General features: G+C 35.2%; 1 long non-coding RNA gene across 1 annotated transcript; it reads right to left on the bottom strand.

Moving 5' to 3' along the window:
• Positions 1–26,756: 26,756 nt before the first annotated feature.
• LOC118762253 lies at positions 26,757–47,243 on the bottom strand. The gene is made up of 3 exons (XR_004998007.1): positions 47,233–47,243; positions 36,535–36,538; positions 26,757–26,835 (listed from the first exon to the last, which is right to left on the bottom strand). It is a non-coding gene; the product is annotated as an uncharacterized LOC118762253 (long non-coding RNA).
• Positions 47,244–72,089: the final 24,846 nt, after the last annotated feature.

Below are 72,089 nucleotides of genomic sequence, written 5' to 3'. Positions count from 1 at the left end.
AACTAATTACATTTAAAAACATTAAAGAACGAACCTAAACAAATTTCATTAATCAGGCGTTTTATAATAATTCTACTTTGATGCATATTTTCCGTTACGAATAAAGATTTACCATTGAAAATTCTTTTAATTCGACACTAGAAAATACATTCCTCACGAAATACTTTTAATTTATCCTCAACTAACTTTTCATTTGTTTATACACTGTAGAAGTTCTTAAACACAGTACTTGTACTATGTTACCTAAAATTGCTTATAATTACAAGTGTAAATTAACACATGTTGATGAAACCGGCGTTCGTGTTTTCACTTCTTCAATGTGCGGGTTGTACACTTAAGGAATTGTAAATGACCTCTGACAGATAGAAAAATGTCTGTAAGGGCAATAGATTAAAATTCAATGCATTCAAGATATGAGAAATGGATGATGAATAAACGCTATAATTACCTGATTATGGCACATTCATTACTGTAATAACTGTAGGTCAATTAGCTTGTTAAAGCTATGACTTGCGTTAATTAGATTGAAAATAATTACCGCACACGTTCTCACATATACACACATATGTGCATGTGTGTACGCGCATGCATGAATCCACTTCGGACCAACTACTAAAACGATTTCTCGTGTGAACTTCACAAGTTACTTTCTATTGCTTTAAAATTTTGAAATAATAGTCTTAAGATTCAGGATCTTGTGAATTTAATCACGAATACCTGATAAATTTTACCTTATGCTTTAAATATACACTTTAAATGTTGCCTCGGGTAATTACTCTTTTACTTGTTTCAGTCATTTCACTGTGGACATGCTGGAGCACCGCCTTTAGTCTAGCAAATCAACCCCAGGATTTATTCTTTGGAAGCCTAGTACTTATTCTATCGGTTTCTTTGGCCGAACCGCTAAGTTACGGAGACGTAAACACACCAGCATCGGTTGTCAAGCGATGTTGGGGGGGGGACAAACACAGACATACAAACATATAAATACACACACATACATATATATATGTATACATATATACGACAGGCTTCTTTCAGTTTCTGTTTTCCAAATCCATTCACAAGGCTTTGGTCGGTCCGAGGCTATAGTAGAAGACACTTGCCCAAGGTGCCACGCGGTGGGACTGGAACCACGAGGTTGGTAAGCAAGCTACTTACCACACAGCCACTCCTACGCCTATTCTGAACTCTTTTAATTAAAGGGGTTGAAATTTTCGAAATTAGGTTTAGTGAATTCGTAAACGTTATCTCAAACTCGCAGGGATTTGTTTCTGATAAATACATCACGATGCATCAATAAGGAATATAAATTGCTTCGATAGATTTTGCTTTCGGATTTACTTTATTATGAAGCACATAATCACTAGGGAACAACAGTGGAATTTAAGGCTCGAATGGAGAAGCAATTTTCACGTAGAACCAGATTTCAAACATAATGCAAAGCGCTGTTCAAGTCTTGCGATGCACACATTCCTCATGGGCATGTTCTCCATAGAAGGATGAAATGAGTGGTTAATTCGAGTTCAAGCCAATCTCCTCACTTTGAATCGCAACACTGGCCTTGTCTTGGAGGTTTAAGTGCTCCTAATTCGAATACGCGGAGGCGCAATGGCCTAGTGGTTAGGGCAGCGGACTCGCGGTCGCAGGATCGCGGTTTCGATTCCCAGACCGGGCGTTGTGTGTGTTTATTGAGCGAAAACACCTAAAAGCTCCACGAGGCTCCGGCAGGGGGTGGTGATCCCTGCTGTACTCTTTCACCACTCTTTCTTCTGTTGGCCTGCTCGCTTAGCCAGCGGGGTGGCGTCATTTAAAGGCTAAAACAATGCGAACGCATTGTGACCAGCGATGTGTAACAACATCTGATGGTCTGGTCGGTCACGTGATCACGTGAATTCGAATACAGCTATTTAAAAACGCATTTACGTTTAAAATGATACGCTAGATGCATTTATAACATTGAGGAACAAGCTCAGGTTTCTCGAAAGTAGATATGAATTGCTAGCAAGGATACAATACTTCGCTTTTCCACCATAATAAACCACTAAGTATATTTAAGGTTTGCATGTCAATATTGTGCTTATTGTGTTAGCAGTGCATTAGACGAATCCATATACGAAACATCATAACTTTCAGTGACGGCTCTGAACTCTAAAGAGAATCTATGGCGATAAACTTAAAACCTCGTGAGTAGAACACATAATTCTAGTTTGTTCCAAACAAATATCAAATCACAACAACGTTTAGCTAGCAATTTTAATAGCAATTAATGTTCATACGAAATCCAATGTTACATTTATAAAACTTATATATAGTTGAATAATTATATAACTTTTATTTTTTAAATATCGCATATAAATCTGTGTTTGTTTTATTTAACATAAAATCTGTTATTAACATCAGATTTATTATGGATGCTCTGAATATTTCAAATATTATTCTTTTCAAAACAAAAATTTGAAAACCATACATTGTTGAGATAACTAGATGTTTTGAAAAATAAGAGATTTCTAATTGATAGTTATATGCTTCAACTCAAACCGTTGGCAATTGTCATCATCAAATGACTCCTACTTTGCAGACAGCTTAAACCTTTCATTCACCAAACCGAGTTTCTATATTTTAACATTGCAAAAGATTTAAGTAATAGAATAAATATTACAACAAAAATATACATATATCGTATGGAGTGGCTGTGTGGTAAGTAGCTTGCTAACCAACCACATGGTTCCGGGTTCAGTCCCACTGCGTAGCATCTTGGTCAAGTGTCTTCTACTATAGCCCCGAGCCGACCAATGCCTTGTGAGTGGATTTGGTAGACGGAAACTGAAAGAAGTCCGTCGTATATATGTATATATATGTGTGTGTGTGTGTGTGGTGTGTGTGTGTGTGTGTGTTTGTGTTTGTCCCCCTAGCATTGCTTGACAACCAATGCTGGTGTGTTTACGTCCCCGTCACTTAGCGGTTTGGCAAAAGAGACCGATAGAATAAGTACTGGGCTTACAAAGAATAAGTCCCGGGGTCGATTTGCTCGACTAAAGGCGGTGCTCCAGCATGGCCGCAGTCAAATGACTGAAACAAGTAAAAGAGAGTAAAAGAGATAGATAGGTAGATAGACAGATTCTCACAAATGGTTTACCTCACATTTTTACCTGTGACTATATGTATGTGTATATAATGTGTGTGTGTGTGTGTGTATGTGCGTGTGAGTGTGTGTTTAAAGGGATATATTATCCGGGCAGATACCGTGGTGGCTCTCAGTCATGTTCCAGATTACGGCTAACCGCATCGGTTAGTATATAACGTCTGTTACTACTAGGAGTTGTCACTCACGCTGTAAATTCCTCCGGTTATTGATTCTGTGTTCGATTCACTGTATATTTGCAATAATTATAACAATGGAGAATATGGAAACTGGTACATCCTCAAAATTTCTTTCTTTCAAATATATATATATATATATATATATATATATATATTTATATTATATCATATTATATATATATATATTTATATTATATCATATATATATATATATATAATATTTATATATATCATATATATATATATATATCTATATATTATATCATATATATATATATATATTTATATTATATCATATATATATATATTATATCATATATATATATATTATTATATCATATATATATATTATATCATATATATATATATTATATCATATATATATATATATATTATATATATATATATATTGTTTGCATTATTTACAACTGACGGATATTTGTCCTCATTTTATATAAGGAAATGTAAATGTATATACGCATATATACTTGCTGCTACAGAAACACATTACATATATACTAATTTACACACACGCACAGCGATACATATATATATATACATGTGTACACGCACAAATATACACAGTTATGTATATACATATACACAAACTCACACACACATACATTTATATACAGATATAATTATTGACGTACGCTCACATGGACAGAGAAATATACTTACATATATATATACAGACAGATTTACAACTTCGCATACATGTCGATATCTCTGTAAGAGCATGCAAATAAAACGTACAACTTTATATACAAATATGTGTGTGTGTATTTGTCTATATGTTGTGTGTACGCCCCCAGACGATGAAGTAGGCTAGCCCGATTACGTAGATATAGAGGGAGAAGTCTAGACGTCAGCAGAAAAAGAGTAGAGCACAGTTGAGTAGAGGTCATCCGAACGTGCGATATAACACTAAACATGCATAAAACTATACATACATATACGTTTATTTATATAAATCACGTGACCACGTGACCGACCAGACTATCAGATGTTGTTACACATCGCTGGTCACAATGCGTTCGCATTGTTTTTTAGCCTTCGAATGACGCCACCCCGCTGGCTAAGCGAGCAGGCCAACAGAAGAAAGAGTGGGAGAAAGAGTGGTGAAAGAGTACAGCAGGGATCACCACCCCCTGCAGGAGCCTCGTGGAGCTTTTAGGTGTTTTCGCTCAATAAACACACACAACGCCCGGTCTGGGAATCGAAACCGCGATCCTGCGACCGCGAGTCCGCTGCCCTAACCACTAGGCCATTGCGCCTCCACATTTATATAAATACACATACAAACCAGGAAACTGACCCTATTAGTCTCTATCCGTTTTTTATCCAAGATATCACAGACAGATAAAAATGTTAATATGAAAAAACCAATGCATAATAGCATGTATTTACAAGCATCTTAAAACCTTTATATTCAACGAAATTTCTAGATTAACTACGAGATAAATAGTTGCAACCGGAAGTTCAATATTAAATACTCTGAAAATGAAATTTTACCTAATACAGCAATATGTTAACGGTGTCATCATTTTCAAAAACTAACAGAAATGCAATACTCATATAGCACTTTATAATGGTTTATATAATTCTTGTTTACTCAAGTCTGTGTACTGCCGTTGATTATGTTGAACATTTGTTTGTAATAACTTCTATAGGTGTGTAGATATAGTTATAAGTATGTGCCTGCATCGAAATATACAAAAGGTACTGGTTGAAATACAAATTGCCATTGATAAGGAAGAAGTTACACGTTCTTCAGTTCTTTAGTATTTCGGTTTGTTTTAGCACACTATGTTCCATCTTAGGTTGCAAACTACGCGTACTTGTTTAAATTCTTGAGAGAAGAACCTCACAACACGTATAAGATGCATTGCATAAGAAAGAAAACCCACCAAAAGTATGTGAAATATATTACAAATATATCTGTAGAGAGATGATTAAAGAAATTATTTGGTAATGATGTAGTTCTTTCTTATTAAAGTTCTACTAATTACACTTAATATTGTATCTTACTAGATAAAATTAGTAAAAAGTTTCGCTATTTCCAGACATAGTTTTAGATTCTACCTACTACTGTAGTAGATTTCGTATTCCTGCAGGAATTTTTGATGAGATGGTCGTGTTTCGTGACAAGAAATCCAATTCATAGAATTCTAGAAGTTTCAATGTCATAAATGCGAAAAGAAAGTATTATATTCTGGCTTGTTCCAGTTTTATAAAAACACTTGAAAATCTCCGTATAAACATTAGCTGTATACATATTGAATACACGACTTGTGAGATCTACGTAAATATATATATGCAAGCAATGATCTTTTTGTTTCTTTCTGTTTTGTTTGTGTTTTTGTGTGGTTTTTTTTTTTTTTTTTTGCTTTTTTTTATCACAAAGGAAGATATACCAAGAGAGAAAGAAATTGCCTGAAGTAACTGAACTTGTACAATTACATCAATATAAGAAATAAATAATATCGTTATAAGGACAAGAAGCAATCACTCGAAAAACATCTGCCAACGCTTACACCAGATACAAATTACTGAACTACGTTTCAGATAAATTCCCACACGGCTTAGAAAACAGCACTACATAAACAAAACCGCAAAAGTGCAGGTGGCAGACTTTCTGATGAACAATAGAATTGCGCAGATAACTAGTATGTACGCACGAACGTGTTACAGCTTAGATTTACTAAACACGTACATTCTATCACACACACGCTTATACGAATATACACTCTCTATTTATACGAGTGGAGTACTTTTTTGCAAATTATCATCCGTTTCCTGCTCTATCCCTTTCTATGTTGCCGATTCCCTTTGCACCAATTTCCTGTTCATATCTTGAGTGTGGCAAGGGATCATGATAGGATCCAGAGGATCCACATACATGGAGGGTATACAAAAGAAAAAAATAATAAGGCGGCGAGCTGGCAGAAACGTTAGCACGCCGGGCGAAATGCTTAGCGGTATTTCGTCTGGCGTTACGTTCTGAGTTCAAATTCCGCCGAGGTCGACTTTGCCTTTCATTACGCACTGGGGTCGATGTAATCGACTTAATCCCTTTGTCTATCCTTGTTTGTCCCCTCTATGTTTAGCCCCTTGTGGGTAGTAAAGAAATAGGTATTTCGTCTGCCGTCATGTTCTGAGTTCAAATTCCACCGAGGTCGACTTTGCTTTTCATCCTTTCGGGGTCGATTAAATAAGTACCAGTTACGCACTGGGGTCGATGTAATCGACTTAACCCTTTGTCTGTCCTTGTTTGTCCCCTCTACGTTTATCCCCTTGTGGGCAATAAAGAAATAAGGGATCATGATATTTGCAAGCTAGAGTATTTTATCTACTAATCTGTAGCTAAATGGTCCTCAATTATTAAAATATTTCTATTCGCTGTTTCGTCCAACGTGATTTTCTGGTGATCATTCAATGCGATCGGCACGACTCCGTTCCTTAATGTAAACATGTTTGTATGTATGTATGTATGTATACATATATCTATATATACTGAAAAGTGACATTTTGTTCCCCTTGGAATGACCAGCTGGGTTTGCCATTTCTAAAAGCCAAGAATCATTTACTATTGAAAGACTGACCAGCTGCAAAGATATCATCAATTTTTTTCTTCTTTCTCTCCTTCTTCCTTTCCTTCTCCTTTTCTTTAACACTACTTTCAGATACACACACACACACGCTCTCTCTCCCTCACTTTCCTCCTATTCCTCACCCTATGTACTATTTTATATCTCTCCCCACTCCTACACAGTCAATAATACTATAAAAAGGGACAAAATTCCTGCAAAAGTTCAATTTGACAACTCCACTAGAGTGGACGAAAGCGCTAATATATGATATATGATTTATAAAAACATGTAATATACTAATAAATATCTGCAAATATAAAACCACCTGGATTTCTGAGTACCTCATTTTTTCTAATATATAATACATGTACATCATCTCCAAACCTTCTAAGATATATATATATATATATATATATATATATATATATATATATATATATATATATATATATATACATATATATATATGGTGTGTTATGCGAATTTATGGAAAGGTATTCTATAAAACTCAACAAATTTGTTAAAAATGGAGAAGTAAAGATGTTAAAATTTAAGAGGATTTTTTGAAACGATCGTCTGCATGAATTAAAATTCTCTTAAATTCTAACATCTTCTCTTCTCCATTTTTAACAAACTTGTTGAGTTTTATGAGATATATATTTCTATAAATTCACATAACACACCGTATACAAGTATTATTTTCATATTCGCAAATTTGCGCCAGTAAGCTACAGGCAAAATATGAAGAATCTATAATAGAAATCGGTTTTGGAATTCTCCAAATTAAAGGACGAAATATTATTCAACCTTTCACACACACACTCACACATAAATATATATATATATATATATATATATATATATAATATATATATATATATATATATAATAATAATAATAATATTAGGGAATAAATCCAAATTTACAGGGAAAAAATCAGATTTAGGATTAAATCGATTTTATAGTAAAATATTATAAAATATTAGTAGAGACAAAACCACTATTTTGCAAAACAAACAAGGAAAGACTTAATCAATACATAAAATTTTAATAAATAGTCAAAAAAACCGCCACTACAATCGTTTCTTGTCTTGATCGACAATCTTCAGGTGGACTTCCAATCTAAAAAATCAATATTTTAAAATATAAAAATAATAATTTTAAAATAATTAAAGTATGAATGAAAAAATATAAGTATATAATCCATATATAACCTATCTATAATCCATATATAATCAATATATAAACAATATATAAACTAAAAAAAACTATCAACTATTAAATATAAAATATAAAATATAAAATATAAAACAAAACAAAAAAAAAATAATAATAATAATATAATAATAAACTATATATACACCCATACACATATACCTAATTATATATAACCATATCTAACTACATACACTAAATCACACACCTGTATATATATCCCTATACATACACATAAAAATGTCTAGGCAACTATAAATAAATAAAATAGCTAAATACTTCAACACAATACTTATTCATACTCCCACACACACACACATACAACCCACATTCACGCTCTAGAAAACGGACATCACTCAAAACTATGAACGGAGAAATGGAATAAATGGAATTAAAAATTATATTCACTTGGTAAAACGAACACTACTTAAAAATTATGAATGAAACAATGCAATAAAACAACAGACATCGCAAATAGACACAAATTACTACGAATTCCTTATCAAACCTGTGTATTTTTTCAATGCATACAAATAACACTGCAAAAATAAATAAATAGTTAACAGGATAGCAAAAATTCTATATGTACTATATGTGTATATGTATAGAAACCAAATGGAGAAAAAGAAAATCGAATGCAGTAGAACAGCAGCATCTTCTAGAATTAAATTTGGAAGTTCCACATTATTGTATGAAAATGTTTTTAACAATCTTGCCGCATATATAATCCATAACAGAAAATTTTAAATAGAAATTAGAACTCTTATTATAATTGAACTAAATCTGAAATCTGTGTGAGATCATTTTAGTTGTAAGTTTACAATTGAAAATAAGTATTATTTTCAGGTGAAACTTTATTCATTGCGGAAATGACGTCTTATTAAGATAAACCATTTCAAGTCTAATATAGGACTTAGAAAAATTTATTCGGTAATGTGCTATAATGTACATATTTTGATAATGAAATCAGTGTAAGGAATCATTTTCCTCTTCTCCAGTGTGATGGCGAAATCAGTAGAAAACAATCTGTAAAGGGCAATAGCCTGATGATGTTCAAAATTTAAACAATACATGAAAACATAACAATACAGAATGTAATAAGTATAACTCTATCACCTACAATTCTTATTTTCCTCTGTGCAATATTATAGTTTACTATCGAGGTCTCATTTTCTTATATGTGTTTAATTCTTAGTCAGAAATAGAAATACAAGATCCAAGGCGGTGAGCTGGCAGAAACGTTAGCACGCCGGGCGAAATGCTTAGCGGTATTTCGTCTGCTGTTACGTTCTGAGTTCAAATTCTGCCAAAGTCGACTTTGCCTTTCATCCTTTCGGGGTCGATTAAATAAGTACCAGTTACGCACTGGTGTCGATGTAATCGACTTAATCCGTTTGTCTGACCTTGTTTGTCCCCTCTATGTTTAGCCCCTTGTGGACAATAAAGAAATATGAAATACAAGATCCATGATATTGTCAGAGCTCGTGAAAAGAATATCAGAAAGTTATCTTCGGTCCCGTTACCTTGTTCGAATGCTTGAAGCAGAAAGAATTCTGCTTAGGCCACACATGAACTAGGATATGGTGTTAAACTGACAATCAGATTAAGTCAGACCAGTCACTGAGACCACTTTGCATGTTTTTCAAATATGTAAATGTTGGTACAACGCCAGCAATTTCCGAGGAAGAGATAAGTCGATTAGATCGACCCCAGTATTCCACTGGTACTTATTTTATCGACCCCCAGAAAACGAATAATAAAGTAGACCTCGGCGGAATTTAAAGATGGACGAAATTCCACTAAGCTTTTTACCCCGTTTGCTAACGATTCTGTAGGCTCACCGCATTACTGTTTAAGAAGTTTGCTTCGCAATCATGCGGTGGCGACCTCGATTTCACTGCTTTGTTCCTTGAGTGACTTGTTTGACCCAATCATTGAGAGTGAAATATGATGGATGGAATCTCTGTGGAAATCTATCCATCGGCGGTATTGAATTATAGATAAAAAGGGCCAACTGACACACTTTATTTATTACTGCCTGAAGACAAGTAGGCACTCGTATCTATGGAACACTCAGTCACTTAAGCACTAAGATAACGATGGCTTATTAGAATAGTCCTTCTCAGAACATCAAGGGATTTGTCTGCTTATTTAACTTTAGCAAAAGACAAAATATTATGAAAATGTAACTCAAAGAGACAAACTCTACCAAGACGTTAATAAATAAATTTCCAATAATTTATAATGTTGCATAGTTTTCTAGTAATTCAATTACTGTTATTACACAGACGTCTCTTTTTCAATGATGTACATCACAGTCTGTTTCATATTTTACTAATACTTTTTGCGTTATGTTTATGTATAATTTTCGAAAACGTTTTTCTATGATCAGAATATTAACATCAGAACAAAAGAAGCTTCTGCTTCTAAATAGATTCAGCTTATTTGCCTTTTTTTTATCGGATTAAAGTGTGTGTCCGTGTTTTTATAATGAATCAGAATTTATACAAATTGCATTTTGCGCTTCATTAGCCTTATTTTAGCCTAGCTCTAAACAAATTTTGTTCATCGTTCTCGATTTCAATATATTATTTACAGCCATATAATACCAAGGCAACGAACTAGAAAATATATATTTTGACTAAAATTTAGTTACTTACAAGCGAAACTTAGTTCAAGTCACAACAAATGATAATATTGCATATTAAATCTATGAGAAAACAAATATATTTTTGAGTTTGGTGGCTCAGAATATGTTACAAAACGTTATATGAATATTTTAATGTCAAAATTTAACAACAAATTTATGAGCTTCGCCATAGTATAAAAATTTACATTCTTTGATGCTGGCTTTCACTTTTCAACAATATCAGTACTAAATATTCTTATATAAATGATGGGATCTTTATAACAGAGTTAATGTAGGAAACGAGGAATCATTATGGTAATGGATTAGGTGATATTAACTTAAAAGCTGTATATAGAATGCATTCATTATTGTAAGAGAGTTCATGGAATTTCTACCTTTGTGTTTCGATAAAAAAAAGCTCCTTCATATCTTTAAGTTTCTAATGGCTTTGCAAGAGGTTTCACGGTTAGAACAGCTTGGTACATAGTACCTATAAAGTTTTACATCGTTCAATAACTTGAAGAGAGGTAGGTACCTCGAAAGTGACTGGCCTCGACATATTTCATGAATTCAAAACCTTCAGAGATATATTACAGTACATTTTCTTCAGTTACAATATGTGAAAGATATATCATTTCCAATACATCTAAAGTCTTGTGAAACCTGATTAAACAAGTCCTGATATAAAATAAACTTGACAACCCTTGAGGTACCGGCATAGAACGAAATCAATTAGCATATCCTTTTAATCACTGAGAACATGGAATCGTTTCGACAGTCTGTCTCTTTGTTATAAAAAAATAATCCTAAATTATTAATACTTTTTAATGTGCGTATACGTTAATCGGCTTTTAATTCTCGCGTAGTTATTTGATGTATTTGAATGATGTTAGCGGATAAAATTCAAAGCAAAAAAAAAACTGTTTCCATTAAGAAAGTAGCAATGCCCAGCAACTTCTCTAATCTCCAGCGTATTTGTTAATAATTACGATAACTTATTGGCATTGTCTAATAAAAACCGACTTATTAAAGAAAGCAATTATTTGTTCCGATCTTTTTCTGGTAGAAATATGTATGCGTTTGTGTTCATGTGTATGTGTATGTGTGTGTTTGTGTGCATGGGTGTGTGCGTGTGTGTATGTCTGTGTGTATATCTGTGTGTGTATGAGTGTGTGAGCGTTCGTGAGCGCGTGTGTGTGTGAGCGTGTGCTAGCGTACATGTGTGTATATGTGTGTATGTATGTGTGTGTGCGTCCGTGTATGTGCATGTGTGCGTGTGTGTCTGTGCGTGTATGTACGTGTCCGTGCGTCCGTGCGTGTGTGTGTGATTGTGTGCGTGCGTGCTTGTGTGTGCGTGTGTCTTTGTGCATGTGTGTGTGCGCACGTGTGCATGTATGTGTGGATGCGTTTGTATGCGTGTGTATGTAACTAATGAACTGAGACAAGGATTTTTCTGAAAATTAGCAAATAAGCTTATACGCCATTCTACATAAACTCTGCGATAAATATTTCAAAGTAGAAAAAAACTCAACCAGTTTTGCCTCCTATTTACAAGTGTGTCCGTTCATATATTTACTCAAAACACTCCAAATATCATAACCAATAGCTACATAAATAAAATGAGACTCCAAACAGGTAATGTCAACGCTCGTTTACTGATCTATAGATTCGTTGGCGAGAGCATATTGCTCAACTAAAGTTTATAAATTAGTTATAAATAGATTTATGTGCAGACATTTAGTATCGATGTGTGAACAGAGCTTGCAGTTAAAACACGTATGCATAGTTATATATATATTATACATATACGTCTATGTGTATATATGTATGTGTATATATATATATATATATACATACATATACGTCTATGTATATATATATATTATAATATATATATATATATATATATATAATATATATATATATGCATATATATATACATATATGCATATATATATATATATATATATATATATATATATATATAATATATATATATATATATATATATATATATATTATATATATATATATTGAAAAATAGGATAAAATCTTTATAAGAATTTATCAAGCAGTTACCGTGAAAAACCTCATAAAATCCATCAATTTATTCCTCTTATAATAAGGACATTACTATACATAAATGCCTCACGCTAGGAGGGACTTTTAAAGTCAAAACTATGGTAGTTTTGACTTTAAAAGTCCCTCCTAGCGCGAGGCATTTATGTATATATATATATATATATATCGGAGTAATGGCGCTAAGCTGTGTTTATGTATAATCGCAATTTAGGTTAGTTGAAGTATGTTTTTCACATATATCAACTGCTAAAGGCAAATACACGGCAGTTACTGTGGAGAAAAAAAGCTCTCTCTTATGGGAGAGGGCGACACTGAACGAGCTTGGTGTTTTCACACCTTTTACTATAAGAGAGATTTTTTTCCCTCCACGGTAACTGCAGTGTATTTGCCCTTAGCAGTTGAAATATGTGACAAACATATTTCAACTAACCTAATTTGTGAATATATATATACATACATACATGTATGTATGTATGTATGTATGTATGTATGTATGTATGTATGTATGTATGTATGTATGTATGTATGTATGTATGTATGTATATATATATATATATATATATATATATATATATATATATATATATATATAATATATATATATATATATATATATGCACATACATACATACATGCATATATATATATATATTATCTGATAGTTGATGATTGATTTAGATATATTTCTCCATTTTCTCATTTTGTATATATATATTAATATATATATATATATATAATATATATATATATATTCTTTTATTTCTGTTATTTGAATGCGACCATGCTGGAGCATCGCCTTTAGTCGAGCAAATCGAACCCAGGACTTATTCTTTGTAAGCCTAGTACTTATTCTATCGGTATATTTTGCCAAATCGCTAAGTTACGGGGCATAAACACACCAACATCAGCTTCTAGCGATGGTGGACACACACACACACACACACACACACACACACACACATATATATATATATATATATAGTGAGAGAGAGAGAAAGAGAGGGGCGAGCTTCTTTCAGTTTCCGTCTACCAAATCCACTCACAAGACTTTGGTCGGCCCGAGGCTATAGTAGAAGACAGTTGCTTAAGGTGCCGCGCAGTGGGACTGAGCCCGAAGCCATGTGGCTGGTAAGCAAGCTACTTACCACAAAGCTACACAAACTTTTTGCGTTCTTGTCCCATTTTTTGTATACCTCTATGTATGTGTGTGTGTGTGTGTGTGTGTGTGTGTGTGTTGTGTGTGTGGTGTGTGTGTGTATTTTTATACTTTCGGGCTTGTGTGCTAAATATCCCGATATTTTAATATGTATTTATATTCTACGGTGCGAATATATGGGGACGACTCGAAGTTGTATGACCAATTATGTTTATTTTTAACCACTAAGTTTGTCTTATTCTCTCGGTTTTTACTTGAGCACTTCCCTTTATAGCCTTGCACTTAATTTACTTTTCAATTCCTATAAGGAAAAACGGAATTTAAAATTATATATTTTCTAACTGCATATATATATAATGTATATATACATCTCTAAGACACACTGTTTCAGAAAACTCGTTCTATACAGTTCCTTTGTGACATGTATGAAATGTTTTAAAACAGGTTGTTGTCTTCGTCACATTATTATTTGCGTCGGCAGAAGCCACAAACTTGCGAGAAGCAGCCATTTAAGTTACTTCTAATTTAAATCATTCTTTCGTCTGGGGAAATTGAAAGGAAAATTTTAAGTAATAAATACGCTGTTCATATTAATTAAACGTAATTTATAATGATAACTCCTATTGGCAACAAAATTAATTCCCGTATTTATGGACATCAATATTCAGGACTGCTTCAAAATTGTTTTGATTAATAAAATCTTTTCTCTATATATTCACAAATATATATTGCAAACTTTTATTTCCCAAGAGAAAATGCAATCTGTTGGTGTTCACAATGATTTGAATATAATTTGAAACTATAAAAAAGATTTAAGTATTAAAACAAGTGGCCTTTGAAAATCTCGTCAAAATTGGAAACATATAACATAAAAGGCGTGGTATTGATTTTTGGGAAATTTTATATGGAATATCTTGCTGATTATCTAAAAAAAAAATAGTACATAAAGAACGAATAGAGCTAAGTACTGATTAAGTTAGAGGACTGATGGTAAACGTAAATGTTGGTAATTGACACTGAATATTTGTAGCAGAGTAAGAAAGTTGTAAAAACAAAATAATGATCGAAATATTTTCAAAAATAATCAATTTTGTATCTTCTGCTTTGTAATACATTACACTAATACTGTGCATAACTTTTCAACAGAACGAGCTCGGTAATTACACTAAGCAAAAATATCGACATTTTTTGTTACAGACATGAGAAGTATGATTCTGAATTCAGATCTGATAAGCAAATTTCTTTATCGCCTCCATATTTTTTGTAACCAAAGATGGCTCTATTTCTTCTTCCTCTCCAGCTTCTATTACATACATAGACTATGTACATTTTGTGTTACGTTTTATGTCAACCATACTAAAATACTGTTAGCAGGGTTGCCCTTTCTTTTCTTCTGTTTCAAGACAACTTAATGTCTACTCAAAATACGTAGACATTAAGTAGTTGCTATCGAAAGAAAAATTCCTATTGTTAAGTGAAACTTCGTTGTAGTCTCTTATTCACTCGTCAGTGAAATTAATTTTTTTTTCTGTACGAATTAAAATATACACCCATCATACTCTGACTGAAGTTTTTTAATATTTATTTTCCTTAATGGAAAACTGCTGCTGGAAATGCAGTTGAGTAGTTGAATTTTGTTATAATTTCTTTGTGAAAACGGCTGCCGTTACCATGCCAAAATATCCGTCAAATTATGAATGATACCATTGGCATGACAATTCCTTTCCTATTCAGCAAAGGTGTTAACATTGTATTGGAATACTTACAACAATTATGTAACCAGTCTCGCTCTTGATGTACGACTTTATAACCAAAACAATTAATATTAGGTCATCAACATGGTTTCAAAATGTTAATATTTAAATCTTTCAATTCGTTGTATAATTTGAATATCATAAACGAAAATGTCTCATTCTGACTTGGCAGTTTTCCAGTTTAGTAAAACCGGTGTTTAGATTATATGTTATAGGTGTTGATTCAAATAAGCTAACAATAGAAAAAAACTACCGTTGTTAATTTTTAAGCGGTATTATTTTTCTGCCTCCCTTTTCTACAGTGTTCTATTTCTCATCTTGGTTAAAAAAATTTTCTATGTATTTAATTTTGTATATAAATATTTCTATTCATTTGGTATTTTCAGAATTTATACCTAAAATTTTTAATAAAAAATACTGACGTTGTACTTTGCTTCAGTATTCCTGGCCAATCGACCGATGCACCGATACAACAAATATACTTCACCAGACAAGGTTTCTATAATAATTCCGCCAGCTAGGACTTCATATATTACAAATGAACATCAACTGCAACGATTTCATTTAAATGAGAAGCGAGAGAAAAGCTGATGGGCACTTACTTCCCTCCTCAGTCTAACTTGTAAATCAATTAATTTCATATTTAATATTACATCTTATATTCATAAACTCTATAAATACTATTATTGAAATGCCAACTTCTCTTACCTCTAGCAATATACGCTAGACTCACAAACTTCGTTCCTGACACTCATGCCAATATGAATAAAAATAAACGCATTTAAATACATTTGTGGTTAAAGATAAACTGCATACTTATTATTCTTTTTATTCTCATCACGTCTCAATGTTATTCATTCATTGTACACATTGGAGGATTATAAAACCTCGTATTTTTTCCATTATTTTAGTCGTTTCCTTCTACCTGAAAAGCTGTCACGTTCATAGCTCTTTTATTTGACCGGTCCAAGTAACTTCCGGCTCCTTTCAAATGGTACCCTTTTGTTCAATAAAGGAAACGTCTATAAAACGAAAGCAGTGAGAGCAGAAAATGTAATAATGTTTAGAGTTTAAAGCTTTCCATAAAATCATATTACTATTCACAATTCCAAATGTTTCCATTGCTTTCCTGTAAACATGTCACAGAAAATGTCACATGTCTTTTTAGTAAATCAAAGCAAACGAGCTTTTAATAAAGGAGTCGCTTTTATCAAAAATACAGGCGATCTCATTGTATGCATTTGTGTGAAATGTAATTTTTATTTTCTTTGCTAACCACAGACTCAAATAGAAAGATAAAAGCATTTCTATTGTTTAAACTGACTTTTATATTTTCTAACGTTATAAATATTTCTACAGGATTCTTTTGTTCTCACGTTTGCGATCAGAGAACTTGCAGTTGCTTATAAAACAACAAAGCAAGCGTTTTACAGTTGCGATTCGTCCTTGTGAAATCAATCGACACAATTTAAATTTCTATTTGTATTTAGTTCATTTCATTCATCATTAGTACTTTTGACGAAGTCATGAAATGCTCCTATTCCCACATTTTAATCTTGAAGAATTTGTGGTTAGCGTCTTATTTGATTCAATTAGATACTATATTGAAATATCTTAACCGGATAGTGAAATGTAATGCTAGTATAAAGCCAAACCAAGGGGAACATAATTTAATATATGATCTCGAAATATATCAAACATTGTAGAAAACATGGTCACTCGGACACCAAGGTATTTGTTATATCCAGTTTATAAACCAGCGTTTAGGCAGAATCGTCAGCGGGCAGGGTGAAATGCTTAGTAACATTTCGTCTGTCTTCATGTTCTGAGTTCAAATTCCGCCGAGGTCGACTTTGCTTTTCATCCTTTCGGGATCTATAAAATAATTATCAGATGATACATCACTGTAATATACTATCCCCCTCTCCTAATATTTTATTTCCATTTTAAACTATTTTATGGCAGATAGACTAAATTGCTTAAGTCTTTTGCAAAGATATAAACGCTGAAAATTCACACTTCTACTTTGTTGCAAAAGACTAAGCCTCTGTTTGGGGATAAAAAATATATATTAAATTTCGAAGGTTTTATTGTATATTTTCCCATATAAAGCTAAAATATTTCCAACTACCAAACTATACATACTCTATGTTTAATAAATCAATAAGTTTTTTCATCCATAGAGTCATATAACCAGATGCTGAGGTTTATATTAGTTAGTTATTTGAAATTTATATCTGAAACGGGCATATAATCGCCAAATAGTGTCTCTTCAATTTCATTTTTCCATTGGAGATTTGTTATTATATATCCTTTTTTGTTTGTTGTTTTAGAAAAGCCTCATGATTTTGCGAGAAATTAGTATTTTTACATCATTGCAGCTTTTGGAAAATTTTGTTTCCGTCAAAATTTATAGCTCAAGGAACCATACTTCAAAGTGACACGAATCTTACTTCTTAATTTTCTTCAAAATTTATCTCTTAATTTTTCCCACATTGCTAAAAGCTGTTTAGAAAGTAATGATTTATTTCACAAATATTTCCTTTTTTTCTGTTATTTAAAGTTTTTTTCACTTTTTCTATTTATGTTTTTTGAAATATCAAACAATCTTTCCAAAATATTGGAATTTTGATAGAAATATAGAATTCGTTCGTATTTTTATATTCGGAATATTTGGTGTTTCTAGTCATAACAGTTTGTTTAAACAATTATATATATATCTAATCTGATTCATGTGTATGTGTGCGTGTATATATATATATATATATATATGTGTGTGTGTGTGTGTGTGTGTGTGTGTGTGTGTGTGTGTGGTGTGTGTGTGTGTGGTGTGTGTGTGTGTGTATGTATGTGTGAGTGTATATAGGGAGAATTCACAAAAAAAATACGAAGACAGGTGGTGTAGACAGCGAACAGATGTATTAGTATAACACTCGGGAAGTGAAAATGTCTTTAATGTTTCGAGCCTACGCTCTTCCACAGAAAGGAACACAGAAAGAAACAAAGGGAGAAAATATAGAATGTGTAGTGGCAAGCGATCTATCATGGTGGTGTATGTGTGTCATTATTCAGTTTTATTTCAAGATTTCTTGCCAATAGAGAAAGACCCGGATTCTAATCTAGGTCCAAGGCTCCTTCATTGGAATTTCAACAATACCAATAGGATATTTTTTGTATGTATGTTTGTACATGTGCAGATTTGTATGTTTTGTTTTATGTTTGTATTCTCATGCGTATTGTTGCATATCTAGACCTGCTCATACATACTTAAACGATAAACTTCTAGAATGTTTTACAAATTTTCACAGTTCCAATGAATTAGCTTTCTCCTTTCTGGTTTTCAGAAGCCTAATTTCTCAATATTGGTATGTAGACAGTGTGTTACATATCCCAGGGCCCCAATAATTACACGTATAAACCTGAACTTGTAATCTGGATAGAGTAACAGCAGATTTCTCGATAGTTCAGCATAGGTGTTCTCTTTTTCACTGATCTTCAGCCTTATATTAACATCCGCTGGGTAGCTAATTCCGACAACTATACACAGTTTCTCTTCTCTATCTCAAATCATTATATCAGGTCTGTTGTCCTTACATTTTATTCACTGGTAAATTCCACCAGTATTCCTTTTTATTATGAGTGGCTATGGCTTCTACCATACTGTGGGTTCTTATTTCTTTGTCCCTGGGGTTATCCTTCCGATGTATTTCATGATAGAGTGTCCTAGCTGCAACATCATGTCTTATCGGTAGATAATACTGTGATGACATTTTCAGACAACTGATTATGATGTGAGTGACATCTTCGGTGTTAACTCCACAAAGTCTGCATGTATGTATCTCTGAAGGCGGCGAGCTGGCAGAAACGTTAGCACGTCGGGCGAAATGCGTAGCCGCATTTAGTCTGCCGCTACGTTCAGAGTTCAAATACCGCCGAGGTCGACTTTGCCTTTCATTCTTTCGGGGTCGATTAAATAAGTACCAGTCACGCACTGGAGTCGATGTAATCGACTTAATCCGTTTGTTTGTCCTTGTTTGTCCTCTCTGTGCTTAGCCCCTTGTGGGTAGTAAAGAAGTATGTATGTATGTATCTCTGTATGTATGTGTACGTGCGTGCGTGTGTGTGTGTGTGCATGTGTATGTGCGTGTGTGCGTGTGCGTGTGCGTGCTGACCATCGAAAAGTTACTGTTTATCAACCAATGAGAAGCGACAAAGAGTAGGTGATTATCTTAAAAGAATGTGACTCAAGTTTAAACCACAGAATCTCACGATTCAACTTTATATCACAGCGCTCGTCAGACGAGATATATATGTGTATATGTGTATGTATGTGTGTGTGTGTGTGTGTGTGTGAGTATGGAAGACGCTAAATAAAAGTCTGGATTAGGCAATGTATTAAGAATTATCTTTCACTTAATATCTATACGGGACATGTCCTTAGAAGGGTCATGTTTAGTAGCATTTTAGCAGAAAGAAATTAATCTACAGCATATCTGCGCGATGATTACAAAATTGCTTTATTCAGTTTTTAATATGATATTCATACAATTGAGATGAGACTGAATGTCTCATCTCAACCGAAGAAACTCGTATTAAAAATGCTTCATATTTCTAGGAAAACAACGCCAGCTAAATTCCATTATTAATCCTTCAGGGCGCGTATATTTTCCTGTTTGTGATGTTTACATACAAGATATCTTTGTCATACGAATAATTCTTTGTTAGTCAATCAAATAAATTGGATTTTAATATAATAGAACCAATCGGATATCTAGTTGATAAGCTTTTTTTATGTAGCTTTTTATGTATTCAGATTTTAAGAATGTAAGTTTTACATACTGTAATGCAGTCAGAATTTTCTGAAGATTTAATCAAAACGAATATGACCGAAAATTTTCTTTGATGTTGTTTGTTATATAGCATTATTGGTACCAAATCTGATAATTTCCAACAATCAACGTAAACATGAGTGAAGTTAATAACTAGCTAATTTAAAAGTCTATATAATCATTTGCTTATACCTTTCGGTACAAATCGATATAAAATACGAAGTTATTTTGCACTTTATTATTAGTTGCATAATACATCCTTATGTTTATTATATAAAGCATAACTTATTTGTAGAAGCGCGTGGCTTAGTGGTTAGGGTGTCAGCATCATGATCGTAAGATTTCTGTTTCAATTTCTGAACCGGACGACGCGTTGTGTTCTTGAGCAAAACACTTCATTTCACGTTGCTCCAGTTCACTCAGCTGGCAAAAATGCGTAACGCTGCACTGGACTGGCGTCCCGTCCAGCTGGGGAACACATACGCCATTGAAACCGGGAAACTGGGCCCATGAGCCTGGTTAGGTTTTAAAAGGGTGCATTTATTTTATTATAACTTATTAGTATTTTTTTTCATTATTTAGCCGGAGTATGAATGATCGTGCCTTAGACATACACAGGCGCTCCCTGATCGAGTAAAACAATATGCATGATATGCTTGATATTTAGCCATCACCTATGTAGAGAAAAGATGAAATGGACCAAAAGGAAGCAACAACACAAGCGTGCACTTCATATAGATTTTTGTATAAGAGAGTGACTGGTTTCAACATTGAAAGAGAAATGCTTTGTATATATGTTAGTGCCATCTTGAAGTCTTCGAGGGAAACATACCCATGAATGGTCTTTTAATGGAATGCTGAGCATTTCACATCCAGGCCTTCTTTGAGATTATTCCAGCTATTTTGGAGTTGTGTGGGAGGTCGTTCGGAACAGCGTCCTTCCTGAGGAGCTCATTGCCGATACGTAGGATGTTGTTTTCTACTCTTCAACAACAGGTTTATACATTTTTGCTGTCTGGGATATACAATACTACATTGAAGGTCGTCAGCACTGATCTCAAGCATCTACCTCTTTCATCTCTTTTCAGGTAGAGCCTGTCAATATTACTGTTTCTGTGAAAATTTCAAGTTGATGTCAGGGTCTTGCGGGTTCTAATTCCTATGGAATGAATTTCCTCTACAGACCAGCCAAGTAATCCAAATATTAGTATCAGCACTGGTACTGCGAATGCATTGGGCGATATTGTCTAGCAAGGGCAGAATTCCAAAATTCTGCTTTTACCTTTTTTTTTACTTTCATCTGGTGAAATATTCTCGGGTCACTCTATCTTTATTCACAACGCCTTCATATCATGTTATATTCAATGCCTTCATATCATGTTATTTTTAATGCCGTCATATCATATGTTATTATCAATGCCTATGAATTATTGCATACTTTATGTGAAAGAGGAGAGATAACGAAACCACTGATGTGCAGGCTTGAGATTGAGCCACTGATATTCTGCGATTACTAATCAAATAGGAAAATTTCTTTGAGCCAAACTTCATTCTTATGTTTGAAAATGTCGTTATGTTCAGTTGTAAGGAGACTACTTACATCGTTTTAAATAGCTTAAACGTGCCGTAGTTCCGTTTGTTTCAGTATCATTGTTGGTATTCTTCTTCGCAATTTCAGTCGAATGAGACATACTGTAATTATGAATAGAAATATGACTCTGTACTTAAGAAGTTTGCTTGGCAGCTACATGATTTCAGATTTGGTCTCCTTGCGCTGCACATTAATCAAAAAATGTCTACCTTAGCTTCGCATGGACTAAAACTTTGTAATTAACATTTAATAGGCGTAAAGTATGCGGAAGCCCGTTGGACTATTCCTACTCCCGGATCACCGATCTCATCCACTGCCTCGTTCAACACTAACCAACTGGCTCTTAACAGAATTACGCAAAGTTTACTCCGTTTTATGTTATTGCAGTTACGTTTCCGAACTGACGATAACTACATCACTCTTCCTCGCAGAACCTAAAAGGGTTTTTATGCGCTGGCTTTCTTCCAATTACTAACCCTTTGATTAATACATTTACAAAAATCTAGCTTAAAACTTTCTGTTGACATACTCGAACATATTCAAACTGCAAAGTCATTTTAGAGTAACTCTCAGTGTATATCTTCGTATATTCATAGCAAAATATGAATGAATAATTATTCCACGAACTTTTGGTATAAAATAAATTATCATTTACACTTTACTCTTTTACTCTTTTACTTGTTTCAGTCCTTTGACTGCGGCCATGCTGGAGCACCGCCTTTAGTCGAGCAAATCGACCCCGGGATTTATTCTTTGTAAACCCAGTACTTATTCTATCGGCCAGCATCGGTTGTCAAGCAATGCTAGGGGGACAAACACAGACACACAAACATGCACACACACACACACACATATATATATACATATATACGACGGGCTTCTTTCAGTTTCCGTCTACCAAATCCACTCACAAGGTTTTGGTCGGCCCGAGGCTATGGTAGAAGACACTTGCCCAAGATGCCACGCAGTGGGACTGAACCCGGAACCATGTGGTTGGTAAGCAAGCTACTTACCACAGAGCCACTCCTGCGCCTATTTGGTTTTTTTTTTTCTTTTTTTCATATTTGTGACTTTTCTGATCAGAGAAGCATTTGAATGGTGCATCCAGATTAGCAGTAATATCTGTTATAGCGTTGTATAAAGGCATTAACGATAAAAAGGAAGATTCGGTTTGCCCAATATATATACATGATACACAACTACGAAGAAAGTTTCGCACCAGACTGAGCATCGAGGTACAGTTAGTGTGACCCCATGTGTATTTATAGGTCGATACGATCGACTATTTCTGATTGACTTCCAAATACTTTTACAATGCATGCAAATTTTAATCTCACTCCGATTAATAAAGGTGTTTTGGTCCCTTTTTTTTAACACTGTCACTTACCACTACGAGTTGGTGGAGGCAAATGCCCTAGTAGTTAGAGCAGCGAACTCGCGGTCGAGGGACTGCATGTTCGAATCTCAGACCGGGCGATGTGTGTGCTTATGAGCGAAACACCTAAGCTCCACGCGGCTCCGGCAGAAGGTAATGGCGAACTTCTGCTGACTCTTTCGCCACAACTTTCTCTCATTCTTTCCGCCTGCATCTTGCAGCTCACCTGCGACGGACCGGCGTTCCGTCCAGGTGGGGAACCTATACGCCAAGGAAACCGGGAAACCAGCCCTTATGAGCCAGGGATGGCTCGAGAAGGAACAAACTAACTACGAGTAAGGCCTATCCCTTTTAGAAGGGTTTAAAAATTCGTATGATAGATGCAACCAATCTGGAGAGTGGTGAAGTAGTCTACTGCATCATGCTGCGTCGTCGTGTTTGGTTTAAAGTACCTCAGTAGCACCGAACATGGAGATTCCCCCTTGCAACATCAATTCTGACAAGCAATATAGACGTTGTAAGGAAAAAGAGCGAAGTGATAGTGTACGAAGGTGGCGTAACCCTTGTTACCTTCATTCGGCATCTGATGAAAGGAATATCCCGCAGCGCGAACTTTATGTAAGATGTGTACGTGTGCATGTGTATGTGTGTATGTATAAAGACATGCCTATATATATATACATATATATATATATATATATATAATATATATATATATATATATATATATATATATACACACACACATATATATATACATATATATATATATTTTTATATATATATATATATATATATATATATATATATACATATATATATATATTATATATATATAATATATATATATATATATATATATATATATATATATACACACATATATATATACACACATATATATACACATATATATATATACTTACATAAATGTATATAAGTACGTGTGTGTCTGTGCGTGTGTATATATATATATATATATATATATATATATATATATATATATATATATATGCAGGTATAATATGTAATATACATGTGTAAGTGTGTGTGTGAGAGAGAGAGAGAGAGAGAGCGCGTGAAGATGTATACTTTCATGTTGGTATGGGAATTGATGATATTGGCATTAATAGATTTTTCTTTTTATCTATCTTTATGTAATTGCATGATCAGAAAAACCAATATGATTCATCGTAATCCCCTCTCACATGAATTTAGCAAGATCAAATGATAGCAATTTGTTAGATTAACACAACAGCAGCACCCTATACGTACAGAGAGAATTATTCTAAATTGAATCGTAAGAAAACGCGAATAGGTATATATTTCTAAATGGAAGAACTGGAGATATATTCATGCTTCTGTCAAGTAATAAAATATATGAAAGAGAAATACGAAAGTAGTGAAGAGGAACAAAACATCCCAGGAAAATTTCAATAGAATTTCTTCCATTCCTCAGAATGTTTTTACTCGGGTTTTATGAAATTATTTTCTCTTGACATCAAAGCTTTTTATATCGATTATTTTTCTACACGTAAATTAGATGTGCTACCGCTTTAGAAGAAATTAGTATGTATTTTATTGATGCAAATTTTTTTTTTTCAATATGCCAATGCATTTATGTGAAATACTCACTTCCAAAAGCAAAAGAAACAGGTTTCAAATAAATGCACGTGCAATTATTTTACACTGAAAGAATGAAACCTACGCTTCCAGTACTCGTTTAACAATGTTGGTGATTTTATTAAATTTGTCTCAAAGTATTTTTACATCTATTCTCAAAGTATTTTAACAACTATTCTAACGTCAAATAAACAGCCTAATGATATTAATTTAAAATTATTTATTTCAGCGAACAGTAAGTAACATCCTTAAAGTTTATAAGTGAGACCAATATAGAAACTCACAAAATAACTTTCTTTATGTTGTACAATATAAATGAGAAAAACATTTACAAATACTAAAATGCGAAAACATATTTTCCTTTACATTTATTCTAAATTCATATCGACGAGACACTTTTCCTGAGAAAAATATGTGGCATGTTCTATAACTTTCGTACATTTTGACTGTATATGTGTAAAGCAGTGGTTTGATAAGAGAAAATAGATTGGATTGCTTTCAATGCGAAGTTCACGTAACAACGATAAAACTGGGTTTTATTGCATGTAAATTGTATAGCTTTATCGGAGGAAATTCGGAGACATCGGAAAAATGGTATTAAACAATTTTTAGTAAGATCTTATTTGTTACTGACTGTGAATATGATTCATGGTAACTTCGAGTGACATTATAAAGTTTATAAGAGTTCGGAGGCTTCTCAAGTTACTTTCGATATATTTATATTTGAAAACATGAAATAGAAAGCCCTGCAGAGCAATATGCAATTTCTATTCAAAAGTCATTTCTTGTTTCAGTTCACTTAAAGCAAGCATAAATGTCACAAAATGATCGCATGTAATTTTCAGACATGTGTGTGTGTATGTCTGTATTTGTTTATGCGTATGTGTGCGTGGATATATTGGAAATACAGAAATATAGACGCATAATATTTAGAAATATACATACACACACGTACACACACACACGTACACACACACACAAATACACACACACACACACACACACACACACACAAATACACACATATATGTAAACATATATACATACAAGCACATATAAATTATATAAATGTGTATTTGTACGTGTATATGTATGTATTTATCTATGTGAATATATGCATGAATAAACATATATATGTATATATATATGTGTGCATGTATGAATATGTATTTATTCATGTATATATATACTTATATATATGTATATATAATGTGTGTCTATGTATATATTTATATTTATATATAATATATATATATATATATATATATATATATATATATATATATATACCATGTGTGTGGGGGGTGTATGCATGTATGAATATATGAAATTTTTGTATGCTTGTATTTATTGTATATATAGTTCACATATAATTTTGATGCCCCTAGACGAGAAAAAGAATTCAAGCTCTTTTTTAAACCAATACAAAATATATTTTGCTTTCTTCAAGATCTGTTTCTTATGTTTTAGCTTGCCATTTCCTATGCGTTGAAAGATATTGTTTATATCTTTAATATAGTACGTAGCAAATATATGTGACAGAGAAATCTTTGTTGACGCTGTTGTAACTTCCTACTCCATATTCTTACCTACTCTAGGTACAACGCCCGAAAATTTGAGGGAAGGGGCCAGTCTATTAGATCAGCTCCAGTGCGCAACTGGTACTCAATTTATCAACCCCGAAAGAATAAAAGGCGAAATCGACCTCGGCGGAATTTGAAATCAGAACGTTAAGACAGACGGGATACTTCTAAGCATTTCGCCCGGCGTGCGAACGTTTCTACCAGCTCACCGCCATTTCCTACTCCATATTATACCCCAAGCAATAGTAATTAATAACGTACTTTATTCGGTGGCTAGCAGGAAGAATCGCCAAAAGCCAGGCGAAAAGCTTAGCTTAATTTTTTCAAATGACGACGTGGTTGACTTTGCCTTTCGTCCTTACAGGATTGATGACATAATTACCAGTTGAGCCCTGGGTCGATGTAATCGACTTCCCCCTCCCCTAAAATTGCTGGCCTGTGCCAAAATTTGAAACCATTATAATTACGTTAATGAACAAGAGAGATTGAACACATTTTCTATAGTGAAATTCATTCTCGCGATTTATTCTAAGATCTCTTTCCTATGTAAGTATTTTTTTACTTGTCTGTAACACATATAAAAAAGAGTCCCTGTCGTCTGATTTCAATTTATAAATTTGGTACGGCTTCCTGTTCATATGCGATATGTTTAAAGCAAACAATCTCTCTATATATAAAGCTGAAGTTGTCTGTGTATGGCAGGTTTGGTAGCCTTCAACTAACACTATCTCCTCCGAGACCCTGCGGCGCAAGTTCACCAAAACTGAGAGTATGATAGAAGAAGGCTTGCTCTTCCTTCCGTAGAAGAAAAATTCAAATCAGACCATGTTAACACCAAAACTTATTTACATCAAAAAGGTGGGGCGGGTTTCTATGGAAATCCCTATTTTTTACAATATTTTGACTGCTGTGTCGCCATTTTTCGGTGTATTTCAACCAGAAAAATGTTCACTCAAAGAGAATAACAAGCTACATAATGCAAAATTTTCACTTTTCAAAAATTCCTATTCTAAAGTGTCGAAACAAACCCGAGCAACGCCGGTGATACTGCTAGTATATAAATAAATGGTTTTTAATATCGAACAATAAAGCCAAAATTCGCAAAATATATTGTGAAGTATCTAAAACTCTCCAAAATAAATCTATATTTAGATATTCGACTGTAAGTATGCCTTTTTGAAAGTCGTCTTTATATTCAAAATGTTATTCGATAGTAAACCAAGTTTCTAGTCATCGAATTTCTAACACTAGTATAATGAAACATAGATAACTACAACTGACAGATCCGTAATAAAAACATTGGGATAAGATATAAATGCTTATTTTAGTCATGGCGTTTGGTGCTCTAAGAGGGAATTTCTTTCCAACTAATTCGGCTCAAGGTATTATTTGCTAAGTTAAAATTTAATTTACAGATCTTGTCGTTTTAAATTTATTCAGAAATTCGTCTTGCTTCAAACAGACACAAATTGCATTTCATTTCAGTTCTAAACTAAATATGAGCCTTACACTTGAACGTTGTTGTAATATCCAACCCTAAGCTGTAACTACGTCATTCATCATATTTAGATTGTTGTATAAAACGCGAAAACTAAATTAAATCCTATAATGTGAGAATGACTGGAATATAATGGAAACGGGGAAATTTTCAAGTATAAAATTATTTCTGACAAGTTATTAGTTCAAAATCTTAAAGTAAAAAAAAATGCTTAATTTCCTCTTTTGCGTTGAACATAATAATCATCGACAACTTATCAATTGAATTTTTGCATGCTTAGAAAAGTATAAAATATATCTTCTTTACGACTATAAAACTCTGCACTTCGTAATTTTCGCTTTACATTATATATACTTGGATCAGTTTCTCAATATTGATCAGATGCATAAACAATGTGAATCATACGCATAATGAATAAGATATTATATTGTGTGATACCCATGCATTTCTCTAGAGCAAAATATGTCTCATCTGATTAATGGCGTGACGATCAAATTTTGTGTCAGGCTTTGTCGATAGGTGAGAATGTGTGTGAACCAAGGAACAAAGACTTTGAATGGAGAATCGCTCGTGTTTTGAAAGAGAAATAAATCAAACTTCAACCAAAAACATAGCAACTTTCATTGATAGCGCCACTGCCGCCACTGATGGACAGGCATGTAACGACATCTTGAAACATGTAGCAGATATAATTTCTTCCCTAATACGAAGAATTCTGAATAAACCGAGATGAAATCTGCAGTATTAGCATATGAATAGTTTTGCTTTCTCTACTAGCGAGTCTTTGGACAATTATCTGTAACTCTAGATTATATCTGTTGCGCTGTCGATGTTTGTCAATTAGAAAATGTTTATAACTCCTGTCGTTTTAATTATACTGGAGAGATTTAATGATTGCTACTCATTTGTTGTCATTCCGCTTGAAACTTTTGCTTGAAGTAGGAGTAAATTAGAGATGACGTCTTTTGTTTCATTTCAGTTATTTTTCTTTGGCATCGGCCTTTGCTTTTATTGCGATGTTTCTGTGTCAGCAATTGCATAAATTTAAATATTTATGACACATCAGTTAACTATTTCCGCGTTCATTCAAGATTTTTTTTAAATTCAGTTTTAAAAGAAATTTCAGCCTGCTGATTTTATACAGAATTTTGTTCCTGTCAGGATGGTGATCACGTAGTCGTGCCAAGAACTAGCACTTGTTTCAATAGTGACAAATCTTTGGTGGCGGGGATCGAGTTTATTTTCGTTTATTTCATGTCTAAAATATTTTCATTTCATCTAACGACACTATCTTAATTTTGCTTAATCTGGCATTTCTCATCTCCCTCTTGAGATAACGTTTTGAATTCAATCTGCTAAGACCTGTCTAGATATTAGATGAACTTAATTTGGGACATTTGACAGCGAATTTGAAACTATACAGTTATGGAATAACAGGTAATATTTCAATCTAAATTGCATGACCTTGTCATCACTGATTTGAAACACAATAAAGTAAACTTCGCACTGACGGAAGTCATATGCTTGCCGTTTCTCCATAATCGTGTTACTGATGACACAACATAAATTATGATAGAGTCCGTTCTCATTTTGAGACTGTTAACTGTAAGTTTATTTTATCAGTAGCTGTATTACATATGAACGTCGGATTACGTTTTCCGTCGCCAGTAAATCAATTTTAATGGCATTCGTTTCCAAAGAATCTTAAGCCTGAAATAATTTTTTCCTTCTTTTGCTTGCTTACGTATATATTATATAATTTAATAAACATTCATGTTTTATTTATGATATTCATTTTAGTTAAAATGCAAAAAAGTCGAGACTAAATTACGTTCAGTTCTTAATTTCGTCCCCGTACTTTCAAGACAATATGGCCGATGTTTGAAACAGAAACAAAATGGTGTAGTGAGTGATGAGATGCAGATCGGTGTTTAGTGTAGTCTCTTTACTATCTTAGCTTGTTTTCTAAGTTTTCTCCTGAAGCGCCAACAAACACCGATTTTACTTTTATTTTTACAATCTGGTTTATACCAGACCCTGGAATTTTTAAATAAACATGTCTTTACAACTTCTAGCGCAGTTTTCGCATTGAATTCCATATTGTTTCAATTTGAAATAGTAAGTAATGCTATCGTACATTTTGATATACGTTATTATATGCCTCATCACATATCATTGTTTTTATTTTGCATTTTACATTTATTAACTCCAGTGGTGGTTTTCCAACAAATAGCTTGTTTTTCAATAAATATAAACTATATGCTTGTATATATTCTAACGGCGTGGGGTTTGATTGATCTTGCGCCCACTATTATGCTGGATTCTTTAAATATATTAGCGCACTCGTATGTTTGTCTTTTGATTCAGTCTTTCATGCAAATTTGGCTTGTGGGTTTGCATCAGTTTCTATTTGATGTAATTCATTATGTTCACAGACTATTCTTCCATTAGATTTTCTTTCATGTTATGTAGGCTTTTATGTATATTCGGAATAAGATGATGAAATTTTCTGTTTATATGTTGCTGATATAAATTTAACGTTTTTTTTTTTTACATATGAAGTAAAAACCAATATTCTCTTTTGACTAAAATGTACTGCCATGGATTTTACTGTCTACCAGGACTATACAGTTCTCTTATCGAAAGATAAAACGAACGAATAGTATATATAAAGAAAACCATGCATTACAAATGAAATGTTTATAAAGAAAATCATGAATTACAAATTAAAAGTGAATAAATACAATTACACATAGCAAATAGTTGGATGTTAAATGCATCAACTCTGATTAGTAAGACGTTTGATGCACACATTTAGAAGTTATTTTCATGAAACTAAACTGTTATGTTATAAACTTTCATGTCGACTACAGTACTTACAATTATGACGGCAACGTTAACTGTCCTATATTTACTGGAAAACATTACAAAGAGACTACTGTACATATTATCAGATAAAAAAATGCACTCACATTCTAGCTATTTCGTTTGGATATCAACCAACTACAACCTACTATTATCTCGTGGAATATAGTTACCATTCAGTATAGTTTATGCAATATTTTATTTTATAGATTTATGCCATACTAAATGTCATATTTTATTATATCGTTTATCACATGATTTGAATATATTATCAAGCATTTATATTAGAAAATATACAGTAAATTAATACAAACGCCCTTCTAATTTGAAATGTGAGTTAAATAGTAAACACTGACATACCATTGGCATATATCTCTTCTAATCCTTTCGCTAAATTACAAGTTCCCTATATAAATTTGTTAGTGGTTTAGACAATAATCTATATATATAAAGCTGAAGTTGTCTGTGTATGGCAGGTTCGGTAGCCTTCAGCTAACACTATCTCCTTCGAGACCCTGCGGCGCAAGTTGACCAAAATTGAGAGTATGACAGACGAAGACTTGCTCTTCGTTCCGGTGAAGAAAAGATTCAAATCGGACCATGTTAACACCAAAAATTATTTACATCAAAAAGGTGCTTTTTTTCTATGAAAATCCCTATTTTTTACAATTTTTTGACTGCTGTGTCGCCATTTTTCGGTATATTTCAACCAGAAAAATGTTCACTTAAAGAAAATAACAAGCTACATAATGCAAACGTTTTACTTTTCAAAAATTCCAATCCTAAAGGGTCGAAACAAACCCGAGCAACGCTGGGCGATACTGCTAGTGAGGTTATAAAATTAGTTTTCAGAACCCAAATGGTACGATAGTTACCTCTTAAGATATCTACGATTGTTTAATAAATAGTACCCCTTTTCTCTTTTCCCTTCTTTTGCAATTTTTTGTCCTTCTCTCTCTCTCTCTCTCTCTCTCTCTCTCTCTCTCTCTCTCTCTCTCTCTCTCTCTCTCACTCTCTCTCTTTCTTTCTTTACTTCTTCCAATGTAATATTTTATCCTTGGGATTACATTCTTTCCGTGAAACAGCTCTGCTCATAACATTGGAATATTATTCTTTTGACACTCTCCTATTATTACACATTTTGCTGTATATTTTATATATTAATGTGACGATGGTTTTATTAATCATGGAACAGTCCATTCGTTCAAAACCATGAGTAAAAATCAGCGAAAATTCCTTACCGAATGATTTTACTCTTCAAACTTTATTAGTAAAACATCACCTATAATACAGTTCTATATTTAAGAGATGAGGAACTATGTACATTATTTACATTATTTATATTTGCCGGATATTTGTCCTCATCTTGATTGTTGTTAACACAGCGTTTCGGCTGATGAGAATCTGGGTTCTCATTCCTAAGGTTTTTTTCCTAGACGTAGTAGAAGATGCTGCCCTCCGAAAGTAATGAGCCGCCATGATCGTAAACGCGCATAGGCACTTGTAACGGCTCTAATATTCTAATGAACTTACTCTTTTACTCTCTTTTACTTGTTTCAGTCATTTGACTGTGGCCATGCTGGAGCACCACCTTTTAGTCGAGCAAATCGACCCCAAGACTTATTTTTTGTAAGCCTAGTACTTATTCTATCGGTCTCTTTTGCCGAACCGCTAAGTTACGGGGACGTAAACACACCAGCATCGGTTGTCAAGCGATGTTGGGGGGGGCAAACACAGACACACAAACATATACACATACACATACATATATATATACATATATACGACGGGCTTCTTTCAGTTTCCGTCTACGAAATCCACTCACAAGGCTTTGGTCGGCCCGAGGCTATAGTAGAAGACACTTGCCCAAGGTGCCACGCAGTGGGACTGAACCCGGAACCATGTGGTTCGTAAGCAAGCTTCTTACCACACAGCCACTCCTACGTCTATAACTTTGTAATAATTATAAAAATTTAATTTAAAATGATGATGCTATATTTTCACAAACATTATAACCTTTACAAAACACTGACAGAATTATATATAACTATCATTCTTCTAGAGGGTATATAAAGATATCGTTAACTTTCAGTCTAACAACTGTTTCAATTTCACGTTCTGTCTTAAGCAACGTAAGATAAATCATTACTTCCAGCCTGTTCCTGTTTTAAAACTTTTATTCTCACTCACTTTCACTTTCTTTGTTTGCCATTTGAAGCTGAGTAGATGCCTCATCTTACCACTTATTTTTATTGAACTTTTCCTACAATCACTCTCTATTTGCCATTTGACAGCCTCCTCCATACACACTATTTCGTTTGCGTGACATTTAATACACATTGCCAATTACTATCTAAGGTAAACAACAGCTCAATATGGTCTAGAATTTTTCTTTCCGTGTAGATTCAGTTGCTATGATTTATAATGAAAAGTAAACGTTTTGTCTTTCTCAGTGATGACAAATTAGAAATTTTACTATGACATTTTTTTTTTCAATTCAATTTTCCAATTCATCATTTTACTTCCAACTATATTCACTCATATAAAAAAAAAACGTTTTCCTTTTCCTTGCTTTCAAATAATTGAAAACATTCTCGTTATTATCTTCGGCTATCAATTTCTTCATCTTTACCATGATAATCATTATCACCTATATAAATGTTTTCACTAAAGAAGAACGGGACATTTACACTGAAAGTTATATTATATCTAAAAAAAATCTATTTTTTAAGAATGCATCACAATACAATTTAGAATGATGTTATAATGATTTTTTTTTATCATTTGCATCCTTATACTCAGAATAGCAACGATTAGGCACAGGAGTTGCTGTGTGGTAAGTAACTTGCTTACCAACTACATGGTTCTGGGTTCAGTCCCACTGCGTAGCACCTTGGGCAAGTGTCTTCTACTATAGCCTCGGGCCGACCAAAGCCTTGTGAGTAGATTTGGTAGACGGAAACTGAAACAAGCCCGTCGTATATATACATATGTATATATGTATGTGTATATATGTTTGTCCCCCCAACATCGCTTGACAACCGGTGCTGGTGTTTTACGTCCCCGTAACTTAGCGGTTCGGCAAAAGTAACTGATAGAATACGTACTAGGCTTACAAAGAATAACTCCTGGGGTCGAATTGCTCAATTAAAGGCGGTGCTCCAGTATGGCCGCAGTCAAATGACTGTAACAAGTAAAAGAGGTAAGGAACCGATGCTATGTAATGGGTGTATTTCTTTTATTGTTTTATTCTTTTATTTCTTTCAGTCATTTGACTGCGGCCATGCTGGAGCACCGCCTTTAGTCGAACAAATCGACCCCAGGACTTATTCTTTGTAAGCATATTATTTAGCGGTTCGGTCTGTTTTGCCGAACCGCTAAGTTACGGGGACGTGAACATCGGTTGTCAAGCGATGGTGTGGGGGAGGGACAAACATACACACACACATATATATATATATATATATATATATATATACGACGGGCTTCTTTCAGTTTCCGTCTACCAAATCCATTCACAAGGCTTTGGTCGGCCCAAGACTATAGTAGAAGACACCTGCCCAAGATGCCACACAGTGGAACTGAACCCGGAGCCATGTGGTTGGTAAGCAAGCTACTTACCACACACCCAATCCTGCGCCTATTTAAATACAATTTTATTGCATTTTGTCTTTATTTAAATACAACAACAGACAATATTGATTTCAAATTTTGGTATAATGGCAGTAATATGGGGCAGAGGGAGGAAAGTCTATTGCATCGACCCAACTAGTCAACTGGTACTTATTATATCGACCCTGAAAGGATGAAAGGCAAAGTTGACCTCGGTAGAATTTGAACTCAGAACGTAAAGATAGACGAAATACCTATTTCTTTACTGCCCACAAGGGGCTAAACAGAGAGGGAACAAACAAGGATAGACAAAGGGATTAAGTCGATTACATCAACCCCAGTGCGTAACTGGTACTTATTTAATCGACCCCGAAAGGATGAAAGGCAAAGTCGACCTCGGCGGAATTTGAACTCAGAACGTTAAGACAGACGAAATGCCGTTAAGTATTCTGCCCGGCGTGCAGAACAGCATAGAGTAATGAAAGCAGAAACAACTAATATGCAGAGTATTTTAAAGGTCAACTGTCGTGAATCGTTATCAATATATTGAAGTTTTACCTGGGTGGTATGTTTGATACGCTGTAAATGATTACCAAACAAACACAAGCCTATTATTTAAATGAATATTTAACCTAAAATTAAACATGTCAACTATTGAATAGAGATATCATTGATTAATAACGGATATAATAATAGCTCAATACATATGGGGGAATAAAGAAAGCTTAATCTAGATGCAAGAGTTATTTTTCCTCGAAAGCTTCATAAATGCTATTGTAGTTATTTTAGTTGTTCTTCTATAATGTTCTTGAATATTTTGAAAGCAAAAAGAAAATATGTAAGCCTTGTCAGTAAATTAATGTAAACGAGACATTCAAATTATTAGGGAACATTTTATAGCCTTCAGGTGTTGGTGATAATGATAACAAGCATTTTGTTTTGTCAGTTTAAACAGCATTGTTGTAAATTGATCATATAATGCCATATTCTATCGCTCCGGAATTCACGCAGTTTCAAAATATTTTTAAAATGTTACTACATTGACAAATTAACGATAATTCATAATTAAAATGAAAAACATAGAAATATATTGATGCGAGAAATCATGAAAAGAATCCTAAATACAAACCACTATCATACTGGTTAAAATACTGAATTTTGTGGCAGAAGCTTAAAGTAAAGCGAATGCTAGTCTTTAGTTTCGTTGGATTACCGTCAACTATGATAATACTTTTTGGCTGCATGAATGTCACAACAACTAGGACCAAATAAATTATTCAAATAAAATCATTAAGAACTATTTATCTGATTTTCTAAGATAAATAGCTCAGCTCTGAATATCAAAGACGTTTGTTATCGACGAAATTAAATAAGGTCGAAACACTGTTTCTGACGATTTTCTCGGTAAAATTCTGAGTGATTGCTGCATTTCTTCACATATGAGTCTTTTCGACAAGTTTCTCTGAGACAAAATCCCACACCTAATGCCATTCCACGTTTGTATAAACATTATAAACGGTCCGCACATCACTCTTTTAATCTAATGCTGTTTTAAGCGCGTTTATCAACATAATTCAAGTCTGACCAGCTTCGCACAAATCAGTGCATTTATTAAGTTCTAGAAATTGTTATATTTGATTTCTATAAATTGTTTCCAATAGCCGTAAATATTTTGGGAAAACAAATTTGTATCTGGAATATTCACTGATTTAGATGTTCGCAAATCTAGCCTAACTAGTTCATTGTTGACATCACTGCATAAGCAAAGTGAATATAAATGCACATTTCACAACTTATTTCCTAACGCATCTATTTACCATATCGGCATATCATTCGACATTAAGTGCGTTAGCGACGATTGATATTCTGGATGCTTCCGCGCCAGTAAGTTCTTTTGGCCAGAGAATCAAATTTATCGTTTGCATGAAGCGGCGGTCTGAATCAATTTCAGAGAAACAAATAAACCGCCTACTAAACAGTCATTTCACATGAGTTAACAACTATTGATTTTCATAAAAGAAAGGTGACTAACGCATTTATAAACAGACATTCTACTTTAATGGTTGTCAGATGAAATATGCGGAATCCTTTGCTGACAGCCCATTTCACTAAGGATTAAAATTCTGTTGACATTTCTTAATAAGTTAGCGGCATACATGTAATCCTTCTACTTATGTTTTAAGAATTATACAATCCGTATGCTTAATTCTTTTGTACGTTAACCTAAATTTTATCGAAGACGAAAATGCATTTTGTACATTAGAACGAATTAAAACAATATTATTCCCATTCAGACTTCTATTTTTCTTTGCTTCAATAATCCTTTTTTAACACGTTCGTGTCAATAGAGTCATATGGAGAATATAATTTTAATCAAAAGCTAAATTATATCGGTTATTTTTTGCTACATTTTATGTAGAGAAAATGGAAATGTATTGAACAATATATTCTATTTTCAACTGTTTGATGGCAACATTAAATATCAGAGGAAGCTACTGTAACATATGACTGGAAGATGAAGCTAACAACAGCATCACAGTTACAATATCATGAATGAAAAATAACTAAGTGGCTGTCTGGTATGATAAAGTAATTAAAATAATGTAATTAATTGCCTAACATCAAAGCAGAATTAGTCGAAATTCTTCAAAGAAATCAAATCTCTCATAGATATTCTAAACATTATTATTTTCATTGAATGTAATTTTATATAAAAAAATATTTTTAAACATATTCAGAAATATACAACCACAACAATGAAATCGAATAAAACAACAGCTATGACAAATGTATCCCCACTAATAGAAAATATAATAAATTATCCTTTATAATAAAATATGATTTCTTTATTTTTATGTATTTATCAAAACAGAACAGAGAAAATAAATTCGTTGCGAAAAATTAGATTTTTACAAGGAAACATCAAAAATAAAAATATTATTGATTTTAAATAATAACGGAGGCTTAACTATTTCCAACAATTTATCTTAATTTTATTATTGTATTCGTCGCCATCACCAGTTAAGGCGACCTTTATTGTGGTATTTTTATCATGTCTGTAACGTTATATTTTTCTCACCTACATCTTCAAATTTATCAACCACACCTCTCTTACATTATCTCACTTAGTATCATCTTTAATATCTTAATTTCGGCAAATATTTGTCTCCAAAAACGTGTTTTAATATATATTCAAATAATCGTATTCATATTTCATGAAATATTCAAGATTGTATTAGACAGCCGACAGTCAATATTGCTGTTTCTTTTTCTCTTCATCAATCTCAATCAAAAGTCCTGCTCCTCCAGCTTCGACAACACATTTCTCTTCTTTCGTTTCCATATTTCACTTGTCTATATTTCTCACGGGATATTATAAAGTCCACTCGTTTGACTCTATATAAATACATATGTATAAAATAACTGTGGAGGCGCTTGGCTTAGTGGTTAGGGTGTCAGCATCATGATCGTAAGATTGTGGTTTCTATTCCTGGACTGGGCGACGCGTTGTGTTCTTGAGCAAAACACTTCATTTCACGTTGCTCCAGTTCACTCAGCTGGCAAAAATGAGTAACGCTGCGATGGACTTGCGTCCCGTCCAGCCGGGGAACACATACGCCATTGAAACCGGGAAACCTGGCTAGGCTTTAAAAGGGGGGAGAGAGAGAGAGAGAGAGAGAGAGAGATAGTATAAAATAACTACTAACCACAGTCACGTCGATTAGATAACTCATTTATGATACCTGTTGTCACTGCCGTTGTTTAGCTCTTAGCTGCTCAGCTTGAATTGACTGCGGTTCACCGGTTTTCGATACACATAGATTTCTTATTCCAGATACGTCATTCGGTCTCCAAGCTGAATAGCGTGCTACAGCTTCGAGCAGAAACTGATGAATTATATGCAGTAGAGTGTGTAGACGGTACAAGTTCTCTTTACATTTTCTAATCTGCTTGTGTAACCTGCTGCTGATGTTGCTGCTGTTGTTGTTGCTGATGCTGCTGCTGCTACTTAGCCCCATGTCAGCTCCGATAAAGCAAGCTTTCGATCAAAGCCACTCCAACCGTAACCATCTCATTTTATATTCAAATTCAGTGTAGCCCAAAGCAAACTATACAGTGTATGCTTTTTTCAGACAGTAGAGTATGATATTAATATTTAGTTACACCTTATAGCAGATAGAAGTTCTCTTTCCTGTATCCATAGAGGATACGGGCAATATGGAAGTAGTTGGAGCGTGAGAGAAGCTGTTTCTATGCAACTATCTATTGGAGCTATGTATTTCAGTATAACGCTCGGAGTTAATAAGATCTTTGATGCTTACAACTATTTCTGTGCATGGGAAATTTTTATTATTATTATTATCCGGCCTAACTGAAAAAATGATACATTCAAAATACTGTTGTGATAGTATTCAGAAGAGTTGCATATGTGTCTGGATGCCTGGGGTTTATTTTTTCATAGTGGAGATAATTGAGGCTAGCTCCAGTAATAAACTGGGGTTTTTTGTATATTGGTTCATAAAAACCAACCATCATCATCATAGTTTAACGTCTGCTTTCCATGCTAGCATGGGTTGGAACGATTTGACTGAGGTCTGGCGAACCAGGTGGCTGCACCAGACTCCAATCTGATCTGGCAGAGTTTCTACAGCTGGATGCCCTTCCTAACGTCAACCATTCCGAGAGTGTAGTGGGTACTTTTACGTGCCATCGGCACGAGGGCCAGTCAGGCGGTACTAGCAATGGCCACGCTCAAATGGTGCTTTTTATGTGCCACCTGTATAGGAGCCAGTCCAGCGGCACTGGCAACGACCACGCTCGAATGATTTTTCACGTGCCACCAGCACAAGTGCTAAGGCGACACAGGTAAGTAAAGCGCCGCAAGGTAGAAAACTGTAGACATTTCCTAACTTAAGGATTTCCAATTCTGAAGAAAGCTGCGACATCCATTAACCAGAGATCTTTAGTATTTTCCTGTTGCTTCCACTAGCAAAGATTCCAACTGGAAATGGCCAACATTTCCTGACACTTAAAACTCACTACTTGTAAAATCAGACAGCCTCGAGGATTCATTACCTAGAACGGCAATAACTTTAAACGAAATTGTGTCTCTCTACATCACTAATACAAGATGAGGGACTCCACAATCTGCAACAAACCAGATTACGTGACCAGCCTTAACCAATGAGATCTCTCCTTGCAAGCGCTTCTACAGACGTAACATTTCCTTATAGCCTTTGCATTTATCTCTATCATCTGGACGAGCATAAACATGGACTTTGTGTGCATGCAGATGTGGAACTGGAATTGTCTTTGCATAAATATATCTTTTTTTAATTTATGCATACACATGCGTATGTCTGGCAACTGCGACTTAATGGACAAATAGGAGACTGCCAGTCCGCTAATGTCGAAAGTCCATTAAATCAAAAGCGAACTTATAAGACATTTTTGTTGTTTTTGATGTGAAAAACTATAAAAATAATAACTTTAGAACATTATTTAAAAAAATATATTGCAGATCGTAATTACAATTTAGACAAATAATTCAAAAATATTATATCGCAACTTTACTTGTGATACAGTATTTCTTCTTTAATATCTGAAGTTTGATGTGAAAGGAAATCTTCAACTTCAAACATTTCTAAAATATTCACAAGTGGGAGCACAGGTAAAATAATTATGCGTAAACTTGCATAATGGATATAGTATTCTATCAACTAAAGCTACCTGCAGTTTTTATACAAGCACGAGTGTATATAAGGATACTCTCACTAATCCCCTTTTCTCCTCCCCTTCACCGTTTTCTATCTGTCTCTCTGTCTCTCTGTCTCTCTCCCTCTTTCTCCGTTTCTCTGCCTCTCTCTCTCTCTCGTTGCTCACACGTAACCATCGTCCATCTTTCACTTCCTCACGTGATCATCTTTCTTTTCTTTCAAGACTGTCTTAAGGACAGCACGTATCCTATCTCTCTCCTCTATCTTTTCTCTTACCGAAGAAGAAAATACTTCTCCAGCGTTCGCTATTTTATCTTCGTTCTAGTCTAACGACCCTCCATGTTTGTTTTCGTTCGGTTTCCTTTATGTCTGTCCTGTTTTTTGTTCCCAACGTTGACCCTGCTGTGCACTACAAAAGACAGAGGTAGTAGAGAACCAATCCGATGATAAATCTGACCTCGGTTCTTGAAAGTTTGTACATGAATCCTAGCTCGGTTAAATCTCTTGTGGCTCCAAATGATGTCATCTGTAGTGCAGCGTTGTACTGTCTAATTTTGTTTTGTAAGTGCTTGGAATCTCGGTCAGTTGATGACAACAGTTTCTTCAATGGCTTTGGAGGTTGTGGCATTACAAGGAGTTTAACATTTCCACCACAGCAACACAACCCAGGTGTCTCTCCAGGCCACTTCCTTGCTTTACAATATTGAACTCAGTTGTCATTGCACCTATGGAAACTCTAGTGTCATCTGCATAATGAACTGCTGGATCATAATTGAAAGCTGCTTCATAGAAGTTGCTTCTCTGAGCTGTTGCAACTGCTCTTCGTTATGCAATGGAGATCTTATTCCATGTCAGCCGTGCATACCTCTGTTCATCACTTTGAGATGCTCTGACTTTTGTAGTGCACAGTCTGTTCGTTTCTTGGCATGCTTCCCTTTCTTCATATGTTTCTCTTCTCCTGGATAGAGATATTGTTTTGGCTGACCTTGACATTGTAGACACATTTGACACTTTCCTTCTAGGCATGGTTATATACATATACAGAAATATACGGGTGTAGAAGATAGTAAACAATGAAAATAACTGATTAATGAAAATTACATTTCTTAATACGACAGGCAGAAAGTAGATAAGAATTTTTTACGGAAAATAAAGAATTGTAAGGGTTGAAGCGAAATTTGTCAGTAGACCAAAGAGCCAGCATCGAAGGAACCAAAATGAAGCTGTTAACAACAGAAAATACAAAACCGTTGCAAAAGTATATAAGAAATTTTTAGAAAAGTTAAGTGTACGGATTTAAGTGAAATTTTTAAAGTTACTTCTGTCAGTAATTCCGTCAACAACAAAAAACACAAAACCTTGCAATAGTAAATAAGACGTTTGCAGGCAAATTTAACGAAGTGTACGGATTGAAGTGAAATTTACGAAGTTAATTCTGTCAGTAAATTATATGAGAAATTACTTTCATCTGTAATTATGAGGTTCTTTCTTGCCAGTAATATGTCGTCGTTGTTGTTTGCAAATAACGATTGAAAACTTACAGTGAAAACAATAGCGTCTGAAAAATGAATGTGAAAACAATAGAGAGTTAGTGAGATATAGAGAGACCTAGCTAGTTAGACAAATAATATAGATATAGATAGGTGGATAAGATATAGACAGATAGATATAGAGATAAAGGTAGATAGATATAAAGATGGAGATAGATAGAAAGAAAGATATAGAAAGATAGAAATAGTGATGGATAGAGAGATATAAATATAGAGATATAGGCGACACTGACGCTAGAAAACCGGAAATAAATATCTTTAAAAACTTTCAAAGATGTAAATCTAATATAAAAAGCAATATATTTTTTATGACAAATGGATGTAAGGGAGACAATTGCTGAAAGTTACTTTGCAACGAGTTACCTCCCTTTTCCATGTAATCCAGGTAGGGGTGTTTTCTGCCCACAGGGGACCCGTTACTCATTATGTGAAGCATTTTAAGAGTCTAAAAGCACCCCTGGAACATAAGTAATGTATGTTCTCTGTTTGGAGAAAATCAGTTGAAAAATGCGGCCGATATAATCTTTTACACACACACACAAAACGGGATTTATATTATATGCATATATGAAATTAAAACCTACATGCATACATACATTTATGCATACATACATACATGTGTGCACATTCAGTTCGCTTTAATCATCGCAGCTATGCTATGCTGTCTCCATCTTCGTTTCTGTGTGTGTGTGTGTGTGGTGTGTGTGTGTGTGTACGTGCGTGCATGTATGTGTGTGCGTGTGTGTGTTCTGAAAAGCTGCTAATTCGAATGAGATAACTGAACGGTTTCATAGATCTCCATGTTAATCCATGTATATCGAACTTCCAAACAGGTATTAAACGTAAATTATCCTCAGATTTTCGTTTGCAAGTTATGATGTCTACTAGACATTTTTGTATGTGTGTGTGTATGCTCAGTTTGTTTTAGCCATCGCAGCTAAGCCATATTCTGTCTCCATCTTCCCCTATATGTGTGTATGCGTAGGAGGCGTTTTTAATCGACGATGAGAATCGGCGACTCTTTATTCTCAATTTTAGCCATTCAATTTCACGAACACTACTTATGTCCTTTGAACATCTTACAATCTCAATTCTATTCATCTAGCCGTCTGGAGCACTGAAGCAGAATGGTAAAGTGAATACATTATCAGACCAACAGTTGGAGTGCTAGTTCTAACTTAGTAAAAGTGGTTTAATTGGATTTCCATTCATTTAGCTTATTTAAGTGGAATATCGGTAAAATTCTCTTCCGGTGAATTCTCCGTTTCATGCTAACGTTTTATCTGATACGAAGTATGTTTCTTTCATCTGTTTAACGTTACATAAAGTGTAGTGCACAAAACAAGAATTTTGAGCTTGGTGTTATATATGTGTATGTGTACTGTGTTTTAACTTAATAGTTTGCATTTATTTTGTCAAGTTAAACCGTTGTATGTCAAATGCGAACAGAATTAATAAAATTTGTGTTATTTTTATAAATCTTCATTGAAGTGATTACTAAATCTTTTTATACGTGGATGTGATTTATTGCCATAACACCATGTGATATAATTCGATCTAGGCAATGATAACTACCTTAACTAGTATTTAATTTCCAATATAATGCATTTCCCCGTTTTGCCTGTCTCTCTCTCTCTTTCCTACATGCTCAACAGGTAAGCATAGAAGAGGTGTTAAGATTTACATCGAACCAGAAACTCATTGCCCCTCGACCGGGAGAAAACGCATTGTTCTCTCTGCTATAGTGGCTTCTCATTTCTTAGTTGATTCAGCTCTTCAAAATAAACCTTCATGATAATTAATTATTAAGGTATTTAAAAAAAGTAGCTTGCTTACGAACCACATAGTTCCGAGTTCAGTCCCACTGCCTGGCACCTTGGGCAAGTGTCTTCTACTATAGCCTCGGGCCGACCAAAGCCTTGTGAGTGGATTTGGTAGACGGAAACTGAAAGAAGCCCATCGTATATATATATATATATATGTGTGTGTGTGTGTGTGTGTGTGTGTGTGTCTGTCTGTCTGTCTGTCTGTCTGTCTGCCTTTCCCCCCAACATCGCTTGACAACCGATGCTGGTGTGTTTACGTCCACGTAACTTAGCGGTTCGGCAAAAAGAGACCGAAAGAATAAGTACTAGGCTTACAAAGAATAAGTCCTGGGGTCGATTTGCTCGACTAAAGGCGGTGCTCCAGCATGGCCGCAGTCAAAATGACTGAAACAAGTAAAAGAGTAAAAGAGTAAAAGTATATTTGGAGATGATCATGTTTTTCCAATAAACACACGCATTATTTTTTTGATCTTCACTCTAGCTTTATTATTAGTTTATTTATTTGTCAGAGCTCTTTCGTCTCACATTCTGTGACTTCTTCAATGACTTTCTGTTTCTCGAGTCTTCTTTCCTCTCTGGTCTTGTCCACTCTGTCTTTGCTAGGTATCCGTATCTGCGCGTGCATTTGCGTCTGTATCGTTGTGTGAGTGTTTATGAGTTTGGTGTGAGTATGTGTGTCATTTGAAACATGTTTTTTAGTAATATATATATAAACACTATTTTTCTGAATCTCTATATATATAAAGCTGAAGTTGTCTGTGTGTGGCAGGTTTGGTAGCCTTCAACTAACACTCCAAGACCCTGCAGTGCAAGTTGACTAAAGTTGAGAGTATGATAGAAGAAACAATTCAAATCGGACCATGTTAACACCAAAATTTATTTACATCAAAAAGGTGCTTTTTTTTTCTATGAAAATCCCTATTTTTTACGATTTTTTGACTGCTGTGTCGCCATTTTTCGGTGTATTTCAACCAGAGAAATGTTCACTTAAAGAGAATAACAAGCTACATAATGCAAAATTTTTACTTTCCAAAAAATTCCAATTCTAAAGGATCGAAATAAACCCGAGCAACGCCGGGCGATACTGCTAGTTACTTTATAAACTGAAGTTATTTATGACTTGTTAACCTACAATAAATTAGAAAAAATCGATCCTTTGTTTATTTCTGCTCACAATCCTGCTTTGAGAAAAGTTAGCAAGCAAATTGTGGTACAACAGGTTATGAAACCAGGAAAGAATTTCCGTACTGAATTAAAATCCCGATCTAGATATAAAATACAAAGAATTCTGAATTCAATGCTACAGATCTGCAACAGGGTTTAGAATTTAATCGCTTCCATTATAAATTGTCAGGATAATACCATTAATTTCTAGATTACCAATTATCAGAGTATTACTAACCTGGCATGTTTCCCAATAAGATAATTTAGTTTGGAACCGTTATTCTACTACTTCGATTACCATATGAGCTAAATCTAGTGTAATAAAGTAAAGCAATTAAGTATGGTTTATAGAAAAGACTGCAAAGTAACGGAAGCGTTATCGAATGTAAAACATCATATAAATACAAGTCTAACGGACTCTTTTCAAATATATTGCATTCGATAACATTCATGCCTCAATATTCAGAAAACAAATCTGTTTCCCTCCGTATTTTCCTATGACCACGTTTCAATAGGCATCAAATTTTAACACTGTCATATATTTTTCTTTATTACCCACAAGGGACTAAACATAGAGGGGACAAACAAGGACAGACAAACGGATTAAGTCGATTGCATCGACCCCAGTGCATAACCAGTACTTAATTTATCGCCCCCGAAAGGATGAAAAGCAAAGTCGACCTCGGCGGAATTTGAACTCAGAACCTAACGGCAGACGAAATACCGCTAAGCATTTCGCCCAGTGTGCTAACGTTTCTGCCAGCTCGCCGCCTTAAAATTTTAACTCTGTCATATAGTCTGAGAATAGTTTAGCGTATGTGGTATAGGGTATGTAAGCAGAGTCCTTGACTCAGTTTTTGATGACCAGCTGTAGCTAATTCAAGTCGATTTATTCGCTAATATCTTCCGACAGGGCTCTTACGCAGCATCCTGTCGTTTACCATAAAATATGTTGGGCTTCAGTTAATATCTCGTCAGTGTATTCTCGTTCTGACACATCGAGAAATAGCGATGCTTTTAAGAAGCAAATGTAGTTGTCAATTTTCTGTCTATCGGATGCCAGAAAAATAGTATTTTTCACCATCATAAGGCAAATTCGTGTTCTTTTCCTGTATTGAGTTATTAGGTTATCTTGACATGAAATCTATTTCCTTTGAATATGAAAACCACACATTTGCAACAACAGGAGATTATTTTCCAGATAATCAATGTTCACTATAATTATTTTGCCAGTAATCAAATCTTAACTGATATATGATTCAAATTTATTTCTCATTAATATAACGGGAAGTCAGAAAGTTATCTGAAATATAACATGACTAATATTAGTCACGTTATATTTTAAATTAAAACAACATAACTGCACAAATTAACTGTTTTCATTACCATATGTTATATCTGACCTATTGGGGCTACAAACGTCCTTGGAATAAATTTATAAATAGATAGTTCAATAAATTCACTTAGTTTATCTAAATCAGTCTCAATAGCATGAATATTGTTTACACCACTATTAATCAATATTATGTTTATTTTTCTGAATTTTATCCTTGTAATGAATTTTATCCTTGTAATGAAATTATCAGTGGTGTATTTTATTTTCTTAACTTCTTAACTCATATAAGAAGAATTTTTTCTATATTTAAAATTTCTAACACCCACTTAATTTTATTCTATAGCTTCCAGTTTCACTGTAGTTTATGAAGTAGATGTCTATCACCAGTTGCTTTTTCATCTTTCTTTTTTTTTTTCAGAAACGCATTTCTAAAACACAAGAACTTTTCCATTCATTTATTTTTATTTTCCAATTTCAAATATGAAAGATTTTAGCTGAATATTAGATTCATTAATTTCTTCGATTACACTCCTCCTACCAATCTAGAAGGACATAAAAATGCCTATAGGCACTGTTTCTCTATTGTTGAGCCATTAAAACAAAAAAAGACAGTGTTTTTGTGAGTTAGTCTTCAAGTTACTATTCTTATAAAACAAAAAATCTTCTCTCTATATATAAACGGCAGTTTGTCTGTGCGTGTTTCTGTGTGTCTGTTTGCTTGTACCCTCACCCTGACCACGGCTTTCAACCGATTCTGATGAAACTTGACACACACATAGCTCAATGTCATAATTCAAAACTAACGCAGCGAAAATTTTGAAAAGTTACCCCAGTTCTGAAAAAAATCGATAAATTCGACATGGGGTCGAGAATCAGAAACACAAACCGCAAACTGTCTAGGGGACGCAACTCCACCTTTTTTAACTAAAAAAAAAATTTACCATCATTTTTTTCCATTTTTTTGCTATTTTTGGCTATAACTCTCTAAAAATGCTTTATAGTTATTTCCCTTACAAACCTGAGCAACGCCGGGCGATACTGCTAGTACTAAATAAACAGAAAATATTCTGTTTCAATCATCCTGACTGTTAGAAACGTTATGTCAATTGAATTTAGTAATAACTGATTAATTCTGACACTAACTTTGAAGATATTAGACATAAAGGATATTTGAAATCATGAGAAGTGAGAGCTACGATTTTCGTCCTTTCCAGCTTTCAATCTCAGGTTTATCCATCATTCACGCTAGTAATCATTTTTTTTCTTTCTTTTGTGTGCATGGCTGAGGGTCTAAAACGCTTTGTTTCAGGTTCGATATCTCTGCACAGTACCTTCAACAAGTATTTTATGCCAAAACATCAAGTCGATTAAAATTCTTGTAAATGAAATTTACTTAGCAGAAACTGGAAGTCCGTCGGATTAAGTGTACCAGTGTTCTTAAACAGTACACTTAATCCGTTGTTAGTTTCAATACCATAACCTAGCTCTTGGAGTACATTAGAGGAGTATGCGTCCATGAGCATTTTAAAAGTCTCTAAGACTTGTAGGAGGAAGGAAGATATTATCCTTAGACCAAAGACCAAGTCCTATGTAGAGACCTTTAAAATGTTCATGGACGCCATTTTTTATCGTCTGATAAAGTCATTAAAAACATTTAACATTAGAAAGTTAATTATAGGCGCAGGTGTGGCTGTGTGGTAAGTAGCTTGCTTACTAACCACATGGTCATGGGTTCAGTCCCATTGCCGACCGAAGCCTTGTGGGTGGATTTCGTAGACGAAAACTGGAAAAAGCCCGTCGTATATGTATATATATATATATGCGTGTGCGTGTATGCTTATGTGTCTGTGTTTGTCCCCCTAACATCGCTTGACAACCGATGCTGGTGTGTTTATGTCCCCGTAACTTAGCGGTTCGGCAAAAGAGACCGATAGAATAAGTACTAGGCTTACAGAGAATAAGCTCTGGGTTCGATCTGCTCGACTAAAGGCGGTGCTCCAGCATGGCCGTAGTCAAATGACTGAGACAAGTAAAAGAAATATATTAAATGTTCGTAGCGCTTTGTGGAGACTGTAAAAGTCCAATTAAGGATTTAGAAGGATTTCGCTGCATAGCCTTTACTTTCGAACCTCTTAATATTGAGTTCGTATTGCTTTTGAATTTGATTTGGTTCTCTTTAATGAATGAGGCGCCAACGATATACTTGAGAAATGACGTCCATTTATTTGACCCCAGTCATTACAGATCGACCTGTAACTAATCAAATGAAATTGATATTAGAAATTGTAGTTTGTGAACACCAATAGCGGGAAGATTTTCTACTATGTCTACAAATCAGCATGGATTAAAACTTATCTATAGCCATTTGAGTTCACAATGATTTTGAGAGAGACATGTATTTTGTGTTGTCTCATCTCCCTCCCTAATTAATACGTAGCCTTGTGCTTACAGCAAAACTAAATGAATTTGAACTGATTGATAAACTGATTAATTGTCGAAATGTCAAGAACTTGGCTACAGCAACTGTTGTGTTGCTCCTATTTAATGACGATGATAGTGAAGATGTTCTTTTTATACAAAATCGTATAGAGAACTACAGCCAAAACTTCTAATTCTTACACTCTGTAACCATTTTTTCCCATTTTTATAATTCATAAAACTATTCTCCGGAAAGCACTTTAAATTTCTATGCCTTCCAGATTAAGGAGGTAGTCAAATATGACGATATGTTTTATGTAGTTGGTTTGTTTACGCCTGGCTTGCTAAGTTTGTGAAAATCGCTGTTTGTTTCCTTTGACCTCTCGAGCATAAATAATGGACCGTATTGATGAACAATAACTCTATTACTGTATCTGCATTAAATTAATTTACATTTATTATTCAAATTGTTGTTGTTCTTTAACTCTAACCAAACCGGTGATCAAACGGTATGCACCTTCTCACCTTTCAGTCAGGTTTGAATCCTACCGGCGTTGACGTAGTCTTTCATCCCACTTTGTTTAATAAATATGTATCTGTGATATATTGGTATAGTTCAATTATATATGTACTTTCCTCTGAAATATCCCAGGTCAAGTATTCTTGGAAACGATGTCACTACATCTAATAGAACTGATGAATGCTTTTGATCACAGAAGAACGAGGATCGACTCATTCCATGGACTTCAGTAATTCAAGTTTCAAAATCTCCTTAAGTGGGTTACAACATGTTATTGAGACATTGTGTCTCTGTTATTCCAACAGAATTGATTAAAACCATCGCGGTATTGGATATCTTGTACGGTATTGGATATCTTGTACGGTATTGGATATCTTGTACGGTATTGGATATCTTGTACGGTATTGGATATCTTATAAGGCGGCGAGCTGGCAGAAACGTTAGCACGCCGGGCGAAATGCTTAGCGGTATTTCGTCTGCGTTACGTTGTGACTTCAAATTCCGCCGAGGTCGACTTTGCCTTTCATCCTTTCGGGGTCGATAAATTAAGTACCAGTTACGCACTGGGGTCGATGTAATCGACTTAGTACCTATGTCTGTCCTTGTTTGTCCCCTCTGTGTTTAGCCCCTTGTGGATAATAAAGAAATAGGTATTGGACATCTTGTACGTTGTAGTTCCCTTATCTTGTACACGACATAGCATTGTTGCAGTGATACATGAGTTAAAAAAAATTATTCCTTTATATTGGAGATGATTGGATGATGATTTACTGGGTATATAAAGATCAATTGAATTGGTTTATTACAAGACATACCTAAGTTGTCAATTGATGATAGACCATAAAACTGACTAATAATTGACGGGTGCTTTTCAATACAAAACAATATTCATAAAGAGAAAAAAAGGCAGTTGATATTACTCCAAAGTTAACTGGCTCTCTGATGTTCGTTATGCTTTCACAAAATACACTGTGGTAAGTAGCTTGCTTACCAGCCACATGGTTCCGGGTTCAGTCCCACTGTGTGACATCTTGGGCAAGTGTCTTCTACTACAGCCTCGGGCCGACCAAAGCCTTGTGAGTGGATTTCGTAGACGGAAACTGAAAGAAGCCCATCGTATATATGTATATATATATATGTGTGTGTGTGTGTGTGTATTTTTGTTTGTCTGTGTTTGTCCCCCCTAGCATTGCTTGACAACCGATGCTGGTGTGTTTATGTCCCCGTCACTTAGCGGTTCGGCAAAAAGAGACCGATAGAATAAGTACTGGGCTTACAAAGAATAAGTCCCGGGGTCGAGTTGCTCGACTAAAGGCGGTGCTCCAGCATGGCCACAGTCGACTGACTGAAACAAGTAAAAGAGTAAGAGTATTGTGCTAATACCAATGGTTGTGCAGTTTATCACACTGCCAATTCTACTGTCATCAGATCGATCAACTGATGAGCAGTAGTGATTGTTATGTACTAAATCACGTACGAAGTTGAGATATGTAACTGATCTTTGCTTCTTTACGTCATACCTTGGTTACTTGCCGCATGACAGCAATAATACGAAATGCTTCGACGAGTGATATAACCCTCTCTGTCTGGGGAGGAAATTTTTCATTTGCCCCTGCGTAATATATGCAATTATGTATGAATTTTGCTTTAATAAGAGACTAGGTGCACTTTAAGGTTTAGTTTCAAATTTCATTTTGCCTGCTATTTGCGCCAAATTTACTCTGATAAACGATACAAAGAAAATTATATCGCAAAAAGTTGTCGAATTTTGCTTCATATAAATACCAGAATATACTTTTGGTAGGCGTACTGTTACTTCTGAGACAGAGTCATACATTAAATTGGTGTTATGTTCCTACTTTATCAGAAATTATATAGTGAATCTCTCAGCAATAATTGTAAGAAATAGTTGTTAGCTGTATTAATTTACAAGCTAAGAAGTATTGACTTTGTGTCAGTGTAAAAAATTTAAAGAATTATACTATTTTCATCCATAATACATTTATTGTCGCGTTTATACAGCAAAAGCGAGGAGGTTTTCCTCCCTCAAAAGTATTTAAACAATTTTCACTAGAAACACTATTTTGCCAATTTCAAGAAATTTAATTTCGAGAAATGGTCATAAATGTAAATTAAAAGATTTGTATAAATTTAAATTCAGAATATGAAACTGATCTTGACTTTAATTACTCATTTTGTTACGAACACTAATTATCTTGAATTATCTGGTCTTCTCCCCCACCCCTACCTCTCTCTCGCTCTCTTAGCCACGCGTGCGTGCACACACAAACACACACGGTCGAACACACACACACACACACACACACTCACTTGTTCTGTCCATTTTCTTCTCGTTACACTAAGCGACAATCCACACATTTCACTGCATCAGTTCTTCACTGAACAAATAGCCCTTGCTCGTTGGCATTATAAGAAACATTTTATTGGGATACACTGTTTATCTTTGTCCCTTTCAAACTAGTTTGTATATAAGTGTAAATAAAAAGAGTAGAGAACAAGCTCTATACGAGATCAGATCTGTTGCTAACTACTTAACTTTATTTAATTTTCGCACTATACGTTTACAATGACAGTGTTTGGGCTCCACTAAGATGTCTTCACTCAGAAGCACAACATGAAGAAGAGATTATTAGTAACCCAACGGCACATTAGCAATTACAATACATTTCGATTTCCCATAGGTTTCATTCGTCGTAGTTCTAAGATAGAGGAATATGAGCTTGTAACTCGAATTAATCAAGTGAAGTAATGCATTTCAAATTGGAGATCAAAACTGTGTCTCTATTGTGGTTCATCTATGAATTTATCTCTCTACACAATATCATCAATTTCTGCTTAAATCTAATTAACTTCCATATGAGAAGATTAATTCTTAGCACCAAATTATATGCTACCTCCTCGTTGCTTCAGCATTCTTTTATTTTCTGCGTCTTTGTCTCTTTTATTTGTCTCTGTGTGCGTTTCTCTTCTGATGTGAGATAAATGTAATAACAAGAATTTAGAGCCAAACCTGTGACGTAAGACAAAATTAGTGGCATGATTTAAGAATAGTGATGACTTCTTATCTACTCGACCATTTTAATTCGTTCTATATTTGTTTCATATGTGTGTGTATATATATATATATATATATATAATATATATATATACATACATACATTTATATATATATATATAATATATATATATATATATATATTATATATATATATATATATATATATATATATTATATATATATATACATACATACATTTATATATATATATATAATATAAATAGTATATAAATATATGCATATATACATGCATATATGGGTACAGGACATCAAAAAAACGCTGAACACAATGAGAAACGAAAACATAAAAACAAAAACATAGAAACGAACTTTCCCTCGAACAACGAAAAAAAAACAGAGAAACGGGACATACAACATAAAGAATATTCCCCTTCTTCAGTTGTCCCTGTTTCGTCTACTCAGCGTTACGAAGGTAAGGACAAGACGCGACTTCGTTCAAACAGTCCTTCTCACAAAGCAAATTAAATAAAATTTGGAATTTTTTGCGGAGGGTGAAAGTGGGCAGTGAGAACAAAACAGTAAAAAAAAACAGGACAGTGAGAACAAAACAGTAAAAACAAACGATAGAAAATTATGAACGCTTGGAAGACGAGCTTATGAAGACAGTAAAAGCACGTTATTTTTCTTTACGAAGGTTGTGTGCAGAAAGAGATTATCTTTCGTCACGTGTCAGCGACGAGAGAGTCGCGGAGGAGGAGGAGGAGTGAGAGAGAGGGAACGGTGAAGAGGCGAGAAGAATAGGGAAGAGTGGGAGAGAAAACCAGAAAGGATGAAGAACAAGAAAGGGGGAGAGATAGACAGAGAAGAGATAGTAAAGAAGAAGAGTGCGCATCGTAATTATTAAGATAAAACTTACTTGGAAAAAGATGCGTGGCGTTCGATCATATAATAATATAAATAATATATAAATATATGCATAAAACTTAGATAAAACTTAGATATGTTTCGACCAGAGATTGGTCCAGGCCATGTCTAACTTAATAGCACCACCTGATAGGATTATTCGAATCCTGTTTAAGTCAAGTTTTGTTCAAGTAGTGAGTTCTTGTTGGGTGAGTTGTATCCAGTTTTGTTCAAGTAGTGAGTTCTTGTTGGGTGAGTTGTATCCAATTATGGGTGGCTTGTCTGGTATTCTTTGAAGGAATCTATCCAGACTCTGTTTGAAGTTGATGGGATCCTTTTCCTCTTTGATCTCCCTCGGGACAATGTTAAATAGGGCAGGGCCTGTTGAGGAAAAGAAATTATGTTGCAGTGTACATGTATGTTGTGATCTTGAATTTGGCAGGGGACGTATAGCCCGTGGTCCAAGTCTCGGATGAACCTTGAAGCTAATGTTTAGGTCGTTTGGGCAAAGTTGGCGGTATATTTTCCACATCGTACAAATGATGTACCGCTCACGGCGACGCTGGAGGGAGTAAAGTTTCAAGGCTTTAAGGCGATCCCAATAGTCGAGAGCAGCCATGCCTTCAATTTGTTTAGTGAGAGCCCTCTGGGGTGACTCAATTCTGGAGATGTTTTGTCTTGTGTGAGGAGACCACAGTGGGCAGCAGTATTCAAGGTGTGGCCGTACAAAGGATGAAAAAAGTGGTATGATGACACCTTGTTCTCTGGACCGGAAAGTTCTTAAGATCCAGGAACTCATCCTACGAGCTGTATCGACCTTCTTGTTGATGTGTGCGCTCCAACTGAGATCGTCATCAACAATTACACCCAGGTCTCTGATATTGTTAGAGGCTGTGAGCGGTTCCCCTGAAGGAAGAGAGTATGGTTGCTTTAGTGAGGAATTTCTTCCAAAATGCATCAGCTCAAATTTTCCCTCATTCAGTTGCATTTTGTTTCTGTCTGCCCATTGACTCACAGCATATAGGTCAGACTGGAGTTGAGTTCGGTCTGCTTCTTCATTGACGATTTGCTGGAGCTTAGTGTCATCAGCGAATATTTTCACTTTGCAGTGATGTACGACACTGGAAAGGTCGTTTACATAAATTATGAAGAGTAGCGGACCCAAAACAGTTCCCTGGGGAACACCGCTGGTGACTTTTGCTGGGTTTGAGTGGACTCCATCAACTACAACATGTTGTGTTCTATTCGCTAGGAAATACTGAATCCAGTGTAGAACTTTTCCACGGATTCCAACATTTGCCAATTTTGAGAGTAGGATGTTATGGTCTACCCTGTCGAACGCTTTACTGAAGTCAAGGTATATGACGTCAGAGTTCGAACCTGTTCCCAAGGCTTTGAGTACATCTTCAATGTGGTGTAAGAGCTGTGTTAGACAGTCCCTGCCACAGCGAAAGCCATGTTGATTTGAATTTAGGAGTTTGTGGGTCTCCAGGAAGTCAGCTATCCTTGATCTTAACACTCTTTCAAACACTTTAATGATGTGGGAGGTGAGTGAGATTGGGCGATAGTTGACTGCGAGGGATCTGTTTCCCTGTTTGAAAACCGGGATGACCGACTGGGATAGAAACTTTTTCGGTATATAACCTGCGTCTAACGAGTTTCTCCAGAGGTTGATCAGAGGGACTGCAAGTTGATATCTACATTCCTTCAGGAGACTGGCGGGAAATCTATCAGGGCCTACAGCGGAGTAATGTTTGACCTCATTTATTGCTGCTACGATGTCGGTGGCAGTGAAGGTTATGTCTGCGATTTTGTGTTGGGAGTCAGCTTCGTTCGTTTCCCTCACAACAATATCAGTGGGAACACTGAAGACAGAGCAATATTGTTTCTGCAGTATTTCTGCCATTTCTTTAGCATCGTGTTGGGGAATGCCGTTTTCATCAATCAATGGCCCAATAGGTGAGACAGTGGTTCTATGCTTATTTGCATAAGAATAGAACACTTTTGGGTTCTGTTTGATGTTTTTGATTACCCATTGTTCCTCCACAGCTCTTTGATTTTCAATGGAGGTTTTCATGTAGTCTGCAGATGAAGTTTTTCCAGCTCTAGTCTTTTCATTATTGTTGAATGTGGATGTTGCGTGTGGGAATATTTTAATTGGTTGATTTTTTTGTTGAGTCTTTTGATGCGCCTGATGAGTGTTTTTTTTCTTTTTAGGGAGCCGGTTTCTGTTTGTGTTAGTAGATTTCTTGGGAGCGTGTTTAGAGCATGTGTCGGTGACAATGGTTTCAAAGTGCTGCCACGCGGTCTCAATATGAGGGGAATTGAGAGTAAAAGACCAGTCGATGGAAGACAGATCCTTTCTGATTGTTCCCCAGTCCGCTTTGTGGAAATTTATGTTGTCAAATGGGTGCCATGGAGTGGGATTGGCTGGTTTGGTTTTTATACGTCGGGAATTAAGATTGCAGAGTACCATGTCGTGGTCTGAGAGGAGAGTTTTTTCGACTGAAATGCTGTGAACGTAGCTAGAGTGATTGGTCAGTACCAGATCCAAGATCGTTTTATTCTGTCTCGTTGGTTCAAGCACTAGCTGAGTCAGGAAATACTCATCCATCAGATTAAAGAGCAGTTCTGCTGCTGCCCTATCTGATGTAGAGCACTTGCCCAACTTCGGAGTATTTGTGGGCCAGTTCACATGAGGGAGGTTAAAATCACCCATCACTATTATGTTTCCGGAGTGGTACTTCCGAAGGAAGGACTTGACTTTGCTAAGGCACTCTTCAAAGTACTTTAGAGGTGCCTGTGGAGGCCTGTAAAGACCAACAATGGTTATGTCCTTGGCTTTGTTGTATACTGATACCGATTCACAGTAGCCATTGGAAAATGTGTCCTTGGCATCAAGTGAAAAGGAGTCATGGATAAAGATGGCTGTCCCTCCCTTATTTCGGTCTGTGCGATCCGCACGAACAATGGTGAAATCTTTTATTTTCACCTCTGCGTCCATACGGGTGTTGTTCAGGTGAGTCTCGGTAAGGATAAAGAAAGGGAAGCAATGTGCCATTTTGGCAAGCCAACTCTCTATATATGGGATCTTCCATTTTGGGGCAATAATTGATGGGTTGATGCCACGTACATTTAACAGGAATGTCGAGGTAGGGGAAGTTGGTAATGGGTGAGTGGTCCTTGTGATTTGCATAGATGGTTGGTGATGGCTCGCTGGATCTCCTGGCTTAGGTCGGCCTTCATATTTTCCAGGTATGTCAGTAAAAAAGAGTTACTTGTTTGGTTTGCCACTTGGTCAGAGGATACATATTTCAAGTTGGCGTTATTTGGTGTTTTTTTCCTGGTTCTGTCTACGTAGTTTGATTGTAGGAGGGGAAACGTGGTTGTATTTTGTTCTTGTTGTTGTCCTAGATTTCCTCTGTTCCTGTTCATATCTATTCTGTGATCGTTTTGTGCCCTTCAGATGGTGGTTGTTGCATTCTGGGTTCAGGCACATCCTTTGTGAGACAGAAGTTTGGCACAGTTTAGGATGGAATAAGGTGCATCCATTGCCTCTTATGCATCCGTATTAGGGTCAGAACCATAGATTCTGTATTTAGGACAGTATTTGGGGTGGAGGGGGGGCAATTTTTTCCTGTTATACCGTATGGACAGGTGCCCATAGCAAGTCTACGACATAAGGTCGGGTGGGGAAAAGCACAGCGTCCATTTTTGTTTGTGCCGCTGGGGCCAAATCTACAAGTGCCTTTAGAATAGTAACGGCATGGGGTTTTATTTGGTTGTAGTAGTGGTTTTTCTATTTTGGCAGTAGTAGTAGTGGTGGTGGTGGTGGTGGTGGTGTTAGAAGCAGCTTGTTGATTTTGTGATGGTGGGTTCTGGCTTGCCAGTATGTGGTCAAATCTGCAGCTGCCTTGAGAGTAGTAGTGGCAGATGGTTTTACGCGGATGTAGTAGTGGTTTTCCTATTGTGGCAGTAGTGGGGAGTTGTAGCAGCATTGGAACTTGACTAGTGGTAGTATTAGAGTGTTGTTGTTGTTGTTTTTGTTGCTGTAGCGAAGGTGAGACTTGACTTGGTTCATCAGGTGCTGATGTCAATGGAAGTAGGTCAGTTGATTGTTGCTGTTGAAGTGACCACTGACCTGTTGGAATTTGGTCATTTGGTGTACTGGATTCGTTGGCAAGAATGGCTTTTAGTGTAGCCATGTGCGCGTGAAAAATAGGGAATATCCTAACAATTTCTTTTAATTTATTTTCTATCTGTTTTACAGATCTGTGAAAGGATTTTTTCGTTAAATCCTCAGTTATCTCTCTCTATATAAACGGCAGTTTGTCTGTGCGTTTTCTGTGTGTCTGTTTTCTCGTACCCTCACCCTGACCACGGCTTTCAACCGATTCTGATGAAACTTGACACACACATAGCCCAATGTCATAATTCAAAACTAACGCAGCGAAAATTTTGAAAAGTTCCCTCAGTTCTGAAAAAAATCGATAAATTCGACATGGGGTCGAGAATCAAAAAAAATAAACCACAGACTGTCTAGGGGACGCAACTCAAACTTTTTTTACTCTCAAAAAAAATTTACCATAATTATTTTTCCATTTTTTTGCTATTTTTTGGCTATAACTCTCTAAAAATGCTTTATAGTTATTTCCCTTACAAACCCGAGCAACGCCGGGCGATACTGCTAGTTTTACTATAAACATTAGCTTCGTTGTGATGGATGAACCAAGCGTTAATCATTGCAGTAATTTCATTTTCAACCCAGCGGCGTTTTTGAAAATTATTGGCCATATTCAGTGGGGTAGTGTTGTGTAATATATATATGTATGTATGTGTATGCGTGTGTATGTATGTGTACACCAGTTATTGATGGCTTGATGTAAAATAGTGAACACACTGTTGAAAAGTTTGTGTCGGTAAATAGTGAATACACCGTTGGAAAGTTTGTGTCGATATACTCGGAATTCGTGGCTTGTGTGTGTGAGAGTTCAGTGTAATTAGTACAATCTAATTAGTACAATCGGGATGAGCGGTGTGTTTGATACAGACCAAGAAAAAAGAATTGTACTCACGGGACTAGTTTTAGAACTAGTCTTGGGTTTAGTATTTAGTTTTGGGTTGTTCCTCTTTCTTCAGGTTGTATATAGATTTGTATAAATTTATCCTCCGATGGTAGTAAAAGAGTAGTATAGTAGGATTGTAGAGTTCAAAAGTCTTGAGATTAAAGACAAGGAGAGATTATGTTAGCTTGAGTTGAGTTGAGTTGAAAAATGCTTCTTTTTCATATATACATACATATATGTATATACCCACATATATATGTATATATACGTACAGGACATCAAAAGAACGCTGAACACAATGAGAAACGTAAACAAAACACACACACACACATTATATATATATATATATATATATATATATATATATTATATATATATATATATATATATAAACAGCCTGTCGTAAGTGACAAAGACAGTTCTGTAAAATTCGTTTCAAATGAGTTCTGCAATTTCGGTGGAAGGGGTAAGTGGAATTACATCGACCCCAGTATTCAACTGGTATTTATTTTATCGATCCTGGAAGGACGAAAGGCAAAATCGACCTCGGCGAAATTTGAACTCAGAACATAACGACGGAAGAAATGCTGCTGGGAATTTTGCCCGGCATGCTAACCATTCTGCCAGCTCGCAGCCTAAAAACAGCACAGCAGTATTGGATGGTTGTCTGAATCTGGCATCCCCAACCTCGAGGTTTGAATACCTTTGAGGGGCCGAATTAGTTGCAAGCATCTGAAAATGTTCTCTGGTCAAAGGACATCATGGGAAAACCTACAAAATGATGACGGCCGTTCTCTTTTCTTCTATAATTAACCCATTTGTGCCGAAATTTTTCTAGCAAATGAAATTTCCTGAAAATTCACGGATACTATTATTTTGACCTAAATAACAACTGAGAAAAATTTCATTGAAATCCGTTTGATACAGACTGCATTACACGTTAAGAACATGTTTCATTCTTTGATACAGATCATACACAAATCACAATTTGTATCGAGTATTTGTTTTATATCCTTAAAAAATTAAGTGTCAGCATGAATGGGTCAAGGCTGAATGCGCAGAAAAACAAGATGCCCAATGCAGTGATTGCTTCATTCAACTCCAATAATGTCATATTTCTCATATTCTTGGTAATGAAGACCAACAAACATCATGGAACATGCCGATCGAATTATTTTCAGATTACGAAAAATTCACATTTTAAATATATACACGACATGTCCATCGTTGAGCTCGTAGTAGGCAGATGTCATAAAGCTGTTTCAGTTTTCATTTAAAACACTTCTACTTCTCTAACACTTATAACACCATTAGATACATCAAGAATGTCCGAACATTCTACTTTACGATCTATAGCATATGTATGTGTTTTACATATACACACACAAATATATATATATATATATATATTATATATATGGTATAATTTAATTTTTCAATATTGAATTGACAAAGGTGTTTTTTTTCTAATTTATATATATATATATATATATATATAAATTAGAAAAAGCCACCTTTTATCAATTCAATATTGAAAAATTAAATTATACCATCTAGAAAAATTACATATTATAGAAAAATTAAATATAAGATAAAACATATAACAATGATTAAGTAATGTGAAAAATAATAAATAAGGCGTATATATTTGGTATAAACTTCTAAATTGAATTTTTCCCCGTAAGTTTGGAATAATATTCCCTCATATTATATATATATATATATATATATATATATATATATATATAATATATATACTTTATTTAAAAGCAGCAGAAATTCAACAAAACCTGTTACTCAGAGTTTCACGTTCCCGATCGTCGGACAAAACTGTCCAACGAACGGGAACGTGAAATTCCGAGTAGCAGGTTTTGTTGAATTTCTGCTGCTTTTAAATAAAGCATATTACTCTACCCCTGGTATTTGAGTACTCTTTTTTTCCACCTTGTTTCACATTTATGTGTTTACTCCGGTATATATATCTGTACACATTCAGACGTCACCATTAAAGCTATCATAACCAATAAAATATGACAACAAAGAAACATTAAAAGTAAGACCAAATAGAATGTTACATTTACCATTACAGTTAATGTTTCAATGTTTATAAACAATAATAAATGACTGCGCTTATATAGAATCTTACAACGTTTTCTCCTTTCCATCAAAAAATCAAAAAGGTAAATCTATTTATATTTATTTTAACATGCGCATAAAGTCTCAAATGTAGAGATGGATATACTTAGTAAGACCAGCCTCCTGGTACTAACTTTGTCAAACACGGTATGAACAGTAAAAGTGGCTTCGGTGTAATGAACTACACTTTTCGCCTATAGAAAAGAATTCGATTGTACTTTTCTTGTTATGATACATAATGTTTGTCTAATGTTTCCAAAGATTGATTTATATAATTAGAATATTGGGTGACATCCAATAACAATCAATAAAACTCTTGATTCACGTATTATATACAAGATCTAAAAACTTTGCCTAAGGTTAATTAAGTTATTGTAATTCGTTCGTTGATCTTTAGAGATAATATTATTACTAAGAAATAAAACAGAAGTCAGATAACAACATTAGTCATTACAAAGAATATTCTAAATATTTTACGTTGATGGTGCCATTCCTATGAATTGTATTCCAACAGAAATCTTATTTGCTTAAGAGCAGACTGTTGGTAAACAAAAAGAAATTTTTTTTTTAAAATAGCAGAAGCTAAAACTACAGAATAAAAAGCGAGGTGGGAAGTCGCTGGGACGAAATAACTAGTTTAGCAAACTTTGTAGAAAGTCTTTATTTCGTTATATTTCGTTTCGTTTAATCAATCATTATGTGATATATTTATTCAATTTTATAAAGTAAATACTAGTAATTACAAGAGTTGATTTATAGACTACACTTCCACCTCTTCAAACTTGTCTTTGAGCCCGTTAATAAGAAATCAATTTATAGCTAATGTTAGTTTTATTCAATTCATAATTATCCATTCATTTGGGGGGGGGGTTGTGTGTGTGTGTTTTTCCCTTTGGTTTTTTTTTTCCTCACACTAATTCTATTACAGTGTCTTCTTTTTACACATTTTTACACTTGTTTTGTATTTTGGAAGTGACAGTTAGTGTCAGTAAACGTAAAAAAATGAAGCAGCTAGCGAAAACGAGGATATGTAAGAGGAAGTTACTGCCAGAGATGGGAAGAGTTGTAGCTATTAAGAAGGATAAAAAGAAACCCACACACAAAGATTAATATAAAACGAAAGACATTTATCAGATCGTTAACCTGATTATTTTCTACACGACTTTTTCAGAAAACAAAGGAGAGTGCTCGTGACAATTGCAGAACCTCCTGAACTGACGGGAGGATGGCAGACCCGTCAAAAAAATGTTGCAACAGAAACTGCTCCATTAAATGCACCTAAGTACCAGGAGATGGCACTACAATCAATAATGGATTATTTCTACCACCCAAAAATAAGAATTCCCCCCCACACTCCTTGTAGGCTTCCGCACAGTTTTAATCTATCAAATTTCGTTCACAAACATTCATCATCACATGTTTATGATAGAAAAGGGCTGAGCAATGAAACTGAATCCGCAACGCTGTACCTTTAAAAAGAACTTCTTATTTGCTTATCAGTTATGAATTAAAAGTTAATTCAATTATTCTTAACACAAAACCGTGCGCGCTTATTGGCGATAACAACCAAATACATCGATCAGGCACTCATAGATAAGCATGCGTGTGCATACAATATTAAATACATATATGGGTGAATGCGCCTATAACAATATATAAATGGGTGTATGAGTAACAGAACATGCATATATATATGTGTGTAGGAGTGGCTGTGTGGTAAGTAGCTTGCTTACCAACCACATGGTCCTGCGTGGCACCTTGGGCAAGTGTCTTCTACTATAGCCTCGGGCCGACCAAAGCCTTGTGAGTGGATTTGGTAGACGGAAACTAGAAGAAGCCCGTCGTATATATATATATACTCTTTTACTTGTTTCAGTCATTTGACTACGGCCATGCTGGAGCACCACCTTTAATCGAACAATTCGACCCCAGGACTTATTCTTTTGTAAGCCCAGTACTTATTCTATCGGTCTCTTTTGCCGAACCGCTAAGTAACGGGGACATAAGCAAACCAGCATCGGTTGTCAAGCAAAGCTAGGGGAACAAACACAGACACACACACATATATATATATATATGCACATATATACGACGGGCTTCTTTCAGTTTCCGTCTACCAAATCCACTCAAAAGGGTTTGGTCGGCCCGAGGTTATAGTAGAAGACACTTGCCCAAGGTGCCACTCAGTGGGACTGAACCCGGAACCATGTGGTTGGTAAACAAGCTCACACAGCCACTCCTGCGCCTATATATATATATAATGTATGTATGTATGTATGTATGTGTATATGTTTGTGTGTCTGTCCCCCCAACATCGCTTGACAACCGGTGCTGGTGTGTTTACGTCCCCGTAACTTAGGGGTTCGGCAAAATAAGTACTAGGCTTACAAAGAATAAGTCCCGGGGTCGATTTGCTCGACTAAAGGCGGTGCTCCAGCATGGCCTCAGTCAAATGACTGAAACAAGTAAAAGAGTAAAAGAGAGAGTAAGACTATACTTTTAGACATTTTTTGTGTTTATTCTACATAGATAGACATGTGGTGTACATATATCTTATCTCTCACTAAACTTTGTATCCCCGCTTCTAATCTCTTTCCTCTCTTTATTTTGCATGTAGCTAAACCGCCTCTACGCTACCACCACAGTGCTATATTCTTTTACTTGTTTCAGTCATTTGACTGCGGCCACGCTGGAGCACCGCCTTTAGTCGAGCAAATCGACCGCGGGACTTATTCTTTGTAAGCCCAGTACTTATTCTATCGGTCTCGTTTGCCGAACCGCTAAGTGACGGGGACGTAAACACACCAGCATCGGTTGTCAAGCAATGCTAGGGTGACAAACACAGACACACAAACGAATAACACCACATTATATATATTACCATATATACGACAGGCTTCTTTCAGTTTCCATCTACCAAATCCCTCACAAGGTATTGGTCGGCCCGGGGCTATAGCAGAAGACACTTGCCCAAGATGCCACGCAGTGGGACTGAACCCGGAACCATGTGGTTGGTTAGCAAGCTACTTACTACACAGCCACTCCTGCGGGTATATCTTGGTCTTTCTTTAACTTCACAAATTCTTTTTTGGTTTTCATCGAAAGCTTTGCAACTTCCAACCTTTTGCACTTCTTTCATTTTTTTTTAAGCTAAAGCAACCAGGAATGCCGCTGCCAGAAATTGAACCTAAACCCCGAAATCTTTATCGAGGACTATGTGTAACTAGAAGAGAAATTCTGGTGAGCTGATGTGATGCAAATAAACACGATTAGGCTTTATAAATATGCATTTGTATACCGGTGTACTGTGAACTATTCTGCGCTAGCAGATGTTTACTGCAATCATTAATTTAAGTTGGAATTGGCAAGAACTATGTGTCAGAGAACCGAACGCATTTTCTCTACATTTTCAATTATTTAAATACTACTAGGGGAACTTTATCTTGCATTCTTTCGATATTTATATAATAAGCATTAAGAAATACTGAAGACAGTTTAATTAATTGTACGCCCATTTGAAATTCTTGTAAATGTCAAGAATTAAGTTACAGAAATGATAGCGCACGTGCCTGAAAATATCTCAGCATATTGTTGCGCCTAACTACTTTCTCATTTTTAATTTTATTCACGCGCAGAAGTGGTTGTGTGGTAAGGAGCTTGCTTCTCAACCACATGGTTCTGGAATCAGTCCTACTGCGTAGAACCTTCGGCAAGTGCCTTCTACTATAGCCTCGGGCCGATTAAAGCCATGTGAGTGGATTTAGTAGACGGAAAATGAAAGAAGCCTGTCGTATATATATATATATATATATATATATATATATACACACACACACACATATAATAATATATATATATATATATATTATATATATTGTGTGTGTGTGTGTGTGTTTGTGTATCTGTTTGTACCCCCACCGTCGTTTAACAACCGATGTTGGTGTGTTTTTGTCCCCCCATAACTTAGCGGTTACCGCTAGAATGAGTACTAGGCTTACAAAGAATAAGTCGTCGGGTAGATTTGCTCGACTAAAGGCGATGCTCCAACATGGCCGCAGTCAAATAACTGAAACAAGTAAAAGAACGAAAGAATAAATACAAAAGACCAGTTAGTTCTCATTTCTGTTATACTCCTACCGAAAAATTTGCATCATTTTGATAAACCATTGTTGCCAACGTTGGTACCAGTGCGGGGAAAATGGTGGTGATGTTCCAGAAAATAGGGTCTGTAATGTAACATGGAATCTCTATTAAGCCAATCCACTTCACTTCAGTTTATATGTTCTTCATACCTAGAACTGCCCACCATTTTCAATAACCTGGGGATGGACGATGCTCGTCAAGTTAATTTCCATATATGAATGTCATAACACCTAATAAACCTAATGGACCTTGTTGACTCACAAAGTCCTAAGAGAGATGGGGTTGCTTCGCTTTATTATACTGTATATCACCGTGATCACCGTGACCGACCAGGCTATCAGATGTTGCTACACATCGCTGGTCACAATGCCCTTCGCATTGTTTTAGCCATCAAGTGACGCAACCCCGCTGGCTAAGCGAGCAGGCCAACAGAAGAAAGAGTGAGAGAAAGTTGTGGCGAAAGAGTACAGCAGGGATCGCCACCACCACCCTGCCGGGGCCTCGTGGAGCTTTAGGTATTTTCGCGCAATAAACACTGATAACGCCCGGTCTGGGAATCGAAACCACGATCCTACAACCGCGAGTCCGCTGCCCTAACCACTGGGCCATTGCGCCTCCACATTATAATGTTATATAATGACGATAAAATAAACTTCGAATTTAATACAATTATCATTTGACTTATCAGATTATAGGACGCATTTTTAACGTCTAACTCGAAAAGTTAGAGATGATAATCAGACGATTTCAAAACAGCCTCTTTGTTGGGTCTATTCTGACTAACCTCAAGTTTTCATTTAGATATTAATCTAATTCTTTTTACCTTAATATGCTTTAATGTTTCCTTTTTTATTATATATAACTATAAATCTTGAATTGTCGTACTCCATGTTCTTTTCGGCTAAATGTTCAAAGCGAACATGAGAGATGTCTTCATATATACATTAGTAATTTTTATGATAATTGGTATTGCCGCAGAGATAAACTCTATTATAATTATGTATTCCATTGACATAAGAACACAACTGTCACGAACATTGCTCTAGCAGATTTTAGATCAAAGAAAAAATAATTTTTTTACGATAGAAAATAAAAGAATGCGTCTCTATCTTTGAACTAAAACATGAGTTGTACAATCATTGGACACGTTACATTTAGTAGAAATACAAACTTTTAGAAAATTAAACGAATATTATAATAAACGATGCGAGAGACTGCATTGAAAGAATGTATTTGGGGAATGAGTGGACATGAAAACTTATAGCAAACAGTAACTCATAATATTTTGTTTATCATAATTAGCAAAATTAAGTAGAAAGGAATTAATACTGATATATATACACACGACGGTGTGCTGAAAAGTTACTTTGAGAGAATCGCGAAAGGCCTGGCTGGAGGACCAACCTCGGTGTTCTTTTACAGGGCCTAGAAAACTAAAGGACTGCTGCAATAAGGGAGTGAACGAGGCTCCGGCAGACGGATGGCGGGGACCAATCATGGTGTACTCTTTCACCACAACTTTCTCTCACTCTTTCTTCCTGTTTCTGTTGTACCTGTATTGCACACTCCTGTGTTACGCTGAATCTCCCCGAGAACTAACTACTATGTTAAGGGCACACGTGTCTGTGGAGTGCACAGCCACTTGCACTTTAATTTCACGAGCAGGCTGTTCCGTTGGTCGGATCAACTGGAACCCTCGTCGTCGTAACCGACAGAGTGCCACGATGGATGTATATATATATATATATATATATATATATATGTATGTGTGTGTGTCTGTGTTTGTCCCCCTAGCATTGCTTGACTACCGATGCTGGTGTGTTTACGTCCCCGTCACTTAGCGGTTCGGCAAAAAGAGACCGATAGAATAAGTACTGGGCTTACAAAAAGAATAAGTCCCGGGGTCGATTTGATCGACTAAAGGCGGTGCTCCAGCATGGCCGCAGTCAAATGACTGAAACAAGTAAAAAAAAAAATAAATATATATATATATATATATATATATATATATAATCAAAAATAAGGGTGAAAAAATTGGATATTAATTTAATAATACCATCAATTTAACACCAAGTGGCTTAGCGTATAAAAACCAGGTATACAATAAAGTTTATACACAAATATAAGAGAGTGACCACTATGTGGTCGACTCTTGCGCTAAAAATAGATCCGCTATGGTTTCAACCACGTCCAGAATTAATATACATTTTTGTTATTTTTTATTTGCCCTACTCGTTTACGCTCATGGTTGTGCTAATTTTCATTGGAAACAATTCTTCGTGGTTGAAACCATAGCGGATCTATTTTTAGCGCAAGAGTCGACCACATAGTGGTCACTCTCTTATATTTGTATATTTATATATATATATATATATATTCTTAAACAAGAATGTTGTTGACAGTGACTTCGAAGTTTCGGCCAGCATGTCAACAATATTCCTGTTTAAGAATGATAATTTGTACTCTACAAATGTGTAGAGTAATCCATCAGATTAATGTAAAATTGTTTGTATTATAACTGAACATAAAAACAAAAATTAATATATCTGTACATACACACACACAAACACACATATATATATAAAGAGACGGAGAGAGAGAGAAAGAGATTTGTATATATATATATATATATATTATTCAAAGAAATTCCAACTCTGTTTTTTTATGTTTTATTTATATTTTTTATAATATTAATGTAGAATATAGAATATATAGTATAAATAATATATATATATAGTAAAATGAAATGAAGTATTGATTGTCTTATTGAATAGATGAAATATTGAATATCAAATATTAAGGGGCTAGTATACTTTCTTGCATTAAAGCAGTCTTCAAGGTCCCAGGTTGTGACAGGAGCGTTTCAACTGTTGAAACGTTTTCATTAATGTTATTAATTATTAAAGCTTCACTATTAATTTCATCTTTGAATTTGTGCTATATCGAACTATCATTTCTTCAAGCTTTTAGGAAATTAGTTTTAAAAATAAAAGAGTATTCCACCTACGGTCCTCGTGCGATTTGAGAGGCAGGGACTTTACAACTAAAACACAAATAATGTTATACTTCTGATTTTAATATGTATGTCAGATCTTCAAGGCAGCGTTAGTACGCTAGGCGAAATGCTTAGTGGTATTTCATCAATGTTTAGGTTTTGAGTTCAAATTCTTCCGAGGTCGACTTTGTCTTTCATGTTTGCGGAATCGATAAAAGAGATACCAGCTGAACACTGGGGAGGGGAGGTCGATGTAATTGACTTACCCCCTCCTCTGAACTTGCAGCTTGTGCCAAAATTTGAAATCGATATGTATGCTAAATCTCTTAAAATGTACAACCGCCTACTCAATTCCGCATAATAGCGTACTCTGCATGAGCAAAAATGATACATTTAATAATGTTATATAAATGTAGAAATCTGCGGGCGAATATCAGAACCGTCTTAATGTAACCCTTCATGTAAGTATATTATTGCGCTAACACCAGGTACAGAATCAATGCTAAAGCTTATTGAGCTATAGCAATAAATGAAAGTAATTTCTCTCGTAAAGCCTCCGGCAGAATACTGCGCCAATTTGAAAATTTTATGAGAAAATTAAATAAAATATCAAAGAAAAACGTCCTGTCTTTGATCCTTGTACATAGATCCATACACAGAGAATTGGAAATCAATTGTCTTTCCTTGAGGAATCAATAACCATTACATCAGTGTAACATACCTTTATCTATTCTTGTAGCATAATGCAAAGATAATAGGCTTTATCCGTTCTCAATGTTGCACGACTCCAATATCTTCTTTCCATTCTAAATATAGTTGACGAAAGCTTATTCGATGTTATTACTTATTAGGTTCTTCTTCGCTGAGGAAAAGAGAAATATCCATTCTCTTTACGAGTTTGCATATGATATTCGCATTTTAGATTTAATGCACATCTGTGTGCGCATGCGTGTGTGTGTGTGTGTGTCGAATATCTCTCCACGCACCTGTAAATTGCTGATTCATACGTACGAATCTCGTTCAAATTATGTGTGTAATGGTTTTTTATGGATAATGATGTTTGTGACTTAACTCTTATTATAGATAAACAGATAGATAGATAGATAGATAGATAGATAGATAGATAGATAGATAGATAGATAGATAGATAGATAGAAGATAGATAGATAGACAGACAGACAGACAGATAGATAGATAGATAGATAGACAGACAGGTAGGCAAGCAGGCAGACAGACAGGCAGGCAGGCAAACAAACAGACAGACAGGCAGGCAGGCAAGCAGACAGGCAGGCAGACAGACAGGCAGGCAGGCAAACAAACAGACAGACAGGCAGGCAGGCAAGCAGACAGACAGACAGGCAGACAGACAGAGAGAGAGAAAGACAGACAGACAGACAGAGAGAAAGACAGACCGATAGAGAGAAAGACAGATAGAGAGAAAGACATATAGACAGATAGAGAGAAAGACAGATAGAGAGAAAGACAGATAGATAGATAGAGAGAAAGACAGATGGATGGATGGATAGATAGATAGATAGATAGATAGATAGATAGATAGATAGATAGATAGATAGATAGATAGATAGATAGATAGATAGATAGATAGATAGATAGATAGATAGATAGATAGATAGAGATAGAGAGTGAGAGAGAGAGAGAGAGAGAGAGAGATACACACATACGAATATGTTTCTATGTGTCTGTCTGCAGTGTGTGTGTGTGGTGAGTGTATATGTGTGTATTTGTATTTTCATTTCGAAATAATGCTCATCCCCATAGATGGAAAAATTTAATAAGTGTGATTCAGTTTACAAACGAAAATCAATTTGCCGACTGACAAACAACAAATTACGAAAGTCTAAGCTTAATACCTCGTTGCTCCATTTAGTGACATAGTCATATGGTTCGTAAATGCTGACCATAACAATTTTCACATACTATATTAACGGTCCTTCGTGGAAAGGATTTGTCAGGATGAGGGCTTTCGATATAAACACTATTGACTATTCTAGGATTGGAGCGAAAGTTACCCGCACTGATCAGTGTATTGGTGGGCAGAAAGAATATGATCTCCCAGTACAAGCCTAGGATATCGTGTTCTTTTTTATTCTTTTTTTTTATTCTTTTATTTTTTTCAGTCATATGACTGCGGCCATGCTGGAGCACCGCCTTTAGTCGAGCAAATCGACCCTAGGACGTATTCTTTCTAAGCCTAGTACTTATTCTATCGGTCTCTCTGCCGAACCGCTAAGTGACGGGGACGTAAGCACACCAGCATCGGTTGTCAAGCGATGTTGGGGGGACAAACACAGACACACAAACACATACACATACACACACACACACACACACACACACACACACACACACACACACACATATATATATATACATACACGACGGGCTTTTTTCAGTTTCCGTTTATCAAATCCACTCACAAGGCTTTGGTTGGCCCGAGGCTATAGTAGAAGACACTTGCCCATGGTGCCACGCAGTGGGACTGAACCCGGAACCATGTGGTTCGTAAGCAAGCTACTTACCACACAGCCACTCCTTCGCCTGTGTATTCATTATATGTAAAGAAATGAACGTATATACATAAACATATACATATATAAAGAGCTGTCACGTATCTTTTATTTTATCTTTTACTTATTTCATTGTTATTGGACTGAAGCCATGCTGGGGCACCGTCTTGAAGTGCTTTGTCGAAGAAATCGTTTTAAGTTTTGCACAATTCCATCGGTTTCTTTTCCTGAACCGCTATGTCAAGGGTACGTAATCAAACCAGCACCTGTTGTTTCGGGATAGCAGAGAAACACAAAACACAGACGCATACATATACATCTACAGAGTAGCAGACTGGCCAGATTGTCAGATTGCCCAATAGCATGTAGGCCCCTGCGCCATTAGAATCCATATATGGGGACTCATGTTAATATCAAGGGGCCCATCCCCTCAAGCTTGAGAATTTTTAATTCACTTCTGGAAGAATGCATTATTTCAGCCTGGCTGTGTTTGTAGACAGTTGAAAAGAATACTTTTAACAAAAGAAAAATTAAATGTATTTCTTTACTACCCACAAGGGGCTAAACACAGAGGGGACAAACAAGGACAGACAAACGGATCAAGTCGATTATATCGACCCCAGTGCGTAACTGGTACTTAATTTATCGACCCCGAAAGGATGAAAGGCAAAGTCGACCTCGGCGGAATTTGAACTCAGAACGTAACGGCAGACGAAATACGGCTACGCATTTCGCCTAGTGTGCTAAAGTTTCTGCCAGCTCGAACCCCTTGTAGTTGCTCGGACCCCCCTTAGTCTCCAGGCAACCAATATTTTTAGACCCAGTCTGCCACTGCATCTACAGATTTACGATAGTCACACAAATTCCCGACAGATAACAATGTGCCGGTTTAAAAATACAGGAAAGGCGTGTGGTTTAAAAAATATAATTTGATACGGACAATGGAGTGTCTTGTCGAAAAAATAATGTTGTTGTTATTATTAGTAGTAGTAGTAGTAGTAGTAGTAGTAGTAGTAGTAGTAGTAGTAGTAGTAGTATTCAGTTCACTGCCTGGAATCGAACTTGGAAACTTGGGGGTTAGTAGCCCGAGCTTTTAACCACTACACTATAACATCTAAAAAATACCTTAGGAATGAGAACCCAGGTTGGAAATTTCCCCAGGACACCTGATGAAGGCTGTTATGTTAACAACAAACAAGATGAGGGCAAATATCTGTCAAATGTAAATAATGTACATAATTCCTCATCTCTTAAATACAGAACTGTATGAAAAAATAATTCTTTTTAAATAGAATATAATTGCAAAGGAAGAACACAAGAAACTATGAAAATTCTAACGTTATCGCCAAAACGACACAACAGCCATAGCTGACGCTACACTTGAGAGAATACAAATTAAAATAGGAATGCTGTTGTCAAAACCAAAAGCAAGTGCAAAAAGATCGAGCTCTTGGAATATTTTCAGGAAGCATGCAACTTGACAACTGATAAAAGGAAAGATTTCAAAAAGCGGATAACCCTAAGAATCAATATATTTCAGAGAAGCGAATAAAAAGTTCTTTAGAATTCTTCATCCATTACACAATAGGAAATTGGAAAGCAAAGTAAATTCATTCTGAAAACGAACGGTAAATCTCTCGCTCAAACGCAACAAGAAGCTCACTGAAATACGGTCAGGCTGACGTTTGTATTGCCTTACACGTTCCTTAAAGTGAGCTGTGCTGGATTGCTTCAAAAATCCGATATACACGGACTTGTTAAAAAAATCTTTGTAGGCATATATAACAGCAAGTAAAATTTCCGTAATCATCAGCACGTTCACACATGGAGATATTGTCAATCTGTCTTCGTACAGTATTCTATTCCTTTGACCAAGTAATTGACAGTGATACACAGTTAACAGTGCATATAATCATATGTAAGAAGGTGAGTATTATTATCTGAGAGTTTTTTTAACATTTAAGTGTTAAAGAGGAGTAGTAAAAGTTTCACAAGAACCGCTAACTTTTTATGTAATT

This window comes from Octopus sinensis, linkage group LG2 (genome assembly GCF_006345805.1).
Source record: "Octopus sinensis linkage group LG2, ASM634580v1, whole genome shotgun sequence".
Taxonomy (NCBI): domain Eukaryota; kingdom Metazoa; phylum Mollusca; class Cephalopoda; order Octopoda; family Octopodidae; genus Octopus; species Octopus sinensis.
The sequence above is the reverse complement of the archived record's forward strand: the minus strand, read 5'-3'. Positions and strand labels throughout refer to the sequence as shown.